Raw genomic sequence first — 71918 nt, forward strand, 5'->3', positions numbered from 1 at the left:
ACTTTCTGCTCCTGCTGCAGGTGTGCCCACCAGGCACAACCCAACCCCACAGCCACTGCTGACCCTTAGTCCTGCCTCTCCTACCCAGGGACTATTAAATTCTGACATCATGACCTAAAGAATCATCCTCATTTCCCATGGGGAGGAACACAGGTAAAACGACCCCAGGACCCAACCCCAGGGACAGGTGGCCCCAGCATCATTTGCCCCCTGCATTTGCTGAAATGTGATTCTGAAATGAGTCCTGCAGGCTGTACACACGCACGGGACCAAGAAGCAGGATCACTTCTGGAGAAAGGTAAAGGCTTTCTCAGAGATAGCATCCCACATCACACATGGGGACAGAGGGGAGGGAAAACAGCTTTCCACTGATGGCAATGCCCTGGACTTTTCTGCATCTCCCAGCAGAGACACAGTTGCCATTCCTAAGCATCTTGCAGGTGCTGCCGGCTTCACAGAGGGAAAACACAGCATGAATTTAAAACAAATACAAATTTAAGGGTTTCAAGTTAGACTAGAAACCACTTTCTTTGTTGGTTTGATTGCTCAGCATTATCAACCTGGATCTGTTCAGGGGCCAAGCTTCCCAGACAGCTTATTGCCAAATATGACATGTGCTTGAGATGCCAGTTTGCTCAGGGTGTGGAGGGAGTTCCCACTCACTCCGCAGGGAACGGCCCAGGCTGTGCTGGAGGGCTGGGGCAACCCCAAGGCTGTGGACCTCAGTCACAGTAATGCAAATTTCCCCTCCTTTCCTGTTTCTGTTTTTAACTTTTGGACATGACACCTAGTGCTTTCCTCAGGGAGCAAGGGCTCTGTCCCAAGCCCCTCCAAGCAAAGGACACTCGAGCAGTGTCTCTAGTGCACAGGGATTAGCAAAAAAAAGCCCCACTCTAAGGAGAGAGCAGCCAGGTGAGGAAACTGCATCTCTGCAGGCAGCACGAGGGCAGGGGGCTGTGACAGCCCACCTGCACTGCAAAGTAAGAGCAGCTGTGGGAAGTGCCTTCACACCTCTAATTCATCCTCCACCTAAATCTGAACTGGTCCTACTTAACCACTACATTTACTCAAACCCAAGAGACGCTCCACTCCTCCTCACACTCCTGCCAACGTTGTCCTTGGAAAGAGAAACCCCCAAAATAAATCAGGAAAATCCCCTCCCATCTCACACTGATGTGAGTCTCCGTTGGAATCAAGACTCAGGGACTGGCAATAGGTCCAGATCACCACCTCTTCTGCTCAGGACCAACCTCACAACCACCTTATGCTGCTCCTCACCCACCCAGGCACTGAACTGGGATGGGGAGAGTCACAAAATGATGCTCAGGCCCAGAGAAAGGGCTGTGCTGATCTTTTCCAAGCCCCTTGTTTAAACCAGGGCACCCTGAAAAGATGCAGAGCAGAGGGATGGATCTGCCAAAGGCAGCTCGACCTCAAGGTGTCACCCTGTGAGCTGCTCTGTGGTCTGCCCACACACTTCCCTGGCAGCAGCAGGTGAGCCTGGCATGGTCCAGAACCCAGCAACACTGACCCCAGGGCCATGCCTGAGCTATCCCATTTAGGGAGCTTCCCATGAACGCAGGCAAAACAACAGTATCGTGGTGCTTTTAAGCCCAACCTTGGCAGCTCTGGGTGGGAGAGCAGCAACAACACAGGAGGTTGTGCACCCCTGTCCCACTGCTGCCACCAGGGATGTAGCTCTGGCAGCCTGCACCATCTTCCAAGGAGAGCAAATCCCAGCCTATTTGGCAGCCAGCCCTTTCCTTCAGAAACAAGCTGTCCCGGCTGGAGAGCTGGGAGCAACCAGCTGGATTTCTTCCAAAAGCCTGGTCACAAAGCAACTGGCAGAAGCATGAAGGGAATAAATTTTCTTGGCAGCTACCGGCCAAGTGGCAACAACTCAATCCTTATCAGTGCATTTCCGTGTGCTGGGGAGGAATGCAGACAGCACCCCCAAAGCCAACCCCTTCCCAAAGCACCTCTTCCCCAGGAAACTCAACAGCTATTACGATCAGATACTGTAATATCATCAGGTGAAGTTTACACGTTTTAGAAGAAAATCCTGGTAAACCTGATGGTACTTCTGTGTCTGTGGGATCTGGTGGGATTTATTCCAGGTTTGGATTTTCTGACAGGATGTGGAATTTTATTTCAAAGGCACAGGTATCAAATAAAACCAGCAACATTAGTTTAATTAAATAGCCTAATAAAAAAAATTAATGCTCAATTTAGACTTTACATATCCCTCCCTTATTAAGAGACTAGTTTTTGCTTTTTTTTTTTTTTTTTTTTTTTTTTTTTTACCCCTCTGGAAAGGTTTTAGTGCAGTGATTATATAGCAACAGAAAAATAAACTAAAAAAGGCACAAACTTTTGTGTTTTTTCTTTCAACTTCTGCTAACACTTTATATTTGTCTGTTTTACTTCGGTTAATAAATCACTGAATGCAGCAAGAAAATATTCTGCCGATTTCTGTACACTATACAAGAACCCCTACCAACAGTACATTATTTCAGCTTCAGGAGAAATGTACAGCATAGAAAGACTTTTAAAAATATAGTGCCCCATACAGAAATTTTTGTTAATTAAACTCATGGTCTCTTGCTACAGTGTCCTTCACCATCCTCATTACCCCCTTATTGCTGGGACATATGCTGGGACTCTGCCCCTCCGACTCCTCACAGGCTGGACCACGCCCAAGGCAAGCACTGAAAGGGCAACTGGGGTTGTGCCAAACGGCTCCTCCATCCCCAGCACCAGTGCCTGGCCCGTGGCCCAGCAGGGACGCGCTGAGCCCCCTCCCCTCTGCTCTCCAACAGCGTCGCCGGCCACATCTCAGTGCTGGGAAAGCTTCTGGCTGGAGAGAAAAGGGCAGCTCCTGGTAGGAGTGGGACAGACAGCACCCCATGTCCAAGGTCTGTGCTGGCTGTCCCCCGATCTGCCCCAGGGCTCCTGTCCCCTCTCCACACCCCAAGGCTCCTTCCTTCTGCAGCTCTCCTGCTGACTCTTCCATTGCATTTGCAAGCGTGGTTAACACATGCTCTACCCCTTCACCAACTTCATCGCCATGAGGTTGGGGGGGTTCCCCCCTCACCACATGTGTAATACTTCATAAAATAATAGTTTTTTCCAGTAACTAAAGGGGTTTTCCCTCTAAATGTATTAGCAGAGTCAAACCCCTCTACCCACCCGAAATTAAGTGCAGCCAGAAATGGTTTTCTCTAATACATCTGATACCACGCTTTAAAAATTAAAACCTACCAGTCTTCTTTTTCCCCAAGATGTAATTCATGCAAAGTTGCTATTTGTTTAAATAAGTTATAAAAGTTGATATCTCAGGCTAGAAGAAGCTGTAGTCTTGGTTATTCTTTAGTTGGCAGGCACTGTACATACATACCGGGTACAGACACATGCCGAATCTGCTTTGCATTGCTTTTTGCATTGTACAATTCACAAATCTGACATCATTAAAGCAGTTAATTACCTTTGATGGAAGGCTGCAGTGAGGCCATCTACATTTATCAAACAAGCAGCTGGTTAAGATAATAAGTACGCTCCCCCCCACCCCGGTGCTCCCCAAAATGCTATTATCTGTCACACGTTGCTTCTCTGAAGTGGTGAGATTTGGTGCGCACATTAATGTGCAAATGTGTTGCCATAGGAACTGCAGCCTCCATTACGCCTCAACGACACCATTCAGCAAAAGCCAAAACTAAAAATAACAACAACAACAACAACAAAAATAACCCTTAAAAATAAGATGAAAACAAACAAAAACCCCCAAAAGGCAGCAAAGAGAAAGTCCAACGCACATGCGGAGTCTGGCCCAGGACTGCAGGTTACGTGTGGCTACAGAACAGCGCAGGAGATACTTAGATTTGATCTTAACTTCACACTATGGTACAATGGGGCTCAGTTCAGCCGGTCCGAGTCTGTGCTGGCTTAGGAAGGAGGGGGAGGTGGAGCGGAGTCGTGGTTACCGGATGCACCCGGGGTCTCTCAGACATTTGGCAGAATGAGGCACATCCAAAAAAAGTGCAACACCAGTGCCGTGGTGGCAGTGCGATGTGTTTGAGTGCGTGCACACGCTTTCCTCTTCATGCATTGTAGCAAGCGGGTTGGGGCAGGGGGGCAGGGTGTACCCCCCACCTTTTCTCTGAAAACTATTAACCGGTAGATTACGGTAAGAGGAATGCATATTCTACTTACTGATGCGTGAAATACCGAAAACTGCATTCAAGTAATATCTCTGCGCTATTATGAATGCATCACTATGTTATCTTACACCTGGGAAAGGAGAGGACTATGTACACCAGAGCAGTTGTACTATTTTGCAGTAAGTTTCTGTGCTTTACGGAGGTACCTGGGAAGGAGAGGCCGGTGCTCCGCTCCACCCCGCTGGGTTGCAGGACTCCCAGCACCACCACCTACAGCATGCGAGGAAGGGGCGCTGCTCGGCCGGCCCATCGAGCTGAACGGAGCAAACCAAAACGTGACGTGAGGGTACAAAAACTCTAACCCAAAATTGGCAAATAAATGGTGATGAGAAATAGAAGGGTAATTTATTATTTTTGGAAGGGGAGGAAGAGGGAAATTTTTTTTTTTTCTTTTTTGTTTTGTTTTGGTTGGTGGGTTTGTTTTTTTTTTTTTTTATTCTTCCCGCAGCTGCAGGCGGTAGCGGTGGTAGCGGACCTGGAAAAACATTCTCTCCAGCAAGGAGCGTGTCATCCCCGGCAGGGCATAATGTTCGACGACACCCACGTGCTTGAACCCCAAGGACTCATAGAGCTTGTGGGCTGCCATCTTCACGGCCGTGGTTCCCAGCACGACGGAGGAGTAGTTGTTGAGCATGGCGAACTCCAGCACTTTGCGGCCCAGGGCCTTGGCGATGCCTTTGCCGCGGTAGTTGGAGTCAACGGACATGCGGCGAAGCTCCACGGTGTTGTCTTCCTCGTTGCCCCGCGCTGCCACGATTCCCACCACGTTGCCGTCCAGGACGGCAACCCAGAAGCAGGAGCCTGTGGGAGATAAAGCAGCACATGTAGTCACCGGCCACCCCTGACGGACGAGTGCCAAACACACATCTGGGAGCAGGGCCTGGGGTTCAAAACCACGTCACACATGCGGACTAATGACCTCCATAGATTAGGACCAAACACTCTTTTTCCCTGCCAGTGTGAAGGAAATGTCGTTCCCCCAAGGAAAATGCACAGGGGCTACAACCTCCTGTCGGGGAGTTGTAGAAAGTGAGAAAGTTCTCCCATGAGCCTCCTTCTCTCCAGCCTAAACAGCCCCACCTCCCTCAGCTGCTCCTCACAGAACTTGTGCTCCAGACTCTTCACCAGCCTTGCTGCCCTTCTCTGGACACGGCTCCAAGATCTCAGCATCCTTCCTAAGTTGAAGGGCCTAGAACTGGACACAATACTCAAGGTGTGGCTTGACCCATTGCTTAATTATCACTCAATACAGCCACTACTGAATACAGCAGCCAACCATGGGCACTAAGAGGCCTCTTGCCCAGATGAAAAGCACTGACTTTCAGTGCTCTCCAGCAATATATCTTCATCCAGAGGAAGAAGATCCCATGACAGGAGAAATGCCTGGTGCAGGCAATGGCCTTCTTCCCAGCTGCTAAGCAGAAGAGAACCTGACTTGGACAGCAGCTCCATCTTCTGCACCAACCCTGCCAACTGCTCCAACCCAAACGCACCGCACATCTCTGTAAGACCAGAGATACACAGGCCGGGGGGATGCTCAGGGGGGCAAAGGGCCACCTCTCCTGAAAAACCAGGGGAAACATGAGTAAGACAACTCAGTGCATCTTGTCACTGGAGGAGAGCAAAGCATGGGGTGGTGAGAGATGCCTCTGCAGCTGCTGTAGGAAAAATGCACCTTGTGACTCCATGAAACCATCCAAAAGAGATGCCCAAGGTGTTCCCTACTTCCCTGTGGCACAGCTCAGCTTCCAAAGAAAAGCTGGCTACAAACAAGGGCTAAGGAACCAGCCTAGGCTCACCTCAGCACACTGGGCTCACGCCCATATTCAGAGGAATGCGCAGCTCCAGTGACGCTCACTCTTGCTCTCACTGTGAGCAAGTCATCGTGCTGCTGCTATCTAGGTCAACAGCTAATTTTTAAAACACCAGGGCCCATCTTGACCCATTTATCATGAGCAGTGAAGATGTCTCTGTTTCACTGCTGTGTTGACAGTGCAGCTTGTTCCCCGGTGCTCACTTGGATCTCAGAACGTGATTTATTCAGACACGACCCCAGACGAACACCTACAAGCACTGAAATCAAGCAGGCACCCTTCCCTCTGCATACAAATCGCAGGGTAGAGAGCTCACTGCTGGTTTTAAAGTGCTCATCACATGGTGGCTGAGCCCAGTTCATCACACCTCTGGCTACATGGCGAGCACACCAAACGTGAGGGCCACAGTGATCCTCACCCTACATGCATGGCTACCACTCCTGTGGTGTAGTTCCAAAAAGGAGGTTCAGGAATTTCCCCGGGCTTGGGGTGCAGGGGCGCCAGTCCTGGGGCAGCCCCCAAAAGTGCCACGAAGCAGCCATCAACTGGTGTCTGCTGGGCCACAGCCAGTGGCACAGCCATCACATCCCCCTCATCCAGCCCCATGTACAGCAACTCCCCCTGGAGCTGCTCCTTCAGCAAGTCTGCCTCATTTCCCCTCAAACCAGAGAAACAACCTAGGCTCCTCTCAACCCGAGGTTACACAATTGCTTCCACGACCGCTTCCCACTTTTATTCCTTATTTTCTCTTCTTAGCAAGCACCTCTCCTCTGTGCCCACCAAACCTGAGAGGGTGCTAAAGCTCACTCAGCAACACTTCCCACATTTGTAAAATGGCACGTTTCTGGTACTTTGAGGTATTCTGAATATTTAAACCCCAAATCTGGACATACCCGCTACCACAGAGCCACCAAACCCTTCACATTCCCAGCCCCTCTGACCACCCTCCCCACACCTGTCCATTCCAGCAGGGACTGGACCTGGTTGCAACCAGCATGACAGCAAACCTGCACTCCTTGGTAGTTTTTACTTACAATTTTAAAACTTAATTATAATGATTTTGAGTTCAACTTGAAAAGAAATAGTATCTGGCACATCTCCCAGTGTGTGTTGTGCACACAACACTTATAATTAGCCACAGACAGGACACATCTGCTCAAACAATGCGAGCTGTATTCAGCTCTCCTTTACACCAGTGCCATCAGTCCCCAAGACTTCTACCCTGCTGTCCTCCTCATGTCTGTGTCTGCTCCAAGGATCACCAGCAGCCAGTTCCTTCATTCTGCTAAAGACACCTCAAGTTCCCAAAAGTGGCTACAGACCCAGGAACAGCTTTCCCCCATGGGATTGTCAAATCTCCCCTTCAGGCAGCTGCATTCCATTCTGATGGGGATTTGCCACTGAAAGCTGTCTTGGGATCACACCACATGCAGCTGACCTTGGGCTGGGACTGCCTCTCCTCTGGGAAAACCCTCCAGTTTCACAGCAAGAATGCTGAAGGTCCTCAGATTGCTTTTTACCCAGACTCAACTAGATGACCTCTAAAGGTCCTTTCCAACCCGAACTATCCTATCCTATGATTCCATGTTTTCCACAATGCCAGCCAGCTGCAGCTCCTCACCATATCCACTCTTCCAGCAGACTTAACTCCAGAGCAGTTTGGAAGCACCCTGGAAAAACCACCTTGCACTGCCACGCCCCAGGGCTGGGAGTGGGTCTCCTCCTCACCTTTTCTGGACTGAGGATATCGACTCAAGAGCACGGCTTGTTTTTGCACTTTTTCATACCTAGGATGAAACAAACCTAACTTCATCTCAGCTGTCAGTAATGAGCAACAGCCTTGTTTGCAGCACTATTATTAGCAAGAGCTGACGTTTTACTCTCTCACATGCTATCTGAAAATAATCACTGCTGCAAAGATAAACACAGACCCTGACAGCTACAACTCTCTCTGCCCTTCCAGATACTCATCTCATGGCAGTATCTCTGTCTTTGCCTTCACTCTCACCTGTCTCCACCTTCTGCCAACCCATCACTATGGTCATCCAAAGCCCTTCCAGCTCACTCCAGGATCTGTTCTTCATGGACGTCTTGCATTTAACCACGGCTGCCCTGGGGAAACCACTCTGAAGCACTGGAGGCCCTAGTTGTTCCCAGCCAAACACCAAGCACTCTCTCCTGCCTCCTTCCAGGCTGCCAAAAGCAAAAGTGAGGAGAGGCAGCCATGGAAAACTCACTACCAGCTTCCTTAGCTCTCTCCACTTCCTCAGCTTGCTGCCTCACCACACAATTGTCACATCAGGAGCTCACAGACAAAAGATATAATAAAGGAATTTTTTTTTTACCATGAGGGTGGTGAGGCACTGGCACAGGCTGCCCAGAGAAGCTGTGGCTGCCCCACCCCTGGAAGTGTTCAAGGCCAGTTTAGATGGGGCTTCAAGCAACCTGGTCTGGTGGAAGGTATCCCTGACCATGGCAGAGGGGTCTTTAAAGGTCTCTTCCAACCCAAACCGTTCCATTAAAAAAACCCACCTTGTGATGCACACACCTATGAAAAAGGCACAAAATGGCTGTGATGTGCATGCCAAGGGACATGATTTTGTCTTGCTCATGCTTCACAGCAAGGTCAGACGTGGTTCCTCAGCTGATGGCAGCCAGGGCCTGAAAGCACACAAGATGGCACTGTCTTTCTGCTCTAAATTTAAGGACGATTCCCAGCTTTTGAAGACCAAAGAGGGTGTTCTTCTAACCCATCCACCCATCTCCCACAGCACAAGCCTGCCCTCAGAGTCCACACACCGCTGCTGACACCACATCCCAAGGACTTCCCCACGGTGGTGGCACCATGCTGGCCACATTTCCTCCGCTCCTGCCAAGGAGGACATGCCATGCAATCCTCTGGCTGTGCCTGCAAGCCTCCTCTCCCACCCTCCTCCACTGTCATGAGCTGCACAGCTCTCCCCCACGCAGCCAACGAGGATGGATGGTGGGTGAAAATAAATTCATTTATTTTTGCTGCAAATTCTTCTGCACCTTTTGATGAATAAAAGGCCGGTGGGTGGATGGGTGGAAAGACTGGAGCCAAAGGCAACAGCAGAGTACTGCTAGAAGGGAGGGGGGACAGAGACATCAGCCTTCCTCATCAGCATGAGTCCCACATGACTGACTATTGCAGGTTCCAACAGCTTTCTTAAGCCCTCAGCATGCAGGGGCCACTACCCCAAGCCTCAGAATCGTGTTGCTCCGGAAAGGCAAAGCTCTGTCTTCCACATACTTTTCAAATACATTGTTTTCTAAAAAATTCTAGTATTCCCACAAGAGCGAGCAAAGCGTTGCTGCCCCAAAACTTCCTGAATTCACGCTTGGGTCCTCCGTAGTGCCAGCACCTGCACACTGAGGGGTGAGGGCTGAGGCAGGTAAAACCTATCCCTGTTTTCCTTAGGGCTGGGGAGAGGACAGAGCAGCTCCTGCGGCCACCACCAGCTGTTGGTGCTAATTTTGCATTGATGCATCCCTGTGGGAAGGAGTTTTCCTTGGAAGTTCAGCACAGGGCAAGTATGGAAATCTTGCCCAGAGACATGTCAGTCATCTCTCTTTTTCTTCAGGAGTGGCACTGCTATCTATGCAGCCGAGCTCTCATTAATACTTAGAGGCTTATGCGTGGAACATAATTTCTAGACAGACATGCAACTTCTTAAGAAAATATCCCTTCAAGCAGAGACTGCAACTTTCAGTTCTGCTTTGGCATGTCACAGCAACACAAATGTGAGCAATTCCCCTGCTGGCTCAAAGCTGTCACAGGTGATGTCCCTGGAGAATCATCCAGATGAGGGGCTGGCAGTTTCCATCACCACTGCTGGGAGCCCACCAGGACAGCACCAGCTCCTCTGCACCCCTACAGCAGAGCCAGGAAAGCATCCTGCACAGGGCAAACATCCCTCTCCTACATTTTTCCCCAGGCTGCTATGAAGAGGCAAAAGGGGAAAAAAAACCCAAAAAAACCCCCAAACACCAAAAGCTCAAAATCATCTCTGTGCTTCCCACAGGACAGGGTCTGCAGCTGCCTGTATTCCGTGCTCTTAATATACCGACATAAAGGCTTGCCAAAAGTGACAGGCTTGCTCATCCCAGAGATCCAAATGCTCCCTGACTCCTCCCTGTGACCCTCTGACTGCAGCACAGCCTGGTGTGACACCACCACGCAGAACCACCAGAACAGAGGAGGTACAGCATGCTGTCACATCACAGAGGTTCGAGTATTTGCCCTTGCAGTCACTTGTCCAGCCTCCTGTGCCATCTTTTGGCGTGATTTCGGCCAGAGCAGCAACTCTTTGTGCTAAGCATGGGTGGTCCAAGCAGGGCAGTACAGAGGGAATCAGGACCCACTGCAGAGCCGTTTTTACCTATTCACCTGTTAAAAAGCCCCAAAGTTCAGTGTCTGGGCTCTCCTCCTGCCAGCACTATTTACATGCATCACTTTGAGAGACATAGGCTGTACATGGCAGCAAGTGGACAGAGCCCCTAGCCCCAAGCTGGCTGTGCTGTAGCTGTGTATTGCTAATTCCTACTCTTTTATCCTGTCTGGGTCTTGAAGAAGGAGAAGAGGAACTACCCAGGACTTGAGGCAACACTCCCTCCTGCTTCCCCTCCATCCTTGGTGAAACACAGGGCAGAGCAGCCAAGTTACATCAGCATCAAGGGAGAAAGAAGGCTCTTCTGGGGACAGCTTGGCTGCTGGGATGTGAATGCTGCCAGCGGGAGGAGTTTGGGGCACAGACGTGGCACATCGGCCGCCACCCAGCCAGACACAGGCAGCCTGGGTGCAGGGACCAACCAAGGACAGGCAGCAGCTGTCCCTGTCACTGACGACGACTGCTCAGCTAGCCAGGATGGGGAGGGATTTATGTCAGTGTTTATGAGGCATGCCATTATCTTATTATCCCTCCTTACCTCTGTCTTTCCCATGTGTTGAGTTTCTCTCCTTTCCACCTTTCTAGTTTCCCTTGGCTTCAAGCAGGGCTGCGTGACAGCTCCCACAAGTTCTGCTAGTAACTCTACACTTGACTTCAATTAAAAGGCATTCCTGGAGGGGTCCTACAAAATAATGGCATTTCAGTGTAGATTATGGCTATGGAAACTGGGTGAGATCCTGACTCCAACACTCCTGATATCCATGAGCATCCCTCTGCACCAGACAAGTCCCAGGTCTGGGGGAACAAAATATGTCAGGGACACAGGAATTATTCATGCATCAAATGAGAAATGCTGTGGGACACCTTCCTCCCCATAAATAACCTCACATAATCTACCACTGCAGGACACATTGCCCTGCTATAAATAATTCCCAGCTGGAAGAGCACAGGGCAGTGCATCTATATGCCGAGGGTGGGTGACATCCCTTGATTCATGGAGCATCTGGGCAGCAGGCAATGAGATCACCTACAAAGCACGAAAAGAGATGTATGGTTTGGTTCTGAGCAACCAGTTCATCTACTTCTCCATCTACCTTCTTTTCCATCCTTGCTACCTTTCACCTATGTTGTTACTAAGGGCTGAAGGTACTCGCAACAACCCCAAGGCTCAGCCAAGGCCTCTGGAGTTGCAAGCAGCAGGGAATCAGTGGGATGACAGTGACATCCAGCATTCAGTCTGCAACACAGCCACAGGGCAGATCCATGGACATTTGTACCAGAAACACTGTGACCTCAATCCTCCACAGCAGCGGGTCTCAAACCGCCCCAGGAGACAGGAGTTCAGAGGTGGCCTCTGAGCTGATAAACCTGGGCATGAAATGAGAGACAGGGTGATGGGGTCTATGGATTGCAGGCAACTGCTGCCCTAAGCATCAGTGCAAACCCCAAACCATACTTGCATTCGGAGTGGTATACGCTGTACCATGCCAGCGCTGCTGGAGCGGCAGCACATGCTGCACAGGTGATGGCCCCACTGCAGCTTTACCTGCACGTGGGGGTGGAAAGGGTGGGGGTTGCAATTCAGAGTAACAGTACAAAAACTTTCATCAGCGCCTACTCCATGCTTTCTGATGGAGATGGTCCAGCCTCAAAAGCACCTGGCTCCTTCAATGCCGGTATTTTGGGGTGTCAAAGCCCCCAGAAAACCCCTAAGATACTGATGGCTAGCTATGCTGTAATATTTTGACAGGAAAAAAGAAAAACACATTCCACAGCAAAGGGACTTCAGGAAGCGGACAGGTTTGGTCCTAAACAGCATCTCCTGCTGTCACTGCTGGGGACATAACCCAGCAGGCATTTCTGATCTTCTTAAAGCCTTTGCTTTAAACCTCACTCTGTTCCTCTGAAACACCTCTATGACAGCTCCTGCCCACGCACCTTACTCCGGGCAAAGCTTTGTGAGGACCCAGCCTGGACACCTGGATCAGTGCAAGCTGTTAGTGGCCGTGCCCCATTGTCAGCACTTCACTGCTTGATTTTACAGACAGGCTTAAGTCCCCTGGGGCCCAGACTGTCACCACGTGTGACAGCACCCGAGGGGGTGCTCAGCAAAGCCCCAGGAAGTGCTCAGCACAATGCAGGAGCAGGCTTTTGATGAGGCAGCTAGAAATCCAGGCGATGCCGCAGATGGGATAAAGACAGCCCTTCCAGCACATTTCAGAGGGTGCTATATTAAGAAGTGTAACAGCAGGACTTTAAAATCTTCTATCAGGCTGTTTTTGCTGGCCATGCTGCACCTTGAAAAGCAAAGACCGTAATAAAGCCAACGTATAACAACTGTTCAAGAAAAAGCTGCAGAAGCAGTTGTGGGGGATTAGAAGTAGCCTGGTTATCTGGACAGATTTAGCCTGGCCCATCGCTCTGCTCTCTGCTGCTGAAAAGAAGGACACAACACAGAGAAAGGAGAAAAAAATACGGATGTAGCAACCAGGGTCTACCTGCTGCTGGGTCATCAGGGGGAAAGCACAGACTGAAGAACGAGGCAGCGTCTGTGGTTTTGGCATGTGAGCAATTGTTATCGATAAGCAAAGAATTAAACAGCTTAAAGGAGCGGATAAAGACTAGGATATGTGATTTTGGCCAGGCATTGTCCTCAGGGCTGACTGGATGATGAGTCCTGGCGCAATGGAGCTGGCTCAGCAGAACGGTCTGGTCTGCACAAATGGACAAAACCAGGAAAAAAGTACTTAAACTTTTCAGGGCAGATGCTCCTTATGTATGCAAAATACACACTAAGCTGATTAACTGCAGAGTCAGGCCTTAAGTACACCTATGTTCTAGAATTTAGACTGGTTTTCAGCTAGAAGTTTTAAGCAAAAAAGAAATCAAGCTCTTCTGCCTGCTTTGCTAGCCTGGGTCGTGCCAGCTCCAAAAGACTGATGTGACAATCAGCTCCTTGTTAGCGAAATTAGTTTACAAGATCAAATGTGCTACTGGTTGTGTTTTGAGCCAGCTCCTTAAAAGGACATCGTTAAGGCTTGGTCTCCATCTTCTACATCAATCTTTCACTACATGGCTTTATTGCTTTCAAAAGGTACTGAATTTGCCTTGCAGCAATTTTCACTTCCAAACATTGAACAAACTGGAAGATCTACAATTATTGGATGTTCTAGAATTCATTACTTGGTGGCTGACTTTTACTTTATACACTTTACTGTAAGAAGGGACTGAGCAATAACCATTGAATGGCTTTCTTTAGCTTAGCAGTTGGCCAAGCCATAAATCAAACAGGGAAAATGGTCAGAATCAATCTGATTTTTGCCATCCATCACTACTTGTCTGGTCTAAATTTAACCAAGACTCCCTTTATTCAACAGAAGTGCCTGTATCTACATAGGTATTGCACCAAATGCTTCGCAACACACGGAGAAACTAAGGTTCATTTACTTAAGGTTAAATAACAAACATAATTCTGAGACCTACAAAGACTTCCAGGGGGTTTTATGATGCTGTGAGGTCAACAACCTTTGAGATGAGTCACTCTTCAGGAGAGCCCCTCTTCTGCAAAAGATCACAGCTAAAGCCTACAGAGCTCGCTGTGAGCAACTGCTTTCAGTCAGGAGCAACGTAGGTAGGATGAACTGCAGCCAAGATGTAAGTTCAAACTTAGGATATGGCATAATGATGCATCAGGACAGAGTAACTCATCTATGCATGCAAACTCTTCAAATCAGTGTCAAACACAAGGCTGGGCAGTGCCTCCCCTAAAAGGTAAAAATGAGAACAACTAAGAATATTGACATATTTTAAAAGTGACAGACAAAAACCAAACAAAAAACCCACCCACCAAAAGAAACCACAGTAGACCAAATCAAGGAACAGGTGCATACATTCAACCAAAACATGCTGCACAGCATGTTTCAGTGCTTCTGAGCATGGTGCTAGCTCCCTTTTGTGTTCTTGCTGCCCTCATGAGTCTCTAAATGAGGACTTTCCTACCACAGCAGTCGAGGAACAACAATGACAAGGCAGTATCTGTGGTGCAGAAACACTGACCAGAAAAGTCTCAGATCCCAGGGCAGCTCCTCTGCTTTCCTTCCTGGGACAAACTGGGAACTGACAGACAGGGACTCCCACTTCACCAAAACCTGCACAGCAAAGAGGAGCTACCAGGATACTTTCCTAACACCAACAATAAATATGGCTCTGCCGCACTCAAAGCCTTTCCTTCTGCACATGCCTGGTTTCACAAGAACCCTATCTTGTTGCTAACACAATTGATCAAACCTCCCTGATCTCTAGCTTTTCATAATCTATAGGAGCGAATCAGCAATCACAAGGAGTAATATTCTCTCTGAAACCACACTGAAGAATTCTTTACTCAAAACTGAGGAAGACATCAGGAACAAAGAAAAGGTTCAGGGCACAGATTTGGTAAAAAGAACGGGCTGAAGTAAGGAGATCAAGCCTTCTACCACCTGAATTTTACTGCAAGCAATAAATATTCCCGATTTCTAGCACAACACCTTGAAATGGTGCTGCGCACACAACCTTCCCAGAGCACAGGCATCCAGTAAGGACATCAGTTATCACTAGCCTGAACAAACCCACCCTGTAACCAGCTGCTACACCAAGATGAGCCCCAAAAATCCATCACAATGGACTGGGAAGAGATCAAGAGGTGAGGAGTGAGGCTGGCTCACTACCTCTGTCCTTCCCTGCTGCTCACCAAGGGCACTCATTTGAGCATTTCTCACTGGACCAACCCTGTCTGACCTGCATGAGTCCCCCAAACACCGGGGCAAACCTATTCCCAGAACCTCTGGGGAAGGAGTACTAGACTAACAGGGAAACCAAAAAGATAATCAAACTAGTAAGGAGAACCAGGCTTGGGACAACCAACCCCAGACTTTCTGCCCTACTCCCATCAAGGCAGCATGTTGCCTCTGCAGAGGTACTCAACCTATCACGGAAAGTGATGGAATAAAACCAATTTCTATCTGCAGCATGCCAAGAAACAAGGCCTTTCCCATGGAACAGGGTCTGATGTACCTCTGACATCCAAGGCTAGAGGTAGCAACAGGATTAATATTACAGTTTGTGGCAAATCCAACTCCTGACCCATATAAATAAATGAATAAATAACTAGCAAACCTCTCTGGTAGCAAACATTCTGAGTATTCTTGACGCGCTTTTAGCACCATCACACTTCTAACACTGGAGGACTTCTTAGGGCAATGAGCCTCTCCCTACAACACACCAATCAGCCCAACCCATTCAGGAAGAGCAGGGAAGGAGGCCCTTTCCCCACCACACCCTATGGTGTCCCCCAGTCCTGCTGGAGCTGGATCTGACCTATTGGTAGCTGCAGGCACCTCCTGGTATCTGCACCGTCCCACATCTTCAACCCAACCCTCAACCAGGTGGGTGGTGACTTCCACGACCAGGCAGAATCAGCAGACAGGGGTACCACAGCTTTCTCATCCCACTGTGCTTGTAAAGCCTGGTTTTGGGACATGCTGAGCCCTCCTGAGATGGTGTCTGAGGGTACTCAGCCCTTCGGAGGCAACTGGGACAGCCAGGACTTCCGAGGACACGACTGCAATGAGTGCTCTCCTTGAAAATAAACACAGGCCTTTTTCCAGCAAGCCTGTGGAGGCAACCTACCATCCTCCAGGTACCTCCTCCCCATGGCCACCCCACCACAGCTCCCACTGTAACTGAACACCTTTCTGGCATGCAGCCCTCTTACTTCTCCAGCTTTACTGTGAATATGTAACCTCTGGGGGGCTGCTATATTTATCCCTAACTCAGCCAAACAAAGCCCTGGGGTGAGGTTTTCCAGTGTGTCCCACCTGTGTATGCCAAGGTAAAGGGCTCCCCCACTCCCACTCTGCTGGAGCCTTACACAGCAAGGAGAGCAAACACTGCCTCAGGACTTCACCTCCTTCTGCCACGAGTCATTGAATCCTACAATGATTTGTGTTGGAAGGGACCTTAAAAATCATCTGGCTCCAATCCCCTGCCATAGGAAGGAATGTCTTTCAATAGAGCAGGGTGCAGAGCCCAGAAAGAACCCCCCAAGCAGCTGGAGCCTTCATCACCACACACTGCTTCAACCTTGAACTCTCAGCAAACCAGTGGCAATGCCCCATGTGAGGCCAGAGCCCTGCCACAGCGCAGAAAAAGCACACATCAGGATATCCACTCTTGTGAAAGCCAACATTTTTCTACATCACTCTCCCAGCACATCAAAGCCAATGTGACTTGGGTATAATTCCACTGAGCTTCACTAGTCCAGACTCAAACTAGCACATTTATTTAAGGTGGCAGTGAGAGAAAATTCCACATCCATAAATACACAAACATCTGTCAGGCTGGGTACAGACAATGGACATGTTGTGGATAAATAAAAATTACATGTGTAAATATCTACATCTCTAAAATTAAAAAAAAAGAAGAAGAAAGCCCCACCTTTGCCACGCATTCAGACTACCATGGCAGAACAACCAGGCCAAAAAAGTCCCTACAAAAGCCTAATCCAGATCTCCTGTGATAACCATCTATCACCTCCCTACACCCCACATTCATGTGAGCCCCAGCCTCAATACCAGTCACAAAAGCTGGGGATTTGAAAGACATCTGTGAAATAAATTACTGGGGTGAGCAGGTAACAGGCCATGTCTCGTTCCATCAGGAAGACACATGGCAAATGAAGGGCAGGCTGCTCGGGGCGAGTGAAAGCAGACACCTTCACGCCTGCACCCTCAGCCTGAGGCACGCTCATTCACAAAGGACCTGTGGAAAGGGGATCAACTTACAAGTAGGAACAGCACTACAGCAACCACAGCCAGAAGAGATGCAAATCCACACAAGACCAGGTAGAACTGCAGTATTTTGAGGATCTGTTGGATTGTCCCATCTACAAAAACAACACTAAACCCCCATACACAATGTCAGGACAGGGCAGAATGAATATATCCAAGAGTACGTTCACAACTACAAGTCCTTTTTCCAATGCATCAGTATTCCCTAAAACATCATAAATTCATCTTGCAGGCAGCTGATAGCACATACAGCAAAGCCAAAGTTTACCACCATTTATGTCGCAGGTCTCCTGTAACTATCCAAAGAGCACTTGGACCTATACTGCCCCTAAGTATATGCTAAACTCCCAGTAAAAGACAAGGGATTTGAGCCCTTGATTAAGTTGAAGCAAATGCTCCACTGAATCTTTAAGCCAAACTGTCCCAAGAGTTCAGTCTCAGTGAATGTGGGGGGTTATGTTAAGATTTTTTTTTTTAATTTCACTGAAATCCTCTTTAGCTATTTGAGTTATCCATGAAAAATGTTCCCACTTCTCAAGAATCCTTGCAGCGCTTTGATGTTTTTCAGACTACTGATGGCTCAAAAAAAGCCCCGTAAAACCCGATGATGGCTTATTCCCAAATAAAAATCACTGTCCGAGAGGCACAGCTTGATGTTATCCTCTGAACACCGACAGCTTCTGAAACCCCACCAGATGTAGATTTTCAGGCCATTAAGTGAATCTAATTGACTTTACAAGCAGCAAAAGCTTGAAAATGTGTTTTACAAATACCCCTTTTAAGCAGTTTGGATTAAAAAAAAAATCTCTCATTAGCATCCCTATTGTACAATAACTTCTTCCCTTCTTGGTTTCTCTCTTTTTCAACCAATTCCACTGCTAACGATGTAACTCCACCAAGGTGGACTTTACCAGGATGCTCACTGCTGTTCAGCAGGCAGCAGCCAGGTGCTTTTGTTGCTCTGCCTCTCATTAACCATCATCTGAATTAGCACTTGGAAATGGCAGGTGCTCCAAACCAGGCTGTTTTCAAAAGCTTCTCTTCACAGTTCTACTATTTAACATTATTTTAAATTGGAAGACTACAGATTTAGGTCTTCCCTGGATTCCCACTAGAAGTGTTATACAGTGTTTCTGATGCTGTTATCTAGATCCAGGGAGCATGAACAGATTTGGCACCTCCAAAAAAAGAACAAAAAACCCTGAAAACCCAACCTCAGAAAATGAAGTGGTTGGGTTTAGGGTTTTTTTCCTCGTGCACTCTGACTGCAATAACGATTTTACATATCTTGTTAAAATGGGAAGGATTAGGTTTGTAAGAAAAGTCATAGGGGAACAGATCATCTGGGAGTGATGTGGGTCAGACGCTCTAAAGAAGAGGTAAGAAATCTTGCTGGCAGTTCATTTGCCTTTAGGTGAAATGTTCTCCCCCCACCAGTGACATGTGGGTTTGTGCACTGATGCACTGTTTTCAGCTTAGCAGACACAATATCCTCGTACTGCTGACTTCTATTTATCTTCTCATCTTTGTTATTCCCAGTCTCCTACCAAAAAAAACCAAAAACAAACACACCCAAAAAAACCCAAAACAAAAACAAAAAAAAACCAAACCACCAAAAGAACCCCCTTGCACTCACGATGCTAAATATCCAGACAAACAAAGAAGAGAAGAAAGTACATATACAAGAAAATTAGGTAAAGTCACATAAGTTGATGGAAAGTTTGAAAAGCTTGATGGAAGGAAGGGGAAAACCAGAGATGCAGAGGGATCCTCACCTATGGGAAATGCCAGAAGTGATGAGTGAAGTAAGAAGTAGACCAGACCAAGAATCACTGGAGAATTCAACACAAGGATGGACAAGAGAGCTGAGCAGTCCTCAAAGGAATGCAAGTATCGCAGTTTGACCCAAGACTGGAAATGTGTAATACAGAACTGCTATGCTAGGGGATGGAAGAAGGGAAAAAAAATGGAAAAAAAATAACTCAAGGAATGACTACTGATTATCTGATAGCTGTTGAAGTGAGTGTTGAATACAAGGTGTACTGAGGAGCTACTCGTGACCAGACAGCTGGTCCAGCACCTCCCATTTCAATAAGCAGCACTAGCACAGAGCCCAAGAGTTACAACTGTAAAAAGCAAAGCAACTTGCTCTGGTGATGCCGGTTTCCAAGTCAGGATTTGAGTACACTGGCAAGGGAGAGTGGGAGCAGCTTGTTTAGCAATTACTGGTGATTGAGGGTAAATCTAGGCAAGCAGCTTAGTTAAAACTGCAGGTTTTTGTCAATGCGAAACAATTCAGACGTTTGTCCTGAATTCACCAAAGGTGGGATATGAAAGGCAGAGGAAAGGCAGGCTGGCACAAACCCTGCACAGAGCTCAGCCCCCAGCACTGCTGGCCAGGACACGGGCACACAGCTCAGTCCTCCAAGGATCACAGGGGATGGATGCCCCAGCAGCCAGGACTTCAGAGATGGACCCCTCAACACCACTTCTTTGACGACTACACCAGTATAAAATACCTAAATATGTGATTCAAACAGGGATGGGATGCCTGAAATCCCAGCACTGACTCAGTATAGATTTAATAGTGCCATGCAAAGTGGGAACTGCCTGAGGGGTAACAAACACTTAACCATCATGGCTCTATCATGGTCAATATTTTCTAAGTACTTGGGTCTGACCTGTGCTTCTTAAGGAAAGCTGTAACAGCCAACCATTCCATTTTGGGTTGAGAAAAGCATTACACCCCCCACTAAACACAGATCCTCCCTTCATCATAGTGAAAAAAACAGAGAGGGGGTAGTAAAAATCGGCTTAGTTTGGACCAAAATAATCCTTCCTTTTACTTTCCAGTTCCCGTACTGAAAAACCATTTTCTCACAAAACCTCTGGTTTTCAGTTTTGCCACTTGGATAATTCCTAGAAACAACACATGAATTTCAAGTGACAAATATTACTTGCGAGTTACAATTTCAAGCAGGACAAGCTGTGGTGGGTCTAATACCTTGTATTATTCCATTAGCATTTACACTGTTGCAAATCTCATTTTAAATAGCAATATCTCATGTAGCCACTTAAAAATACAACTGTAATACATGCTTCCCATTACCAATTTTGAAATGTCTCCTTTCACTCCCAGAATCCCATTTTAAAGCAGAAGCCCAGCTTGGCACTAAGCCCTGGGAATCACAGGTCTACATTTTAGAATTATCCTGTAGAAATATAGTTTTTTCTTTTTGAAAGAAACACTCTTCAAACAGTTATAGAAGATAATGAATGATGCTGTACATGCTGTCATAAATTGTTAATTGATTGCTGGGGTCTGACAGGTCAATAGATGACTTAAAAGAATGGCTCAAAGCCATCTGTAACAGATACCACAGCTTGTACTGGCGCTGACCAGACCACTATGAACTAATTTTTGATGCATCCTTAATAAAGGACATGAGGCTTCTTGGTGATTCCATGAGCCTCCCTTACCAAAACACAAAAAAACAATTAAACCCCCTCCCCCCCCCCCCCCCGATTATTTGGTTACAAGGAATAAATTTGTCAATAGAAACTAGGCAAGACGTGCTGCTATCTTTGGATTTTCTTTAAGACTCCTTTCATTAGCCACCTGTCAGCATAACAAAACGATGCCTCAGCTTTCTACAGAATGGAAAAAAAAATAAAAGGGAAAAAGAAAATCTAAAAATACACTTTGAAGCTCCCTGTTTTGCTGATACAGAAAGTAACAACAAAGGCTCATACATCCCTCAGCTCATCACAGAACCAGATACCAGCAAAACACTCTAGGTCTTTCTTTTTGCTGTAGCCTGGAAGGGAGTAGCATCAAGTATGTGATTATTTGTAACAGATCCCCAGCACTGCATTACCAAAATAAAACCACGCGCCCTGCAGTACACCAGCAAACAATGCCGTGAGCTCCCAGAGACCTCGAGGAGCTCATGGCCACCCCAAAAGTCATTCCTGTCCTGAGGAATGAAATATAACCCGCCTGAATCAAGATCTAAGCCCACAGAATTTCAGAAATCCACTCTGAAATTCTGGGAGATTTTGAATGGTTTGCCTTCTTGAAAAATCAGGCCATGTATTTAGACTTTCATGTAAAACCAGGTTATTTTCAATATATTTAGAGGTTGTCAAGTAGAGAGCAATCCCAATGGCAATTTCTAAAGTATTAAAACTACTGGTGGTGCACATTGAGAGGCAACAACATGACCACACTACTCTTGGGTAATCCTAAGAGGCTGAATATAATAAATATAACAATGTGAGAATAAGACTTTTCAGTTAATGTTCCTACATCCAAAATTCAGTGTCAAGAGGGGCTCAAAGCTTTGTAAACTCCTTTAAAACTCCTGCCACTAGTCAGATACCCAACACAGAGCCTAAATTTAGGCTGTTATGAAATCTTAACCTGAAACAAACTTTTGGGCAATTGTTTTAAACCTTGGCCATTCCTAAGAAAGCAAGAGAGAGAAAAAACCCTTTATAAGAGTAATAAATTTGCATTTAAACTTGTGAACAAAATTCTGGAGTCAGAATCCGTTTTGGTTTATTCACTAACAGTCCTGATAAATTGCATACAACCATGCCAGAAAACATTTTAAAAATTACTCAAAGCTAGAAAAAAGTCCCAGAACACCTGATGTCCCTGCCTCCTCCATGTTCCTTAGTCCCAGCATGGCTTGTTTGCTGATCTAAAGAAGTCAACTGTACCTAAAAAAATTACTGATGTTCAATTTACACAACTGGTTACCTCTTGTACTGAAGATTAATGACCAGCACCGGCATGTACTGAGGACTTTAAACATCTGCAGGTCAAACTTCTGTTCAGTAGCATCACATCCACCCAGTCATGGCTATAACTCAAACGCCACTGCATTAAGTGATGGTCATGCCCATGAGGGACTGGCTACTTTTACAGAGAATTCTTGAATGGGGGGGGAAGGTCATATTACTCTGCAAAATTTACTATAAAATCTATTTTCATCTAATTTTGACTTGGGACTGTGCCAAACTTGTGGATCTAAAGGGAGAGCTATTTTTATGTTACGGATATGCACATCTGAGTAATGGGTTTGTTGCATATGTTCCTGCTCCTGTGATAAATAAATAGGAAGGGGGGAGGCTGCAGCAGCTTGCCCATAAACATGTTTATTCCACTGGCTGTGGATGATACAACCCTGAATCCACAGACTGCTCCCCTCATCAGACAACTCCACTTTTCCTATGTCGGCCCTTTGCCAAGAGCATCGTGCTTCTACTCCGGACTACCTGAGCCCCCCTAAAGTGGGAAAAATACATAATTTTTTTTTTTTTTTTCTTGTGAGGTAGAAAGACCCTGCAGGCCCTCCAGTGGGTTGAGCAGAGCAGGCCCAAGTGGTTCAGCACTACAAGGGACCCAAGCTGTGTCATCTCCCAATCGACCGCAGCTCTTATCAGCAGGGCTGCAGCACTGGGCTGGGGTTCTGCACTGTGCTTGCTGCCGGGAGCAGCACAGCCCTTGGTCAGCTCTGGGGATTCAGGTGGGGGGGAGGAGCTGGTGCCAGCATCACTTTGCCTTCCTCACTCTGCCCGTGCCCCACATCTGCAGGGGGCTGCCTCCAGATGGAAAAGCCAAGGCTCCAGAACGGAAAAATGAGGCAGCCACGAGTGATGGAGTGCCAGTGTTAGAGGATGTGGGTTTTGGGAGGCAACCCAGCTCTAAAGACATTTTACATGATTCAAATAAAATCAAAATATTTCAGTCCATTACAAATGCTGGACAAAACACATCCTTAACATTTGGAAACGTGAGTTGTTTTTCATCTTGCTTCCCAAAAAACTCTGCACTGGAGATGAGAGATGCCAAACCAGGCAATTCCATGCTGCTAAGCTGTAGAAACCCAAAAGGAACAGTAGAAATTGCTGAGCTGAAGAACCCCTGACTGTCCCACTTGCAGGTCAGCTTTGGAAATACTTCTCACTATAAAGTATATGAGAAGTATGTAATCCTAATCTTATAGGATCTCTCTGCTATGGAGGTCGCATCCCTGGAAGCACTCTCACGGAATTGCAGAGAGACGCCAGCAGTGACATGCTAACAGGACAGACCCTCCTCTACCTAAGGAGACCTAACTTCAGTTCCCAGCAGTGATAGGAAGCAGAGCTGGGAAACACCCAGGAGGAGATAAGGACACAGCCTCTCCCATGGGTTTCTCAGCCCCACACAGAACTCCTCACCGCTCTACAATGCAGTGTGGGAAAGGCAAGCACGAACATCCCGATACAGGACAGGCAGCTCAGGGGTTTGGCAGATACATGAGGTCAGGGCACTGCATAAGCCAGCAAGAAATGCTGCAGATAGGGATGCTTCAGATTCCAGCTGCCTCTTGGGCACCAGGAGTGGGGCAGGGCTCTCCAAAAAACACATTCCTCCACTGGGAAGCAGCAGCCCTGAGCCCTCTCCGGCGTCAGGTAACTGAGCCTTTCTTTGCAAAGCAAGAGCTGCTCTATTCTTTCCAAACAATGTTATCATTCGGCAGCTTCACTCCTGCTTATCTAGCAGCTTGAGCATTATCCAGAATGTAGAAGAACTGGGCTCTGTGGCTGCCTCTCTGCCCGGGGGCTGAGTGGGAAGAAATACCCCCCCCACTCCCTCTCCCTGCATCTTTGGAAGGGTTTAGGCACGGCAGAGCTACCACAGCTCCAGGGCCGAGTATCTTCTCCCAAGGCAGACCCTGTATTTTCCCTGCACCCCAAAAGTCACTGGTGCTCACCTCTGAGCCTCCCCAAGGCTCAGCACTTACGGAGCAAAGGCAACAGGAGCCACACGACCCACAACCAGCTGTTCACCTCGCAAACATCATGCCAGAGGGAAAAAACCCACTGCCAAACGACCTGATGCAAGACACAAATACTTGCTTGTTACCCAGACAAACACCTCACTGCAGGTGCAGGACACCTCAAAAGGCAGAGGCAGCAAACGGGATCTTACCTCCTCACAACCCAGCACTGGACCGGCCTCAACTGGTGTCCTTCTGGCAGAGGGACACGATCCCACAACCTCTGCCAAGAAGGGCAGGACATCCCCTCTCTGAGCTCAGCTGGGCACTGTGCCACCCAGGAGCAAGAGAAATCGAACCCTAAAGAGCCATCCCCCTCCAGCCCTTCTTCCTCAGGGCTCTGTCCCCCAGGAAGGTCGGGATATCTGTGCAGGCTCTTCACGTGCACCGTACAGGGGACAAAGGGCAGCAGCACAGGAAGGCCCTGCTCACCCTGGATGGAGGCAGGAGAGCAAAGCACCCCGCATGAAGCAACCAGAGGCGCCTGCCCGGCCGCAGAGCGAGAGCCGGAGCTGTGCAGCCGCTGCCGAAAGCCACAGCCCTCGGCTGGCATGGCTGATGTGACCCACACCTCCTGCAGCAGCACCCCAGCTTCAGCTGCTGCATCCCACCAGGCAGATGCCCTCAACATCCCCCCAAGGTGCTGCGGCCTCAGCTCTCCAGGTTACCCATCTGTGCCGTTTGTCCATCCAGCACCGGGCACTGCAATGCAGCCACCAAGCTTGCCACCAGTCCCCAAAACCCTGACAAAGGCCAGCTGCCGCCACCAGGTCTTTGCACCACCAGGTCAGGTATGCACACCCCTCAGCAAGCCCTGCCAGGACAGCCAGCAGCAACTCTTCGAACAACCACAGAGAGACCCGGGAATTCATCAGCCAAAGCCCCAGCTGCAGTCACTTTGGGGCGCCGCGGCTTTACATCGGACACAAGGAGTCTTGGTTTCCATAAGCTCTCCAGCTGAGACCTCAGCCTCACAAGAATCTCTCTAACACACCGACCAGTGCAAAAAAACATACAACACAACCAACTGGGACAGAAGGTTGAAGAGACACTGTAAAATTGATTAGTCATCAAAATCATCAGACCATAAAAGATGCTCCAGCTGTGCTCATCTTTTTTGTCTGGATAAATGCAAGAGGCAGAGCTCTATTTAAAATTAATTCCTTTTCTTTTGGTTGGTTTTAGTTGTTTTTTTTGTTTGTTTGTTTTTTTTTTGTTTTGTTTTGTGGTTTGTTTTGGGTTTTTTTTTTGTTTCCTAGAGCTTGTTACTCTGGTTGACAATTAAGCCCATTATCCAATTCCTTTATTTTTCACCATTCCAGTAGTCTTTTTTATAGCCTTTTGAAGAAGAAAAAAGAAAGAAAGGTAAATTCCAATAAGTGGTATTTTATAATGAAAAATGTGAGTTTAAAAAGAGCTCAGGAAGGTGTTTGAACCATTCAACCTTCTGTTTTAAGACCCCAGCACACATTCAACACAAACAATTCCTTTCACATTGAAAGCAATTTTAAGTCACACCACTGTGTACGAGATCCAAGCTAAGCACTGGCCCAAACGTTCTGCCAGACCCTTGGCATAAGTGTAGGAGGGCAAGAGAAAACAAAAATTTAAATTTTGGCTAGCGTACTTCTGCAAAATCACTGTCAGCAGATATTTTTCAGTTCATACAAAATCCAGCAGAGGAAAATTCAAACAATAACTAACTCGGAGGCGAGAGGTTCAAAAAAACTGCAGAAGAAAAACCCTAATACAGTGTAACTCATGGAATTGTTCAACACTAATCATTAACCTGGGTGCTCCTGGTATCCCACTGCAACCCAGGTCCTCTTGGCTTGGTTATAAAACTGACCCACATGTTTTGTGGATGCTTCCAGAATACCACCAAGAATGATCCATTTTAATAGTTAAAATATCCCCTCACTGTAGATGCCTGCCTTACCAGAGGTTATTTGCTGTAGATACTGTAATACAGTATCCCAGCCCTGGGCACCATACAGAGCTGGCCGCAAACAACAGGATTTTGTGCCTGGGTATCTTGGATTCCAAGGGCAAAACCTCAGGAAAGCTGCAACCAACATCTTTATCCAAGACCTTAAGACCATGTCCCAGTTCCACCTTTGCATTCACCATCCTGAGAAAGAGGAATTCATAACCCTACCACAAAAATGCTCACTTTCCTCTTTTTTCCATGTTGAGAAAAAAAATTCAAGGAGGAAAGCATAGATTCTCTAAAGAAAGAGCAGGAAGTTGCCTGGTCACACTCCCAGGCCAAGCTACAGTTATATCAGGTTGGGTTCAACTTGTCCAGTCAAGCTCTGGCCATCTTCAGCCTCTCTGGGACCCTGTCCCCACACCCCATTACTCTTGCTGTGACCAGCTCTTCTCTTAACACCTGAGAAAGCTCTCAGAAATATCTCAGCTGCGGCAATACAACGAGCCCTTCTCATTCCCACTGCAATAATTTCTGCCTGGGTGCTAATTTGTAAACTAAGCAAATAAAAGACAAACTTGGGGCTTGAATTTGTTTTATTGCCATTGTTCTGTCCTTTGGGTGGGACAGGCAATGCCAGTGCGGCACATTGCTGCCTTCCTCGGGTTTTCAGCCAGCCAGCCTTCAAAGTGCACAAAACTCTGGGATTTTCTAGGATGACTGTATTTATACTGCTGTCCTATAGGAAAAAAAATCCACCAACTGCATTTTTGGAGGAAACAGGAGCAAACCACTGTATTCACACCTTGTGCATAGCTACACCAAATAGCAGCACATGGATTCCTGACACACGGATGGTGCTGGTTACAACGCATAGACAACCCTTCTTCCCCAGACCCCAAAGCTTCCCTGGTCCCTTTATCCAACACCACTATCATCAAGAACCTTTAACAAGCACCAACAATCCCATAAATCTGCTTTTTATGGCATGGTAGAAGCCTAATTACATGATTAAATTCTGTCAAAAATTAAAGCCCACACACTTGCTCTAAAATTGCAATTAGCTCTTTCAGGTACCAAATAAAAGCAATGCTAACATTTCAAAGACATGTTGGCAACACAGCTGAAGCAAATCACATTACAGACCCTAAACAAATCGAGGGCATTACTTTGAGTCCCTTTCCTTTATTTTTTCGTGTCTGCTAGTGTTATAAATACAGGCACAATGATCCCTCTAAATTGTGACTACGCAAGTCCTGAGCATTAACAAGCTAAGCAGCTCAAACACCTATTAATTCCATATTACATGTTCTTATTCTACTGGAATCTTCTGATGTTTTCTCCAGCATAATATTTTGCTGGACCTCACTACAGAGGTGCAGACATGTTTTGTTATGAACCCTTTCATTTCTGTGACACCGCCTTTCATGAAGATTGAGCTTTTTAAATACAAGTCACACATCACTTAATTTTTACAAAAACAAGCCCTGTAAATTAAACACACCCTGTGTGTAAGATGGGACAAGATCTGTATAAGATATGCACTATGATGAGAAGAGAAAGCTAAATAAAGCTAGTTAATGATTTTCGTAAGAGGAGCAACATTTTAGCAAGATGCAATGTTGTACATTAGAAGTGAGGGAAGGTTTGTGGCTATTGTACTTCTAGCAGTTTTCTAGAAGTGCCCAGGGAGAGGTTTGTCACACCTGGAGAACAGGAATGATACAGCAAATGATACAGCAAAAACATGGTCACATGGGAAAACAACACAGTAGGTACCCAAGCAGACAGCAGGTAGCCCAAGAAGATGGAACTAAGGTGGGACACCGTCCTCACTTTGCTTTTCCAGCTCAGCACTAGCACTCTGCGACCACCAGAAGCAAACCTCAAACCCCAACTGACTGCCCAGGGATCCCCCTGCTCTTGTCCTCAGTATGGATGCGTGCCTACAAAAAGGGAAATAGCACCCGACAGGTTCTAAAGAGCCTTTTTTTTATTATTATTACATTAAGTTATCTTTTACAGCTTAACAAGGTATTATTATCATTAGATGTTGTATTTTTAATCATATGCATATATGTAACAAAGGGATGAACCCGTATTAGGGCAAGCTTATGTGGCAGCAGCCCTTTACATACCTGATCCATGCCTCCTCCAAAACACCTGCATTAAGGAATGTTCCTGAATGACATGGGAAAGTGGTCTCAATACCTAAAATGGGCGCCTCTGAGCATTTGGGCTAAAAGGCCTACCATCTCCCTCTCCTCCTGCTGTCAGAGCCAATACCAAATGTATGGAGCAAAGAAACACCAAGCTCAAGATGTAAGGGCTGGGGTGGACTCAGGCTGCAGTGAAGAACCCGCATCCTCCAGCCTCAGTGTCCCCAGGCACCCTCACCCTGGTCCCCAGGGTGGCTGTGGGACCCAGCAGCGCTGCGCTCGAGGAGTGGGCAGGCTGCCTGGGATGACTAGGCACTTGGGGGAGGGGGAGCAATGAAAAAAAATTTAAAAAACTAAAATCGGCAAAAAAAAAATAACCAACCCAAAAAAACTAAACAATACCAAACCAAAACCAGAGATGGCTTTGTGCCTGGTGTGGCTAAAGAGCTGCATTCTGGTGACTTTTGAGCTTGCTCAGTGCTGCTGACAGGAGGAAAAGGCGCCAGCAGCAGGGAGCAGCCATGTTCCCCAGCAGGCTGGGGGAAGGAAGGCTCCCTCAGGGAATTCGTACTCACCTGGCGGTTTCATGTAATATTGCTCAATATCGGACATGTCCGTGTGCAGCGCACAATCGAGATAGTGCAGGATAACTTTTCTACTGAAGTAGTACCTCATGCCCATTAGAAAGATGGGCAAACAGCAGGTCAGCAGGAAGGACTTGGTCACAACAAAGCACATTACTATGGAGATAAGGAAGAGAAATAAACGACACCTGTCAGAAAAGAGAATTTAGTGTTGATTTCGGAATACAAACTCATTATAAAAATAAATCAATAAAACAAGCACAGTCAAAATACACATTTGCAGTACGCACACAGTTCACGCTCTCGAGATTATCGTGTTAAGGGACGGCGTATCGCGACGAGATAACCCGGAGAAGTTTATGAGGTCGTGAAGGAGCCGGTGGGGAGGATGCCGCCAGGCCAGGGCAGGGCCCACCGAGCCGCTCCGGAGCGGGGCCCTGGGGACCCCGAGGGCCCCGCACACCCCAGGGCCCTTCGCTGTCCCCGGAACGCGGCCGGGCGGAGGAGCCGCGCTGCGGGCACCGCTCCGCAGCCATGTGTTCGCCACTGCGGCAGTGCTATTTCCATCAGCACCGACTCCCAGGGCAGCCACCCTGCCCCTTCCCATCCTGGGGGGCTTCTGCGGGTATCTGTGAGCCGGCGGCTCTCTCCGGCACGGCCCAGAGCCACCGGCTGGGTCCCTCTGCTCCCCAACGCCAGCCGGGGATCCCCCTCGAGCGTGGAGTCCCGTCCTCCCCGCTGTCTGGGACATGGGGTGCGATCAGCCTGCGGCCACCGGGGGCAGGAGACCACCCCAAAGCCCTCTCGGGGCGGGGGGACACGCATTATTAATTATTGGCACCGGGAGGGGACACCTTGCAAGCGTTATTTCTGGGCATTTAACTCGGAGAGGTGAGGAGACCCGCGGCTCGGTTCTGCTGCAGGAGGTACCCCCTCCCCACGCCGGGGGGGAAATGGGGGCCGCTCCACTGGCGGGCCCGGCCGTCTCCAGGCAACGCCGGCACGCCGTGCCCCCCTCGCCGGGCTGCGCGGGGGCGGCCAGTGCGCGGTGCGCTCCGCTCCCCTCCGCGCACCCCCAAGCCCTGCAATAACCAGAATGACCGATCTACCCTCACCCCCGCCGCGACCTCCCCTTCACGGCTCCCCGCCCTTAACACCCGCGCAGGGTCGCGCATCCCAGGCGGCGCAAGGCTCCCCCTCCCAGCCCGCCCGTCCCCGCCGCAGCGCTGCGGCTCCGCGGGTCCCCGCACGATGCTGCGGCGCTTCCCCGGCCGCGCCGCGCCCGCGGGTCCCCGGCGCCTCCCGCCTCTCCGACCATTTTGTGAAGACCCACAGCGGTGAATAAACCCGGCGCCCCCCTCCCCAAAAGGGAGCGGATACTCACCCGCCAGCAGCCCGTAGAGCAGCTGAGTGAGGGGCTGCTGCTTCAACCCCCTGAACGCCGTGTTGGGGATTCGCTCCATGATCCCCTCGTAAAAGATGCGGCGCACCACCTCCTGTTCAGAGGGGTGGAATTCGCGGATATAGACATTGTCGCGCCTGGGGTCTTCTTTTGGTGGGGTGAGGGGAGGTGGGGGTGAGGGAGGGGAGCCCGCCAAAGAGGGCCACATCTGGGAGGAGGAAACAATGATCGTGTCTTTTTTGGATCCTGGGATTGATTCATGATCTTCCGCCACAATCTTGGTCTCACAAACCATCTTGGGAGACAGACAATGCATGCAAACCGGCCGCGGGGAGGGGGCGAGGAGAAAAACGGGAGGGGAGGTGTCAGAAAATTAACAACAACAAAAATAAAGATTAAAAAAAAAAAAAAAAAAGGAAAAAGGGGAGGGGGAAGGAGCGGGGCTCGGAGCCGGCACGAAGACCCGCGGGCAGCGGGGCGCACAGCAGCGCGGCCGGGCGGGACGGGAGGAAGGAGCCCCGCTGCATTTTGGAGAGGCATTTATAGGGCGGGGGGGCCGCGGGTCCCCGGGGTCCTAGAGCCCCCCGCATTGGCTGCGCGGGGTCGCCATGTGATCGGGGGGGCGGGACACCTCCCCCTTGCCCCCCCATCCCTGCACCGCCCCTTGCAAATTACTACGGCGCGGGGTTGCGCGGAGAGTTGGGGGCCGCGCATCCCTGCCGGCATACACCGGTGCACGCGGAAGGGGATTATTAAATAATTTTTTATGTATCCGTGTATCTACTGCGAACGCACTGTGCACTCAGCAGCTTTCTGGAGTAATCGCTGCGGGAGCGCGCGGGGCGCTGCGGGAGCGCGGAGCCGCGGGGAGGGAGGGCCGGCCGGCGAGCTCCGCACCGCGTCCCGGCGGGCTCCGCACCGCGTCCCGGCGAGCTCCGCACCGCGTCCCGGCGGGCTGCGACGCGGCCGCTCCGCCGTGAGTCCCTCCCCGCGGCGGCGCGGCCGGGGCGCGGAGCTCCGCGGAGCGCGCCCCAGCTCCGCCATCCCGCGCGGAAAGCCCTGCGGGCGCGGAGCGGGCTGGGAGGTGCAGCCGCGCGGCCCCCGGCTCGTCCCAGACCCGAGTAAATCCCCTTCTCCATCCCTCAGCGCCCCCCGGTCAGTAACTTTTCCTGCCATGCCCACGCCACTGCGCGGTGCGGAGAGCGCGGCCAGCCCAGCCGCCTCCGCGCCCCTCCGCGGGGCGGTGAGGAGAGGGGGAGGGGGGATGCGCAGGGAGGAGGACGGGCTCCTCCTCTTCGCAGGACCCGAAAAGCTTCGGCCTCTCCCGGTTGGAACCGGCCGGCATCTGCCCGAGGCATGCGCCGTGCGCGGCCGGTGCAGGGACGGGGCTGGGCGGGGGATGCTGGGCGGGGACACGGGAGGCCCTGGAGCCCCCCCAGGCCCGTGAGGTGCATCCCTTGAGAGCTTGGTCTGCGCCTCCCCCTGCCCGGTAACAGCCCCCCGCCGTAGCAGCTGTGCCACTCCTCAAACTTCACCTGTGCATCCCCCTGGGACTTGCTATCCCTGCGAGTCTCGGCCGTGCCTTCACCTGCAAGGTGCACCCGTACACCCCATGAAAGTTTCATCTGTGCCACTTGCTCCGGTAAGGGGCTCCTGTGCACCCCTGGTGCAGTCATCTCTCGTTAACATCCCTGTGTCTCCCTGGCAGGTGCACATGTCCCTGTGAGATGCACCCGTACACCCTTCCCTACAAGTTTCATCCCTGCATGTCCTGGGAGATGAGCTCTGCCGTCAGGGAGTGCGGCTGTGTCACTGGAACTCTGCGGGATTTGCCTTCCCGGAGCTCACAGGCTATGCTTTAGTCCTAAGGAAGATGCAGTGACTGGATCTTTGCTTCAAGCTAAAGCTTGATTTCACTGTGATGATTTCATAGTGGTTTCATTGCTTCAGTTTTCTATTAAAAATAGTTCAGGAGTATGAGAGAAAGGAGGGAGGAGGGTTTAGATAAGGACTTGAAAGCCTTCCCACCCAGAGGAGCAGTGCCAGCACCCCACAGGCTTGTGCTGCATTGGGCATCCCCAATGAGAAGCTGCTCCTCAGCTGGCTGTGGGACCTGCTGGTGGCCAGGCGCTGCAGCGCTGCCAGGCTGCTCGAGCACCCGCATAGTTCCCCTTGCTAACGAGCATCGCCTGCAACTGCAGCCGGAGCAACCCCCAGCTCCCAAAGCCTCTGTCTGCACTGGAGATCAAAATGCGGGATTATAAAAGGCATCGTGGCACAGGTACAATAGTGGATGAGTTGGCCAAAAGAGCATCTCCTGCTCAAAAGTGGAGACTCCCGTGGGAGGGAGATCACCCCAAAGAGGAGAGGCAAGGCATGTGGCACCCTTGCATCCCCCCTAACATCTCATCTCATGAAGGAAGGAGTAGTTGGGTGCCTCCAGCGTTTGGGAGGTACCTGGCAGCCCCAAATTCACCAGCACAAAGAGTCAGAGGATGGGGAGAAACAGCCGAAAAAATCAGGGCAATGTTTGCCTTTGGATTCTGAAAGCTTCAGGCCAAAGATAGGAGGTTGCTGTTTCAGAAATAGAATTAAGATAATGCTTAGTTCCCACATGCCTGGGTTAAGCAGGCATTTATTTTTGTTTCATCCTTTCTAGTCAGATGCACTCCTTATTTATGAAATTACTACAGTAATAAAAACAACTTATTCCTTAAAAAAATTATATATATATATATATAAACAACCTACTGCAGTTATGTAACAGCTGAGGGAGCTCCCAATTCTGGGCTATGGACCTGAGTGTTTACAGATGAGTTATCTTTAGAAAAGCACTAAATACTTGTTTACTATTTGTGCTGCCTCATTTGAGCATCCTATGAGCAGTAATTAATATCTTCTGTTCCCCCAAGATAAGGGGGTATCATCCTTGGCCACAGCAAGGGAACTGAGGCACGGAGGGGCACAGTGATTTGTGCACCATCATGCAATGCCTCAAAGAAGACACAAAGCACTGGGCCAAGTTTCCTGAGTCTTTCCTCACTGTATGAATGCCAAACTTTGCCTTTATTATTGCAAAGCCAGGGTTCAGCTTCCTCTGTAAATGGAGGTGAAGGGGAGTTTCTAGGGATGTTGCACAGTGGGGAGGAGGGAAGGAGGAGCTGAAAACTGTGACTGACCGAAGCAAATGTCAGTGAAAATTAAGGGCCTCTCTGAAATCAATTGCCAAGGCCAGTCAGGTTCACAGACGGCAGATTTGGGTCCCTGGAATGAAAAGGATATTGTTAACAGCAGCTTGCTGGCAGGGCAACTGCTCTGCCAGGAGCTTTTGCTCTTTAAGAACACAGTTGTCATCCCAAGTCACTGAGGATTTTACTCTTGAGTTTACTTCTGCTCCTTCAGGACCTGAGGGTAAATCTCCCACATGCCATGACCGACTGCTGAACCTCACGGATAGAACTAATTTAATTAAGATGGACAGTTTAAAGTTTGAATGTCGTGTCAGTGCTCTCAGAAGCTCTCGCTGCTCAGTGTAAAACAGGAGATTGTACAGATGTTTGATCCATTGGTACGTTGGGGAAAAAGCCTGGGATAATGAGGGCAGGCTGTGTGACTCTGGGGGCTGAAGAGGTTTGAGTATTTCAGTAAGAAACATGCTTTGCCTTCAGCAGGTCTGTTTTAGGCTGACTTTGCTTTGGATTAGCACATCAAACCAGTAAGCTTGGAAATGCCATTATTTATCCTTCCCAAATCAGCAGCTCTCATCTTGGGTCAAGGGGAGTCACTCCTTCTCACAAGCCCTAGGAAACACCCAGCAAATGCAGAACAGAATTACCAATTCCCCTGCTGACAAAATCATGCCCTGCTCTTCATCTGAAATTTTAGGTTATCTGTCCAACCCTGGGCTTTGCATGACTTGAAACATCTTCCAACCAGATTTTACAGTAACTTTTGAAGCAGTGAGATCTGTGTGATTGCAAATCAGGGAAACATTTCAGGAAGAGCAGTTGCTCTTCTCAAGCACCTATAACCTAAGGAGTGGGGAACACCAAGGCAGGTCCCCTACAAACCTCCATGACCCACTGCTCAGTGTCTGCTGGAAAAGTCCTGCTGGCTCTGCTGCAAAAGCTGCAAGCAGCCACAATCCTTTGCTCATCGGGGGCTGTATCTATCAACCTCAGCAATTAACTGGTTGACAGCAAAAGCTGCCCCAGGTTATATTAATGCAGTGATTTCAAAACAGTTCATCCCAGCAGGATAAGGCTCTCTGTCAGGGATGGCTCCCACCCTGTCCTTTGCAATGTCTCCATCAGTGAGCAGGGGAGAAGATATTCAGGTTTAAAGATCTTCTCAACTGGCTCCAGATTCTGCTTCAACCTAACCTGGATCTTGGTAGTTTCAACTGTTTTTTTCCATGCTCAACCCAAGGCGCCTGGAGCAAGACGAGAACCCCCAGCACCTCTGGCTGTTTGGTCACAGCAACCTCCCACCCTCCTGCTTTGCTGGGCTGGGGAAAAAGTAAAAGCCTCTTTCTTGACTGCAGATATGCATATGAATGTGAGGCATTTGCCTAATAAACATCTTCCCAAAGGGGGATTAATTAGCATCCCAAGGTTTTCTCATTGCACTCCTTCTGTCTGCAGCAGCTCTGCAGCACCTTCTCTTAGGGACGCTGGTTTCCTGCTGAGACCGTGTTGCTGGCCCTTTTTCTGCTGCACAGACCCCCAGGGTTGAGGATGCACAAATCTCCTGCTCAGGAGCCAACACTGGCAGCAGCTCCCACCACACACACGTCCTGGTTCCCCCAGTCCTGCCTTTCACTGTGACCCATCACAGCAGTGATGAAGGGCTCCCTCCTTCCCCATGTGTCTGGGTGCTGTGAATAAGTCACTATAAAACCTGACATGCCGGATTATTTCCAACTGGTAAAAATCCCTGAATTGGTAACCAGGGCCAGAGGTGGGATCTGCTGACACACACAGATCTCTGCTGGTGTTGGAGCTGGCTGGCTTTTGCTTTGGGCACAGCAAAGTGGGAAAACAGGCCCCTTTGGAGTCACAGAGCCTCAACAGCCCAATGTGGATCTCAAATAGATCGAATGAATCATGTGTTAAAAGCAGTTGAGTTTATATGTAAAAGGGAGTTCAGGGTGACTAGCTCAGCTGTGTAAGTCTCCCCGGGGGATCTCTGAAGATTAATCTCTTCCTACAACTTTTTTGGGCTGAAAAAATTTTGTGGGTTGTGAATTAAATACGAATGTTTCCCAAACAGTGTGCACGCCCACGGCTGGCTTTATCCTCTGTCGAATGGGGATTTTGGAACTTGCATGTACATTAAATGTATAATAACATCTATGTTGAAGAAACCCCAGTTTGTTCTAGATCAAAGCAACATTAAAATCTGAGCTATGTAGCAATTACTTAGAGATTTATCTAGAGAATCTCAGTGCAACCATCAGAAATACATTCAAGGAAAGAAGTGTTCAAGGCCAGAGTGGATGGGGCTTTAAGCAACCTGGTCTAGTGGAAGGTGTCCTTGCCCATGGATGGGGATTGGAACTGGATGATCTTTAGGGTCCTTCCAATCCAAACCATTCTATGATTTTATAGAGATTTTAAGCATCTTCATTTAAGGAGTAGCATTTTCTGACGCTGGAGGTGAAATCCCAGGGAGACAACATATCTTTCTTCCTTATAATATTTTTGCTGCAAGCCAGATACTTTTACTTCAGTTAGCTGTAGGTGACAGAGCTGTGCAAGCAGACCAAGCTCTGTGATGTGTGGGGGAGGCTGTCCAGGGGCTGTGTGGGGAGCACGAGGCCATGAAGGAGGGGAGAGGAGACATGTGTCCTGAGAAAAGCTGAGAGCAGGAGAGCTCTTAAGCACGCGGGAATAACACAGGTGGTGTGAGCCAGGAAATGCTCATTTCTTGGGGTCTTCAGTGCACCTTCTCTGTAAACTAGCAGCACTGCTTTGGAAAATTACCTTCCTCCACAGTCAGTTCCTTCTTCTGCTGTAAATAACCTCCAGCCACCTGAATTTTGGCTACCTGCTTGGGTCAGCAGGGTAGCACTATTACAAAATCTGCTGTATCATGAAGAACTCTGTCAATGTGTATCCATCTTTGCTAAGGAAGAAGGGGAGAACATGAGGTTAATGACTGTACTTTTGACCGACAGCTGTTTTGCTGGTGTTTTAAACAATGATTGTTTTAACTTACGATCACCAAAGTACAACTGTAGCTTTATGATGGGACTTGGATGAGGAGCATCCTATTTACTTTCCACATGGCAGGCTCTGCAGCCTGACAGCAGGCAGGGGGGAAGGAGTTTGAAAAGGACCAAGGGGAGGTAAAAGGAAAACAGGAAGAAAATTGGAGCAGAGAAGGTATGAGGATATTCTGTAGCAAGGACAGGAAAATTAGATGTCAAACCAACCACAGGTAGAAAAATCTCAAAATACTACTACTAAATGCCCTGGTTCAAGATGAGCTCTGCAATGATAAAGCAGAAAAGATGTGGCAAGGTTACTTGAAGTTTTTCTGGCTACATTTGAGAGTCAGCTCTGCTGCTGAGCAAAGGAAAGTCACATTTTCGGCTTGGCCTTCAAGGCTGTCCTGTAACTGCTTGCAAGGTCCAGCAAATGCCCCAACTCCTCCAACAACAATGGGTGTGTAGCCTTGGGGGAGGCAATATAGATCATCCCCTATATGGGTTGGGCTCATTTCAGAACTGACTTTACAGTGCTGGTTTTTCCAGCACTTCATCTAGGCTGGGATTTTTCCTTTCCTTTCATAATGCCTCTCAGCAAGGAGCTGAGGCAAATTTTCAGGTATTTCCAGTTTTCCTGCTCAGTGATGCCTCCAGGCAACACTGCTTCGAGACACAGATCACAGATCCCTTTCCCCCTGTACATGGGGTGGGGGGACATCCACTCCAGATGACACAGAGACCTGGGCTCCTTCTGGAGAAGCAATGCCTATCACAGAGAGAGGCATCTGACTGATCCTCCCTTCTCTGTCTGGGGAACCTCAAGTTCTTAAAATCACACTTCCCATAGCTTCCTGATGCTTGGTCGTCTTCTCTACAGAGATCCAAGAGTCCAGCATCCTCCGCAGGGACAGTTTGAGCATGGGGACAGGTGTTGGGCATCATCAGCTAGCATCCACAAGGAGGTTTTAGGGGAGCCCTGGGCAGGCTCTGAGCTGGCCACAGACAGCAGTGCTCACATGTGCTGCCTACAAAGGGCATTTGGGACATCTGCTCAAGGAAGGTTCCACCCCAGAGTTCGCTGGTGGGGCAGGAGGACAGACATGCTGGAGCAGGACACAACCACACATCTGTTTCACAGGCTGGTTTCCAGTGTTAGATGCAGACCTGCCCGGAAAACCAGGAGTCCCCATTTTCCTTGTGTAGACAAAGCTAGAGCAGCTTTAGCCTAGGCTCTCCTGAGAAGTCCAGTTTGGTTTTCTCTGTGTGTTGCTCTGATTTTGCTGTAGCAGGGATGTTTTGATCCTTGTGTGCCCTATTTCCTTCAAAACTGAAGTCCTAAAAGCTTATGAAGTTTGAAAGATCCGGTGGCATTTTTATGGTGGTGAGGTTGCTACGTTGATTGCACTGGGCAAATTCAAAAAACACAGTGTCTTCCCATGGCATCACAGTCCAGAGCAATGAGCACAGCCTGGCACCCTGCAGAGGCCTGGGCAGGGAAGAGGCCATCCTGCCATTGTGGGTGGATAAAATTGGGCTGAAATAGCCAAAGTGAGCCAGCCTTGAGTCCCCTGTGATCCTGCATTCTCAGTGTTGACGCTGAACTGCTCCATGTCAGACAGCTGCTGTGCCTGTCTGTTTGTCCAGCTGGGAAAGTGGGTGAGCACCTTCCTAGACTGAAACCACTGTGCAAACACACACTCATGCCATTATCCTGCAGCTCACAAGTGAATTTGAACTTGATTAAAAACAAAATCAGGGCAACTGATGCAGCAGGGGCCAGGGAAGCAATGATGGATACAGGCAAGAGATGCAGGGCTGGAGCTGCAGGGGCTGGATGACAGCAGCTGTCTTCAGAAAATAGCAACCTGTGACCCTGGAAAGAAGGAGCCTTACTGTGAGAATACCAACATCACCCAGTCAATGGTGCCAGGCACCCAGAGAAAGGGAGGAGGTTTTCACCTCCCGAAGGTAGACGGCTTCATGCTGGTCTGGCCCGATGTTGAATTAACTCCAAACTTGGGAAAGGTGCAAATTGTTCCTTGGGAAACAGAGAGCCGGTGCAGCTTCAGCTGCAGAGGAACCAGACGAGTTAATCTTCCCACGTTCGGGTTTTGCTCTTGGATTTTTGCCCCACCGCGGAGCCAGAGGGAGCGGGGCAGCCCAAGGCTGCCCTGGGATGCTTGGAGGGGAGCGGAGCCGCGGGACAGCGCTGGCCTGGGGAGCTGAGCGCACTGTCCTGGCCGGGCTAAGGGATGGCGAGCGGGGCTCATCCCGCACTGTGCAGCGCCGTGCAGGGAGCAGGGGAAAGCAAATGCACGCAGACCTCCAGTGGTCCTCCCGAGTACTACACGGCACCGGCACTGTCACTGTCGCTGCCACCCCAGGGACGGGGACCGAGTCTGCGGCGCCTCTTCTCCCCCTGACACTGCGAGTGCACAAGAGCTCATTTACACAGTGAGGGGTCCTGTAGGAAAGCAAAATAACATGGAAGAGTTACTCCTCTCCTCCCTGCTCCAGTGGCCAGTGCCTCAAGCATAAATAATAATTTAAAAAACCCAAACAAACAAACACAAAAAACCCAACAAAAACCCCACCAAAACCCCAAAACAAACAAACAAACAAACAAAAAACAAAACAAAACAAAACAAAAAAACCGACCCCAAAACTTTTGAGACTGCAGGCTGTGCTTCAGGTCTCAGGGAGAAGACAGGACCGTGCCCATGCAGGGAAGCACTGTGTGACACTGCCCCGTGACAGCCCTGGGCTCTGTCTCACTTCTGCGGCCCAGAGCCTGCAGCCTCTCTGGGAAGGTGCTCTCAGGCACAGGTCCCTGGAAACGCAGATAAACCTGCACAGTCCTAACGTGGGTCTGGGACCTGGCATGGGCTCAACTGCTTTCAGCCCCTGCTCGCACAGGAAACATGGAACCTGAGAGCAGGTGAGACGGTCAGGGATTTCATTTCCCATTCTTGACAGTATGCTTTCTTACAGCGAAGGATCAGTACTCAGGAAATCTCAGTGGGAAACACCGAAGGTCCAGAGAAGGTCTGCCCTAAGGGTTTTTACAGTGGATCACTGGGGCAAACATCACACATAACCTCCCACCTACAGGAATGGTCGCAGCACAGAAACTCTGTGCCTCCCTCCCTTTCCCTTTACTCCCTCCATCTCTGAGATGCAGAGGGCCTTTCCCATGGATATCCTCCCTCCTGGTGTTCTCATCCAGACAGGCACAAGGCTTGAACTCGTTAGCTTCATGTGATTTCATCAAAACCCTTCTAACAACCACCACTTCTTCATGTGCCTCTATTGTAAACACCTCCATAAGGAATGGTTACTCATTTACAAGGTTGTTCTCTACGTGCCAGTCAGCTGCTCCTGCGAGAAAAAAAAAGTAGCAATGTAAACCCCTAGGGTTTCGTGATTTCCTGGGTTTAACAATGACCAAGGAATGAGGTTTGAGGTTTTTTTGTTTTGTGATCCCTTTGTACCACATGGCTGGTTTTACTTAGCCTAATTTCTTAGCCCCAGTCTCCTCCATGGCTTTTTCTGACTTTCTTGATGTCCATCACCTTCCCATCGTGCCCTCTGCAAGAGGCAGAGTCATCTCAAAATTCAGGACAAATGATTTAGGTACCAGTGAGGTATCTGGTGTGGCTGCAACAAACAGGTTTTATAAGGGAAAAACCAAGAGCTGTGCCGGACACAAAAGGGAAGATCAGAGGATTTGAGTTCAAGGCTTAGTGTCTGATTTCAGCATGTCCAAGTGAGGATTGAAGCCCAGTAAGAAAAAACCTCCTTCCTTGCTGTCCCCTGTCCACCTGCTGGCACTCCCTGGTGGTGTGCTGCTGATTGCTTCAAAATTCAGTTTCTGTACTGGCAGTGGCATATTGGGCCTGGCAGTAATTGCTTTGCCAGACAACTCTCTGCTCGTCACTGCCTGCATGCTCAGGGGCCAGAGTGGCTGGGATGTGATGCTGGGATAGTGCCATGAGTCACAGGGCTGCAAGAAGCCCCATGCTTTTGGGTCAGCACCCCCTGCACTCAGCTGTGCACTCATTCCATGAGTGGCACACCAAGGCTTGGGGCTCAGTGTCCTGTGTTTGCTGAGGGTTGGAGCCTTGAATCAGCAGCACTTAGCCAACAGCCTTCCCCATCCCATCCCAACCCACATCCACCTCGTCCCTGCTGTATCCTCCCACTGTACTCTGGGGTGCCCTACCTGGTGGGAAAACTTTTGAGGGTCCACAAATTCCCTTGCTGCTGCTCACCCTCTGCTGTTCCCTGACTACCCTGTGCTATTTCCAGTACATCTCCAGAAAATAGCTCACTCCCCCCGACACCACTGGCTCTCTACAGCAGGGAGCGAACTCAGCAATTTACCAGAGGGATTCTGATTCTTATTTTAGACTCCTATTTTAGCCTTCTTTTTCTTTCTAAATTTGTTAAGTTAATCTTTTTTACAGCTCTGGGAGCGAGGTGCAGCATCGCAGGGCCCCCAGAAAGACTTACTTCTCAGCCTCACTCCCTGCAACCTGCTTTCCTCACCTTGCCCCCATGAGCCTCTTTTAATTTGGACAATAAAAGGTGCTCTGAGCTAAGCAGCTGCTTTTTATTACTATTATTATTTTTAAATGTGCAAACGTCACCATCTCTTCAACTACAGCAGAGAAGGTGAAATGGAAAATGTGGGGTTTGGGTATGCCTGATCCAGGATGGCAGCAATGCTGCTTGGGACTGAAAACTTCAGAGTCCTAATGTAAATCAAAACTGCAGGTGATTTCTATTGCCTTGCAATCTGCTTCATCTCTATATCCCTCAAGGTAAATAGCCCTTCTCAAGACTGTGTTTTGCCACAGGGTCTGCCTTGTATCTGCCATGTGCAGAAACCTGGTCTCCAGAGAATCTGTGTGTAATATCTGTGGGTCATCTCAGTTTCAGTGGCTGGGAAGAGGGTGATTTGCTGTGGTCATGCGAGTCTCTTTTCAGTTGTTTTAGTACATCAACACACTGGTACAACTGGCCTAGATGACATCTGTTATTTCTACAATGCCAGCTATGTATCATCTTGACTCGTTTTCTATTAGATCCAGCTGTTCTGGATGATATGCTCTTGACCTTTTCAGCTAGTTCAGCACTTGGCTACCAGGAGGTCACTGGGTGCCACTTTGAAACAGGCTCAGTGCTCACAGCTATTCTGCTGGGGTGAAGATGGATTTCATCCACCTGTTTCGAGTGTGAGCACCTTGAAAGATCAGCTGGCCTTTGCTACCAGCACAAGGTCACTGCCATACCTGCTGGCTTCAGGAAGCATCCGTAAATCAGCCTAGCCCTGAAGTTTCAGTAAATTGTGTCATTTGGAATGTGCAGCTCGGCAGCTCATACCCACACTCTTGGGAACCACAGGTTCACATCACAGCATGACCAGGTACTGACTTCAGCTTTGTTAGGTGGGAGGAGATGCCATGGTGATGCATGTACTAAAAATACCTATTAAATACGTAGCAGCCCTGGGGGAAAGCATGGCCAGGGCTTGGGAAAGGCGGGGGGGAATAGAAAGACAGGGTGAGTGACTGACCAATATACATAAGTGCAGTACTGGAGATGGGAAGTAAGCAAAAAAAAAAGAAATTGGGATGTCGTATTTCATAGAGTGACTTGCTCTCGTGGACAGTGTTTTCTCCAAGTAGCTTTATTTTTTATTTTTGTTCATCTGTTTGCCCACGTTCAGCCTCTAAAACAGCATTTCCGGTTTATGAAGTTTATGAAGAGTTTATGAAGACTTCCTTCATCATGTCCAGAGTGTATCCATACTATTCTAGGGCAAAGTTAGTCTGATCTTTAATTAGAAACCTTTATAGATGGGGAGTCTGAAGCTTTCTTCAGTAACCTGATCTCTGTTCTTGTTGTCTGGTGTTTAAGTCTCCTTTTAGTTATTTGTCCAGCTTGAGCCACTTTTGCTGGATATTACTCCAATTATCTGTTGTTCTCCTGTCAGGAGCTGAGGGACAATGACTGACCATCTCCAGCTCTGTAGCAGCCTTTTACATGTTGGATGATTATCCTCTTTTGGCATTTTAGCTTCCTTTTGTAGACTAAACAAGCCAACAGCCATCTGAAACCCAGAGATTCATCTCTTTGTTGCAACCATTGTGATGTGCAGTGTATTTCTGCCTTAGTTCCCAGTGGCATTGCCATGGTCTGACTTCTTCAGGAGGCTTCCCAGGAGAGGACGCAACCTCTGTCTTTGGCTTTGAGCTTCCTGATGGTTTTGGCTGCTTCTGGTGCTGTGGACAGGGAAGGAAATGGAGCAGAATCTGTCCTTCATGGCTTTTGCTTTGTCTTTGCTCAGTGCAAAAGCCTGTGGAACATTCCTGGAGCAAGGCAGCCTGGGCTGGTAGTATGCCTTTCTGAGGGAGCATGCCTGGATACACTTTTCCTCCCCTTCCTGTAGGAAGAGGGTGGAAATCTGCTCCCCTTGGACTTTTCCCACAGGTTACCTTTCCTCTCTGTAGGTGGGAGCTTATGTAACTGTGCTGTCACAGAAGGCCACCTGGGCCAGATGTCCCACACTTTCTGGGAAAAGGACGACAGGAGAAGTACAAAAGGCAAGTCAGCCCCCAGACACCACATCCATACCATGGTGAGGTTTGGGTTCCTTATGGTTGGGTCTACACTGAAGCCCCACTGGGTCCCCAGTGCTGAGGACAAGTTTTGAAACGTTTCACTTCATTTCTGCTTTTGATAATTCCCTGCGTGTCTCAGAGGCCCCAAGAGGAATCTGCATCCTGCTCAGGGACTTCCCTCCATCACTTGTGGCAGGCATGAGGGTGTTTGTAGGCTGGAGGACACACTGGGAACAGCACGTTTAGCTCGTTTTGCTATCTCAGAGGGGCTGATTGTAGGGAACAGCTGGTCCGGCCAGCAGAGAAGTGAGATAGTGAGATGCCAGATGAGTAAGACTGAACAGAGCTTGTCCCAGCTTGCCTGTCCCTTCCAGCAGATCAAACCAAAACTGACCCACCCCAGCAAGTCACTCAGATCAGAGAAAATGCATATCAGTGTGTTAATTTTAAAAACAAAATTTCCTCACAGAAAAGGACCCGTTTGAAGGACCCAGCACCATGCTTCCCTCGTGCCCTGCTCTCATCCTCAGAGACTCCCCGGATATTTTACGGTACTGCTAATAATGCTCAGGTTTTTTCTACCAGAGGCCATCTCTGTTGTAAATTCTGGCTGTAAATCCTCATAAATTTCATGCTGGGTACAGCTTCCTCCAGGGACATCCACCTCCTCAGCCCAGGGGCAGGTGACCATTGCAGGGGACATGCCAAGACTGCTCGTGCTTCTCACCCCAAGGCACTTTGCAAATTTTTGCTTCTCCTCCTGAGCCAGCCTTGGCTCCTGTGAGGGAGGTCAGGTTGTCAGCCACTGAAGTCTCCTGTTAAAAGGTTGAGATGCTGGAGCTCTGCAAGAGCTTTGGTCTGAATTTAGAGGTCTTACATTAAGTGTCCAGTTTAATCATGGTGCTTAATGTCAGGAAAGGGATGGAATCCACCCACCAGACCTGCTTCAGCAGCGGGGAGAAGCTCTACAGGAAGCGATATGAACACGGCCATAATCTCACTCTCCCAGTAACATTTGGGTAGGGAATATTTTATGTTTAAGCAGATGAGGACAGTATAGTGTTCTTGCCTAAACAGAGGAAGGTGATGTCATTTCACAGCCTACCTGGTTTCCAGCTGCTCTGCATGGGCAGGAACCTGTCCCAGCCCCCCTGTCACAGCCACCAGTCCCCTACAGATGGTCCAGTGCCCGCAGAGCACCCTCAGTAGTGCTGTGTGCCTGGACAGCTGAACAGGGCCCTTGTGGGCTCTGCTTTGCAAAACCAGACTCTGGTGCAGGTAGGCAGTGCCTGTGGGGCCACTTGCACCCAAACTCCAAGATGTCATTGTTTGAGACTGGAGCAGCTCCGGTTGGTCTGATTATTCACTGTTACTGTGACTGTTTGGGTTAAACAGGCAGCTGCACAACCGGGCTTTGGGTAGCCCTTGTTTTAGCTGCACACACTACAGCCTTCCCTGAATAACAGTGCCTGGCCCCCAAGTGTGTGTAGCCAGACCTCAGCAGAGTGTGGTTTTCTCCCCCTGTGAAATTTGTTAGGGTGTCAAAGAAAAGAATAATAAATCTGTTATGAGTTGCCATGAAAAGCCACAATCATCAAAGTGTTTTCCAGCTGTAAACCTGAAGAAAGATTCCAGTGTGTGCAACTGAAATATTTCACTTCCATTTCAACAATGCTGGAATTGCCTGTCACCCCACTCCAGCTGCAAAACAGTATGTGTTCAGCAATGTCAAGTGTGGTTCTAAAAACACTTTTCCAACTTGCAAAATTACTTGAAGCCAACTTGTTTTTTCTAGCAGAACACAATGTTTTTAGCTCATCTGATCAATTTTTAATTTTCCCATGAATCTTGTTAGCCCAGCAGCAATCCAATAAATTCCAAAGGGTAGCTGGGCTCTGCCATTTCTGTGTGCACCAGAGGAATAAATGTGGTGTGTGGAGTGATTTATGCAAGTTCACTTGTGTTTGCCTGTTGTGGTTGCTGTTCCCCTGCAGCTTCAACACTCTTCAGGAATCTTCTTGCTTCTTGCCCTACTGCTGTGCTCCTGAATGGCCTGTCTGGGTCTCCCATCTGTGCTGCTCTCTCCCAGCCCACCCACACCAGACCAACCTGTCACTGTGATGAGCATGGAAAAAGGAGCCAGGAGTGAGGCTAGGAAGTGTCTGTGTCAGCCCACCTGCCTGCCCAGCAGTGTCAGGCCAACGCCTCCACCAGCCTGCTCTGACTGTGGCAGCAAAAGGAGAAGACATCAGAGGAGGACAGCAAGGCTGGGGGAACCAGAAGCACAGAGGAGTTAGGAGCTAGTGGCACTTGGAAGTTTATTTCATAAAGATGTATTAAATCCAGAGGGAGGATTTAACTTTGGTGCATGAGGAAAATGTCTGGTCGGGGAACAAGACAGAGGCAGTCATTTTGTTATTAGGCATCTGAAAGGATCATGGATTTCTGATGAGCTCTGAAACCTGCAGAACTTCTCCTGGGTCTGAGGTGTGAAGTCAAGCATGGAATGAGATCAGTTCCTGAGATGAGTTAATATTTAGCATTATTGAACAGTGAACGGGAGACAAGGCAGGGAGGGAGTCTGTGCATGGCACACAGGCCTTGTGTCCTGCCAGGCACAAGAGTCACGGAGAGACTCCCAGATGGGGTCTCTCTCCCTTGGGATGGACAGGAGCAGTGACTGAGCCAAGACAGCTGGACAGCAGAGATCCCTACCATATCTCTGCAAGGGGAGAAACAAAGGTATTCCCACTGCTCCTTCAGTCTCTAGTTGCAGCTGAGGACGTACTCAATGACTCAAGTTATGCTGCTTACAGAGAATCCTCATCCTTAAAAAAAAAATGTGGAGCTGAGATCCCGACAGTACATCCAGTTCCTCCTGGATGCTAAACTCTTTGGGATGACAAATTCCCTGGACTGCATCTCTAGAGCACATAATGCAGCACAGGCCCACTTCTCCTCTGGGGTCTCTCTGACTGCAGCTGGAATGTGTAGTTCTGGTGTGGCCTCCTGGGACCTGGCGTGTCTGTGGAATCCTCTCCACCATGTCAATAGCTGCTGGCTGGTCCACAGGGCTCATTGAGCAGGTTTGGCTTTGACTGAGGACATGGAATCATAGAATTTTAAGTGGTTTCTTCCTAATATCTAACCTAAATTGCCCCTCTTTCAATTTTTATCCATTATTCCTTGTCTTATCACTACAGTTTCTGATGAAAAGTCCCTCTCTGGCTTCTCTGTAGGCCTTGTTCAGGTACTGGAAGGTTCCTATGAGATCTCCATGCAACCTCCTTTTCTCAAGCTGAACAGCCCCAACTTTCTCAGCTTGTCTTTGCAGGGGAGATCCCAACTTGGAATTCCCATTCACTTGGTTGAACTTGAGGAGGTTTACACCGGACCAGCTTTCGAGCCAAAGCTCCCCATTGCTTTCTGTGCTGGCTGGGGGCTCAGGGGATGGCCTCAAGGGTTAATAGCCACGGCCAACTGTGGCTCTCCAGTAGGGACAGAGTGGGGCCAGGCACCCTGCCAGGAGGTAATGCTGTTTGAGCACTGGCTGGCAAAGACTTCAAACCCCTCAGCTAATTTCGGATGTTCTGCTTGTGACATGGAAAGCTGCATTCCCATCTAGGAAAGAGTTCTTCCCTGGGACTAGGAAGAGAAGGGACTATTTATTACTATAACATTGTCAAGAGTGGCACATCTATCTTTCTGAAAGCCCTGTCTGAGGTGGTTTCCTTCATGTGACGCTTTTCCTCCAAGGACCCCCAAAGACTCTGCAGAAGAGGCCATCACACAAAGCTGCAGAAACAATGCAGGACAACCACTCCCCTTCTTCCAAGAGTCTGAGAGAATAAAAACGCAGAATATTAAAATCAGTGAGAAAAAAAAAATGGGCAAAGTCGTGTTTACTTTTCCACATTGGCAAAGTTACATATAACTTTTTGTCTACAATAAAAATAGCTATATCTATATCTCTAATAAATACAACCTTTTCTCTAAGCCAGTTAAAAGAGAGTTTTAGCTGGATCAGATTTGGATCCTACATGTCAGTAGCAAAGCATCCTGCCTGTCTGCGAGGCTCAGGTAAGAAAACAGAAGCATGCTTGTCCCCAACTGGAGATGCTATTTTTTTTGGCTCTCCCTGGTTTAGGAGTTGCTGGGGAGCTTCTCAACCTGAGGAGAGCCACCCAGGCTCCCTTCGGTGCCCCCTTATGGAGACAAAGCCTCTTCTACTGCAGTAGAAGACTAAACATGGAAACCAACCTGAGGAGGCTGGACTCCCCACGTCTGGCCTGGGAAGGATGATGGGAGTGGAGATCTTTAATCAGTGAGGGACTTCTCAGAGTATGGTGTCGACAGTAATGAGATCATGGAAGAGGCATCATCATCAGATGATCAGTCTCTCTTTGTCCTGGACATGTGTCTAACCCAGAGCCTCTACTTTGTAATGCACTGGGTTTGTGATCTGTTGACAGCATGAGATACACATGGCCTGTGGCAACACTTGGCAAGGCTGAAACAGTGTCCCCTAGCCCTTGCCATGGTCTGTCTCCCACCTCCTCCAGCGGCAGCCATTGTGATGAAAGCTGCTGGATTTAGGAAGTTTGGGATGGGGATTGCTCCCTGTCTGTTGTCCGCTATATGGTGAAGTTTTACTCCTAGCTGCCTGGATCCCCAGGGAAACAGATAAATGTGGTTGTAAGGATGTCACCATTATTACCCTGACTATTCTCAGGAAGCTACAGGGTAATGCATTCATTCCCCTGCTTTACTGTGCCTATTGGGTAAATATGTCACAGTGCCATGCAGACTGGCCCTGGCTTAGATCCTGTAAATGTGGTGTCAGTGTCAGTGCTGGGATTTTCATATCCTAACACCCATATCTGAAAGTTTCAGTCAAAACTGAGAACAGGATGGGGATGAGGACTCCTTTCTGACCTTCTGGTGTTAGAGATGGGAGAGTGCTTTGTGCAGGGACTGGGAGGGCAGTGAGGATCCTGCTGCCCAGGAGCTGCTGGTGCAGGCAGAGCGAGTGCCACTGACTCTAACAGCAGTCCTGAGGCTTTGGTATCATGTTGTCTCTGTTCAGTGTCAATTACTTGGGACCTGGTGAAATTTAGGCTTAGGACATGGTTCTTCCTCCACAATGGTTAAAAAAGCCTCAGATTTATATGAATAAACCTGCTTATTTTCAGTCCAAAAAAATAAGGAATGCCATGTACTTCTGTACTGTGCTGCAGGTTTCCCTCATCACTCAGGGGATGTGCAATTGACTATTGTGTCTCTGCTGGGCCTGAGGGACATCAAAAAATTCTCAGCATCACTGCTGATCATCTGAATAGAGAAGCAGAAAGGGAACACAATCTCCATGCTGAAAGTAGCAAATCCAGGCACGAAAAATGCAGTGACATCCACAGCAGCAAGACAAGCCTCTGGCACAGACAAAATCTCCTCAGCCTCCTCTTTTGCCCTGACCCTGTCTGCTTGTTATAACTGCAAAAGGCTGTAGGAGCACTGGGATGTGCCCTCCAGACCCTCCATGTTTGGGTCACGCAGTAGCTGATGTTACTGCCACAGCCAAGGGTCCCACGTGGCTTCCCAGGATACTCCATCTGAGTGCTCTGACCCTACAGCACAGATGTTCCCATGCTCCATGGCTATGTCAGGATTTCTGGACATCTGCTTGCCTGGTAAGATCAGCCGCCCCAGTCAGGCTGCCCGACATGTGTAAATTATGGACAAATGTGCTGCAATCCACAAACACCACCATGGCAGAGACAGAGAGCATGTCCCCAGGAACACAGAGAGCTGGCTGGCCTCCCCTTGTTGTGATGCTTTGTGTACATGTAGCAAGTGCTTTCTGTCATTAGGTCTCATAGATCTTCCTTATAAATACACCCCAGCTTAGCAGGCTTGCTGCAGAGAGTGGGAGTTTTTCTTTGGTTCACAAGAGCAGTTGGGATGTGAAGCTGCACAGGTTTGCACGCTGGGCTCAAATGTTGGCACCAAGACTTAATGCACAGCTGTGGAGGAAGGGAGCAGAGAGGATGGGGAAAGGAACCAAGAATGCAGAAAAAGAGGTGTTTGTTTGTAAAAGAGGAGCATAGAGCCAGGAAAAAAAAGGAAAAAAATAAATGCAAAAATTTTAGTGAGGGAAGAGGAAAGAGCAGGCAGTGAAAGAGGGAGTTTTAGAAAATCAGGGGATGCATTTATTGTGCTGCAGGTGCTTGCCCACACCAGATTAATGTTCAGCTGGTTCTCTTAGTCCTCTCAGAGAGAGAGCTGGCATCCCTCTAACTACAAACCATGTATGTGCAAATAAAACCCACAGCAGCTGGAACACCCTGAGATGAAACACAGGAGATTAAATTATAAGCTAATTGGGCTGAGATGCTTTCAGAGGAATGAAAGTTTTGGCAGGAGGCAATTTCTCCAGAGGAGATGGCCCTGTCAAACCCTCCTCTTCCCCTTCTCCATTAAGCAACTTCATCCCTCCTCTGCAGAAAAGGCTCTGCAATATTTTTGGTCTGTTGGAAGTTTCCATCCTGGGCAGGTCTCCAAAGGACTATGGGACCTTCTTCTGCCCATGCATTAAACCAGTATTGTCTGCTGCATTCCAAATGGGAACTTCTTTAGTTCCCCAATATCAAAACACATTTCTAGTTACATGGTCAGGGACCTTTTGCCCTTTTGGGCTCATAGTGTGGAAAAAGAAAGGAGAAATTCAGCAGCTGTCCGCAACTCCTTGATAGACAGTGATAAAAATGATGGAAACAAACCCTTCTCAGGAGCACAGGGCAGTAAGAGAGGGGAATGGGCGGTCTGCAGCTTGGGAAGGACAGCGTAAAAAACATAATTTCATAAGGAATATAGTGCAGCACTGAAACAGGTTGTAGAACGGGAGCTCAGCCTCTGTCTTTGTAGGTTTTCAAAATCTGGGTAGCAAAGCTACATCTGATGTAATCTAGAGCTGTAGTCATCTGTTTTTGAGCAGGAGGCTGGGCAAGAGGGCTCCAGAACTCCCTTCCAACCATTGTGTCCACAGTTCTAGAGTTATTTCCACTCAGTTTCAGCATTTTATTATTTTAGCTTCTGAAACTCTTTTGCTATGATTATTTTCCGTTTAAAAAAGCATCCTTAGATTGTAGCAGGTGATTGAATCTGATCCATCTTTGGTATGTTGCTAGAAAACCTTTTTAGTTGTTAAAACTACCCAGTTTGTGTATTCTGAAGCCAGCTAGGAGAACAAATTGGATTTGAGGTTGAGCATTATGCAGTTGGGCTCTTGGGTAGAGTATTTTATTTTAAGGGTGGTTTTCCTTTTGTTAATAAAATGTGCAGCCTTTAATGCCACATAGTCAAACAACAGTTGGAGAACCGATGGATTGGTGGTTCCAATTCTGCAAGTTCATTAGGAAACCCATAACATTTATCAGGTGCTGAAAGCTAACACATGATGTGTTAAATCTGTGATTTAAAATGAGCTTGATATATAATCCCTGAGACACCAGAGCATCAAGGTTGAATAAGGTTTCTCTGTACTACACTTAAGAAAGCCAAATGAAAACAGTTGAGGTGAGTGAGAGTAACAAAAATTATTTCCTATTATAGCAATTTACTTCTGACTCATACAATCTTCCCCTTTTGTTAGTCCCAGAATTAAATAGAAGAAAAGCTGTATTTTCATGGAAAAGAAAGCAGCACATTTTTCCTTTGGATGCTCTGAAGCTGAGCTGAGTAAAATCTGATTTACTCAGATTTAACCCTAAGTCATATGGTTACTGCAGGAATCCCACAGCAGTATTCTATTTTTTCATGTGCAGAAGAGTTTGGGGTTTTTTTAGTTTTATTTTATGTGATTGTTCACTCTGCTGACATTTAAGGAAATGATGGTTGGTTTCCCCATTGTGTATAAAACCTTTCCCCTTCCAGAAAACGTTAACTACTTTTTTTTTAATCCTTCACTGGCCAGAGTAAGTACAGCATTATAGGTTTCATACCTTGTTGTTTAAATCTTTCCTGGCTTCAAGAAGCTGAGGTATGCAAGTGAATTCCCAGTCTTTCAAATCTTCTCCTTCGTATTAACCCTTTTGATTCTGTTAGAAAAATTAAAACAGAACATAATTAGAACAATTTGTTTTTACAACTGTCAGAAAACTTCCTGTAAAGAAATCCTACCAAAAATACAGGTATTTTGCAAAATCGATGACCTCCTGTACCCCTAGTCAGCAGCAGTGTTTCAGAAAGGCAAGGCAGCTGTAACATGAATATAGCTAAGTGCCAAAACTTAGTAAAAAGCTGTCAAACTCTGACCAAAGGTGAAGGAACAAGGAGGTCACGTTGTAGAGGGTACTTCCCTGTGCTCTGATGATAATAGATTTGCTCTTCTTCAGGGAATCAACCTGGCATGAGCAGTGACATCACTAATTTGAACATCTTACCTCCTTTCAAACAGTTATATTACATTACATTGCATTTATATTATATTAATTATATTATATTGTATTATATTATACTATATTATCTGTTGTTGTCAGGGTTCTTGTTGTGGCAACTTTAAACGGTGTTTACACAACATCAATGTTTCTTTGAGTCCTGAACAAGAGCTTTGGGATAAAACCATTGTCCTCAGCAAGCCCTTGGCTCTCTCCCAAGAAACACGTTTGTGGTGTTCACTTCCTAAGGAGGCAAAATGATCAACAAAAACATGTCCAAAGACTGGCTGGGTTTTCTGATCACTGCCTGAAGGGTTAAAGCTTTCTTAATGCAGCTGCCTCAGAAGAGGTAGGTGTCTTTGTAGGACTGTCATATATCTCTGTTGAGGGTGTTCTTTTGTAAACTTTTATCTGCTTGTTTACAAGCTGGGAATTGATTTCTTGATGACAGTATTTCTTCAGACTCTTCAGTATATATAGCAGATGCCTCCAGAGTCTTTTGATGTCCCTAAAGATTACAGGTAGTGACTGAAAAATGCTATTGTATTTCTCCTTTTTTTTTTTTTTTTAAGCTTTTTTACTTCTGGGAATTGTGGGATGCCTTGTGAAAGCCAGAGATTTCAGTACATGCTCTGCAACTCCTGCTATATTCATTGTAAGGTGACAGTACTACAGAAAGCAAAACTGCATATTTATTTATAGTCAAAGTACTTTTTGTATTATTATTATTATCCTATGTACATATTACAGGCAGGAGTAGATATAAAAAATTAATAAGGTAAAAAACCAAGGAAGCAAATGGTGAAATTCTCATTGTCTGCCCCAAGGATCCAGTGAGCTCCTCTCTAGATGCACTTACAATTTCGGTATTTTTTTTTTACAGAAGGAATAATTCTGGAGCATGTATGACTGAACCCCCAGGAGCATGGATTCAGGAAGCAAGTGCAGCAGAATCAAGGCTGCAGAGGTAAAAGGAAATGGTCACGGTTCTCACAAACAAAGCGAGACCTACTGAGAGTCTCTTACTGCCTATATTCTCTTCTGTCTGCCAGTTTTATGGTGATAATAATATCAAGTGAAAACAAAGTCCAGCTGTGATGATGTTAATCCATACAAAAGCCGGAGACTTCAGTCAGTTATGCCCTGAGAGATACTGAATGCACCCATCTTGCTTCGAAGTGCAGGCGCTGTAGATTTGAGAGTTTTCAGCTTTTATTAATAGACATCTTGCCAGGTGAAACTTCAGAAGGCCCAGACAGAGGGAGTAAAAACATGCAGGAAGGGAAGCCTGTTCAGGGCTGGCTGAAGACTGAGCAGTAATGTGATCAGGCTTAGTTCATGCAGGGTTGGGAACATTTCACCAGGGACCTGCTTCTGTGGTAGCAGAGACATGACAGTAAATGAGACATTAGCAGTGGAATGTCTACATTGTGACAGTAAAGGACACACACTGCAGTGGTGAAATAGGGCGCAGGAGGGGCTTGGTCAGATTATGCAAAACGGCAAGTCACTGCAAACAGAAGCTTCTGAACAGAGAAAAGGGCCTGGTTTCTGCCAGCCCAACCAGTCACCCACTGAGGCTGCACAATGGGAAGTGCCCTGCAGGCCTGGGAGCTGCTGCTGCCCTCTGCAGAAGGGTTTGGAGGGAAGGCAAGGAGCCAGGGAGTGTCAAGTGTTGCTAAGATTATATCGGAGCCTAGGCAAGAAAGTGAAGTTGTAAGGGACCTCTGGAGGCCTCTTGCCCAACCTCAAGCTGCAAGCTGTGCACTCTGGCTCTGGAGAAATGCCCACTTCCAGCTGTCTGTCCAGCACTGCCCAGATCTCCCACAGTGCCCATTTGGTACCTACCCACAGAGCTGTTCTGTGAGGAACATAACCGCTTACTCATGGTCATCTTAAATGGTGCTGGGCCACATTCAAGCAGCCAAATTGTGCCTTTAAACTGGACACACAGTTGGCACAGGATCCATACAAGTCTGTTTCCAAGGCTGGGGATCTGGAACAGTCAATTCAGAGTTTGACATGAACACCTAGAGACCAAAATAAGTCCACGATTTAAAATAAACTCTTTAAGTGGCCATCCCCTGCTCCCCCCCAAAATGTGGTGAAGGAGCAGCCAGACTGCTTCCAAGAAAAGCAGGTTCATATAAATCATATCCCTCCTGCAACTGGAACCCATTTGGCCAAGAAAACACAAAAATGATAGAGATGTGCCAACCAGCAAACTGCCTGTGAGCCATAATCTTCTTTCTCTCATGTTCTTGTTTTACAGCTTGAATCCCTTGCAAGGGTTAACAAAGCTGCAGCGCAGGGAGGACTCAGAGGGCTCTCAAAAGGCTTTTGATAAAGTCCGGCACAAGAGCCTATTGAGAAACTTGGCCAGGGGTGAAAGGTAAAGTCTTGTCATGGATTAAAAACTGGAGAAGAGATAAGGAGCAAAGAGTAGGAACAAATGGCCAATTCTTAGTGTGGAAAGAGAATAATCATGGGTAGCTGCAAGGACAGTATTGCAGACTGCTGCTGTGTTTACTTACCACTGCCCAGCCAGGAGCTAAAATGCCCTCTTGGCTCAAAATGTTCAGGATAGCCAAGACTGGGAGATTTAATGCAAACCCACAGAAAAATTAACTTGAGAGTCCAGTTCTGCCAGGACTTATTATCGCTCAGCTTGTTGTAAGATGGTATGATGAGAGTAAAAAGGCAAATTGGTATGAGAGGTAAAGAGGTGACAGACAGAAAAATACAGGCTAATGCTGAGAAGACAGAACAAACACTTATTAAGCCATTGTCATCAGCAGCAAAAACAGTGCACCAGAATTAAAATGCTAAAAAAAGTGAAAATAGGAAAAGGGAAGTTCTGAGAGCACGACATGGCATTGCACTTGGATTGACTACAATGCCAACCACATCACCTGGTGCACACCAATGAATGGGAGCAAGGAAAGACTGAGACCTTTAAGTGAATGCGAACAGCCTACACAGCTGTGCATAAAGTACAAGAACTCTCCATCCTCCTGCTCCCTGTTTAAATGAATAATGACTGTCTGGGCTCAGAAGAGGTACTTGTAGTTTTCCTCTGGAAATCTCTCTCACTGGAGAAAAGTTTTGTACAGGTTGTTGCTTTTTTCTTTTATTGGGTAAATATGGCAATAAATTCAATTAACCTTCCTGAACAGAGTTTTAAAAATATATGACATAAATTAGTAGCTAAAATTTCATGGTTGCCCTCATATCATACCTAATAAACTTCATTGTCTCCATTCCACATAGAATATCACTGCAGTACAGAGGCACTACTATAGCCAGTATTTACCTTGAAGATGAGTTACTTAACTTAAACATGTTTGTTTGGTGTGGAATGATACATCCATAAGTGTATTTATCTTCCTTCTCTCAGCAGAGGAGGTCTAGGTGAAAACTTGAGTTTAACTTTCTCTTTTAAAAGGTCAGAGTCTTTTGTTGAGTCTCTCCTCCAGTATTTAGTGCCAGAGACAGAAATAGTTCCCAAAACTCCTGACTCCCAGTGTTATACTCAAGTACAAGAGTCCATAAGTGTCCTGGAAGACATCAAGTGGAGTTTGTTTTTGAAATGTTTTGGCCAGGCAAGAAAACATCATCTCAAGAACCACCCTTGGAAGGGTGGAAAAAGGATGTGGAAATTCATATGCCCTGGTTAAATCCATCAGATGTAAAGGGACGCTAAATAATAAAAAGCTATTTGTTGCAATGAAAGGTGAAGGGAATTTAACCTACATTTCATGTACATATGGTCTCTTTAGGATTCAGTGTTACACAATGCTGTCTCAAGAGTACATGGCATTTCTTCTGCCCTTCATTCAATTTTGTTTCTCCCCACTTCTGATTCTTTTGAAAGAAAATACAGAAGGGGAATAGAGAAAAACGGACACAGCAATTAAAAAGCAGATTGTGTCTTTTCTACAGAGAGCTCATCTGCGGCTGCCACAAAACTGTTTGGAAATATCATGGATTCCCTTGATGAAAGCATTGCAAGTTAATTAGGTGCACCAAGTCAGGTAATTAGGTGAGTGCAAAGAGGCAAAAGTTGAGAGCTTCTCTGCTCTTAGAAATCTCAGACAAAGTGCTTGCCCATAGGATCAGATGGGTTTCCTCAAGTATTAAAGTCTTCCAGCAATTTGTGTTATGCAGGCTGCAGAAATTTGATATATAGCAAGGACACTTATTCAGGTAGCATCAATATGGTGTTCTGAAGATTGATCTAGTATTGTCAGAGGAGCTGGGTTTGCTTTCTGACACATATATCAGGAACCTTCCTGTCATTTCTGTGTCATAAGGGAATGGTGAAAATGTCCTCTGCAAATAGCTGAGATTTGCTCTGAAGTGGAGAGATGAACTACTTAGGTTGGGTACAACTAACCACCAGAGGTTCCACTTTGTCATAAACATCAGCAAGAGGACTTTTTCTTAAACGAGATCTCTGTCTGCTCTCTCTGAGATCAATTGGAGAGCTATTGAATTAACAGAAAATGAAGTTAAAGCAGAAACTAAGGCTGATGATCATGTCCTCTTCCTCCCTTGCCTTCACTTACCCTCCAATATGTTCATATAATAGAGCTGAATAATTACAGCCTGGGGTCCATGTGGGTACCCCAATGAGCAGGATCAGCATCCATAAAACAGAAAAGTTCAAGCATGAGCTGCATATGAATGGCCATCACCAGACACCATTGCTTTTGTTCCTATCAGAAATTATTCAAGTGACAGATTTAGTCACTCGCTAACTAATGAGCTCAGGATGACCAACTAAAATCTAAGCTCACCCCATCTAGCTCCAGGCACTGAACTATGGTCCCAAGTTTGGAGACTCTCTCCTTGTCTCTGTTTATAGCAAAATAGGAGGTAGACACTACCTCATGGTAATGGAATAACCAAAAGGAAGTGTACTGGAAGGGTCCATACCCTCATCCAAACCCAGGAGAAAAGCAACTTAATACATTCCTGACAGCTGGCTGTCAAACCTACTCCTAAAACCCTTTAGTGATGGAGATTTCATCCTCAGGTCTAAATTTTTTAGAAAATGAATTGTTTTTCAAACATCCACTCTGTCTCTTTGAGTTCAATCTAAGATTTCTTGCCCAACAGCTAGGAACAAAATCTTCAAGCCATGTCATTTGCTCAGCATGGAGCCAGTCAGGTTAGGTTCACTAGATACAAACAGGTGATTTTTAAAAACATATGATGTTTGCATATGAAAATCAGACTTTGTCATTTCAGATTGTTTTAGACAGCAGCAAGAGCGGGGCTGCCACAAGGGGCAGTGAGCAACCACTCACCAGGACAAGGCGGGTGAGAGAGAGAGACAGAGTGAGATAGAGGTTCTGTTAGGAGCTCAGTGACCATCAGACATGCCAAGGTAATGAGCTAGGTCTGAGGTCCTCCCAAGAATAATTGTTGTAGTTACTACATGTTATTCAAGCATGAAAAAAATTGTATGCTTAGGAAAAGCACTTATATATTTCAAATTCTGGAAGTCATATTTTGCTTCCAAACTACAGTCAATTAGTTCTAAAATGTCAGTTATGACTTTTGTGTATTTCTGTATTTGGCAAATACGTTCAGATTTTTGAAAATGCTGGGTTTGTTCAGTGTTTTCATCTGAGCCTGTTATGAGTCGCTAACAGAGAGCACCTTATCATTCCCTAGCGAACAAAACAATTAATAGTAGTGCAAACAGAGAAAGAAACACTGAATATCTGAATGTCTTCCTTATACATTACATTTACTTGTTCTCCTTGTGCTCTGTGTACATTTCAAAGCCAGCTTTTAGCTGAACAGCTACATCCATGCTTTTTGCCATGCATGTGAGGCGGATGAAATGCAGCAGGTGCAAGCTGATATGAGAGAGGTTCAGACCAGGAAAAAGGGGAAATTCTTTTATCATGAGGACAGCAGAGGAACAGGTTGACCTCATAGCTGGCCCTGTTCTGAGCAGAAGGTTGGACTAGATACCTCCTGGGGTCACTTTCAGACTGAATTACCTTCAATCTTGAGTGCATTCAACTAATCTCACAGAGACAACCCCTCGTCCACCAGCTCTGTGTGATGGGCTCACCCTGTGAAGACCAGCAGGGTTTTGGCATCTCCAGACTCTCCAGGACTTCCTTGGGAAATGATAGCCAGAAGATATGGCACTAGAAACTCTCAACAGCACATTGATGGGAATCTGCAGCTCCAATCCACCTTGGTATATCCACAGGGGAGCACTTTCAAAGCTACTGATTTTCGTGACACACCTAGGAAGATGTGTCTGTCTAATATATGTGGACTGAATTATGTTCTGGAGGTGCCTAATTTCCTATTGAATAAATACAAAAAGGTAAAATACTATTTTAGGGAAAATCAGCCTCTCCTCACAGGTTATTTGAAGCACCAAACTCAACAGATAGCAAAGGGAGATTCAGTATTAGGTGGATTTACACTCTGAGGCTGTGTCTACAACCTCACTGAGGCAGTGCCTACCTTAGGCTGTGATCGATAGCTGCCATTCCAGGCGGGAAGATAATGTGAAGGCAGTGAAGTACACAAACACAGAGTTGATGGCCCTAGCAGGGTGCTGCACATACTCATTTTGGTGCAGGAAACATCCAGGGAAATAGTTCCAACAAGAATTATGCAGATACCATTCTGAATCTCTCTACCAACACCACAAATAGTGTTTGTAGAAATCTGTTGCTGCAGAAACAGGAACAAAATGAGCCTCCTGTTCTTTCTCAATAAAGCCAGATCTCAGTAGGGCCATTTTGCATAGTGAACCAATTAATCAGCCCAGGCACTAGATCGGACAAATAATTTCACTCCTGTGAGGACCTGTCAGCACACTAGAATGATGAAACCAGCTAAGTATGTGTGGAACTAACTGGGAAAGAAAGTGGTACCTGACCAGAATGTATTTTCCACTCAATAATGCCTGCCTGAATTTAGCCTCTCCAGTCATGCTAAACTTCAAGTCTGGAAAATACATTGGGAGGAAGAGTAGACTGTCCAGTGCAAACTGAAATAGTCAGCACTCCTCTCTGCGTGGCACCAAAACACCAAAACATCCAGTCACCCTTCATCCCAGTCTCTCAGCTATCAGGAATGATTGCTGAAAACCTCACCAATTATTGTGCCATCTCAATTTTTCATTCTTGGGCAAAATAACAGAGAATGACACAGTCATCAGCCTTGCAGCATGAACCATCAGTAGTTCTGGTGCCGTTCTCAGAAAAGGTGTATACCATGACACAGCAGAGAGACTCCTATGCTTGTACTGTAGGACATCCTCAGTATAAATGGATGGATGATGATTATTCATAATTTAATCACTCAAATGGCTTGAAAAGTCTGTCACTGGTCTCTTGAACCCACTCTTTCCAAGGCAGAATTGCTCCACTAGAATATTTTTAGAAAAGGACATTTTGTGGTACTCGTTTTGATGCCTTGAGAGGCTACCTAGAGCAGAGGCTAGACAGTGTTCAAGGAAGAAACTAGGTATTTATTTAAAAAGCTTTCAGATGATACACCTTGGGCAATACAAGAGCCTGGCTGAGACTACACCCAAGATGGGTGATGGGTCACACATTTTCACACTTTTGTAAGTTTTGGTGCGTTTGGATATTGGGGTTAATTATCCAATTACAGCTTCAGGTTATGAAGTCCCATCCTCCCAGATTGCTCTCCTCAATTTGCTGTTGTTTATACTTTTTGGGCCTGAAGCTGCAATGATGTCCTGCAATGGTTCTCAAGTTGGAAAAGGATTGTTTGTCTAACTACACTGTGAAGAGAACTTGCTAACACTTTATATGCAATTCAGAGTTATATACTAATGCAGTACAGAATCTGGAAAATATGAAAGCTAAAACTTAAGGCATCAGTTTAACACCTCCAAAGCTTGTTGCAACATTGTGACATTTGAACAATTTGTAGGGATGAAAGCACACATAATTGTCATTTTGCAAGATGAAGTTGTTTCTTTGATTTTCTAACATCATTCAATTCGTTCTCACAGACCCTATATTATGACCCTGTGATTACATTTTTTATTCTTTGATTTAGAGACTCCAATTCTTAGGAGCTTATCAGAAGCTTCCAAAAATTCAGCATTTATCTTAAAGATCTTGCTCCAAGGACAACTGATTACATAAGAAAGTCACATTTTATTCAAAAGAATAAGTTTCTAGTCCTCTGGGTTACAAAGCGAATTTAAAACACAGATCTGAAATATCCCAATGGCTTACGAACTGTAAGATAAATTGGAAGAGTGCTTCTTTCTGTATCTCATTATTTTGAAGCCAGTCTTAAAATAAAAGACTCTTGTAAATCTTGTAAAATGGCAATTATATGTGATTTCCTCCATAGAAACTGTTCAGTGTCACACTGAGACAGGCTTTAGAGAAGTCTGATTCATGATTTTGTAATGTTTGAATTAGGTGCTGCCATAATTTGAAATCTGTAACCATGAACATTTTGGTGCTTGTGTCTCCTATATTCGATACTGAACATTTTATGTGATGGTATGAAACCTTTAGCCTGTGCTTATATTTATACTCCCTCCAGTCAGCTTCCTAAAGAGTAGACACAGATATTGCATCAACAGTGTAATTCCACAAGATTAAAAAAAAACCTCCATCATATTGATTATCTCTTTCAGTCAAAGGCATTACGTGGCATCCTGCTTTGCATTGGATTTTGGTGTTCTGCATTGGATCACAAGTATTTCTAGTATTTTATGTTTTGTAGCTTTGTTAGTCTTCTCTCTGTGGAGTTCTTCTCCACAAAATCTTGTATCTGTATCCACAATGACTATCCTGCAAATTTGTGGGTTTGGTTGAGGGTACACTTAATATTCAGAGTGCAATATATTTTTATCCAGCAGCTACAGAACAGATATTAATAGAAGACAGGGATAACTTCTGTGAAGTGCATGGACCTTAGTTCCTGCTTTCCTTTGCAGACCAAAACCACAGTCTCTCCAACAGCATTTGTCTAAATGTGCTCTTTGTTGCCTGTGTCTCCACACAGGCTCCACACTATGCTGCAAGTCCCAGAGCTTTTTCAAGGAAGTGCCACTGCTGGGAGACAGGACACTCTGGCAGAATGAAGACTTTTTTCAGGTCTGCACTGGTGTTAATTTATGCAGCAGCTCCTGGGGTGTGCTCAAAGCCAGCTGAAGATCCAATGCAAGGGAAGGCCAGGATGGAGACTGTGTTTCAGCCAGTCCTCATGCCTTACAGGAGGGGTGTGGAGACCAACACAGATGTGGCTCAGCAGCACAGGAGGTGAACAATAGGACAAAAATGTTAGGCAAGATGTGTACTTATGAAAAGGTAATACTAAAATACAAGAGCTGCATGCTCAGCACCTTCATAAGGTGGTGTTCAATTCTCTCTGCAGGGCACAGAATTGATTGATTGACAGGCAAAGGCCACTGGTCTGGCAGAGCCTCGGGTCACCCTGTCCAATGGCGCAGGGCTGGGTATTCACCTCCTAAGGAAGCAGAGCAATGCTGGTGCAGACTGCCCAGTTAATTCCCCCTCAAGTGTCCCCCAAGTATGACCCCAAAAGTTAACTTAGCTGTAGAAGGTGTAAAAGATGCTTAGTCCCACACTGGGTGTCTCTCTGACCCTAACAGAGACCTTGGGCTGCTCCTGGAATAACAGACCAGATGTGAAAGCAGAATTTCTAGCATATGGTAAATGGCCTCGATGTTCTTACTTGAAATTAGTTTGTGGTTTGAAGTTATAGTGCTGAACCTATAGCTGTCAGAAGCTTCTCACAGACTGAAAATTCTTGGAAAATGGCAGTTCAGAAACAATGTGATGGGATGCTTGAAAATGAAATGTACTCCTTGGACTGTGAGCCAGCCTAGCAGATCTGGTGGGTTTATATTTCCAAATGTTGATGAAGATTAATTTTTAACATGCACACCTAGTTGCTTTTCACAAAAACCTACATGCAATCACAATTCCCTTTTCTTCTAAAGATCATACAGAGTAGATGCAATAGAGAGCAGTATTTTTATGTACATGCTAAATTAAGTTGAGACTTAAATAATGCTATGACAAGCACCATAGAGTGAAAAAGTGGTAAGTATTTTAAAATGAAAGTCCCAATTCATCAGGAACACTCATCAGTGGGATTATTTCCATACATGAAGTTTGGCATTCATTTAAGTACCTTTTTGGACCTGGGCCAGGGAATAAAATTGATTTTTATGAGCTTTCCATTAATGACTCTAAAAGATTAAACACTTGGTTTTGGGGGTAATCACACAAGTAAACAAATTGTTTTGATTTTCTCTAAAATATCCCATTGGTCCCAAAGGCCAGCTGGTTCAAATTTACTCTTGGAGCAAATGCTTAGTTGCCATTAGATGTCTGTGAGGCAGGAGATGGCATTCTATAAATACTGCATGACCATGACCACAGCGGGGTGATGCTCGTTCCTAAATTGGATCAAGCGAATGCTGATATGTGAAATATGCTCCCTGCTCTCTTTCCTGGCCTCTTCTCCCACTACCCTGGTTCTGCTCCCTTTGATTCCATCTTACTGTGCCTTATATTCCTTAATGCCTGGCTAACTTTAGAATCAACATCATGCCAGAGGCATGGCGATAATCATATATGCATGGACAAAATATGTGAAGCCATGTAGATTGATAGTGTGCCATCTTCTATGGACATTTATAACCCCCTTGGAAAAGCTCACTAAGGAAATGACATACATTACTAATTAATCGTGTTGCTAATAATAGTAATCTCTGGTTTACAGTGTTGGTTTCTTTAATCTGGAGCAGGTGAGAATCACCCAGGGTCCATGACCTGCACAGGGTTCATGAAGCAGTTTGAAATGTGTGGTGAAAACATAAGTTGGAATGTGAGTCTCCTATACACCTAAACAAATGCACACTTTGGGTTACTTTTCTGTGAGAGCAGTATGCACACATTCAGTCATTGCTGTACCTTACTCTGACATTTGGGAGCGGTGAATGCCTGGGAAGAGTTGGGGTAGCATTATCGGGAAAGCTTCCAACACACTTCCAACACTCATGGGAATTATTCACCATGATGCTGGAGTAATTTGGGTTGAAAAACAGCAACCGTCTAACCACAACTGAAACTATGTAGTGTCAGAGGGGAAAATAATTATCCAGACAAAATTACAAGTAATGTTTTAAAATGTTCTTCCTTGAATATGACTCTGTTGATGCAAACAGATATCTTATAAATGAGACCCTAAGTGCTATTCTCCATGGTGTAACATAGACCTTCTTTGGGATAATCTTGCTAATGCACACGAACACACAAAATACCCTGGACATAGACCAGCTGCCAGTATCCCAAGCTATGATTTTAAGTCTGCCACTAACATCTCTTAGATTTCCTTCTAAAGCCTCTCTGACTGTTTTAAAAATAACTAATTTTTATGCCTTTTCTATCAGCTTCTGTGACTTACACCTCTAGTTCTCTTCCTCATTCACTCAAATATCTGAAAAATGCCAAACTCCCTGCATTTAGATTCAATCTTGAGTCAAAGGCTTGCAACCATGGAGCACAACATTATTTGATGACAGATGACTTTAGCTGTAGGGGTTGGCTGCCCAAAGGCTGTATTAATTTGCACTTTTTAAAAAGAGCTTGACCACTTCTTCCACCTGTCTTGAGCACATACTATATTCCTCATCTACAATAAAGCTTCATTCAGCCATCACCAAACTAATAGGTTATTGTAGCCTTAACCAATCCAGTCATCTCACCTTGCTAATTGTAAGGTTCTTCTACTAGTTTCTATATTAAGTGTGCAGAAGAAGAAAAAAAATAGGACAAATATAATTTTATAATGAGATAGATAAAAATCGGAATGTCCTTGGCAGTGACTCCTCTGAGTTATATCCCTATGAAATAGCAGGAAGACTGAATAAGGAAAAGTGAGGTCGTAATAGATACTAAAGACATGGCAGCAGACAAAGACAGATGGGTGAAGTAAGCATGGATCATGGCCGTGTGGAAGCAGGTTGGAAAACTCAGAGAAATCAGAATTATATCTTCAGAACCACACCTGGTGTGCCTGCTCTGGTGAAGGCATTCGAACTCTCTCATTTGGTGCCTGTAAATCATGCAAAATCTGTCTCATGGGACTTTTCATAGTTACAAAACTATAATTTTAGCTCTGTGAATGAAAAGACTGAAGAGACAAAGAACAAAGCCCTTGGTGGTTTGGGGCTAAGCTAATATCAACGAATGGGCGTGCTGCTGAGGGAATGTCATGGATGTGAGGGCACTCCTGATGACAGGAAAATGTAGAACTGAACTTTGTTTCTCTATGATGTGGTTATAGGAACAGGCCTCTTTTGGTAGATCACACTTATTTCCCACCTGTGTTTTAGACTCCCTCTAGCCTACAGAAAGGAGGCAGCAGTGGGATTTTAAAACTACCCCAAATTCCCAGATCCTCAGAACAGAGGAGGGAGAAAATTTTCTCAATACTTCAGGGAACTTGAAAGGGTCTTAACGGACAGGAACACCTGGAGATGTTATAAAGCCTTTCTGTCCTGTAAACAATGCAAGATGGAAAAGAACTGGCAGTGAGTCAGCCGCCAAGCCAGCGTTAGAAATCTGTACTGACTGTACGTGACTGTAGCAGCAAATCCCTCATCTGAAAAACAGACTGAAGGAAGAAAACAAGCAGTTTTCCAAGAACTGGTCTGACTGCACTAACTGTTAAACTCAATACGCAAAAGCAGAGGGTGAAGCGAGGAAAGAGTCAGCAATCATTTAATAGAAAATCAAAATACAGAGAATTGAATTAGTCAAATTATCAGAGATACAAAGGGAAGAATTATATTGAAAGAGGATTAAGTGGCCAGAAGAAGGAGAGGCAATGACATGATCAGGACTGCTGGGATCTTTCTGACACCTCAGAAACAAGTCCTCGACAGTCAGTGATTTGTGTCCTAAGGAGTAAAGAGAATAACAGTTGGTGTCTTCTACACAACAGCAATTCACACTCAAGTTATCCGCTTGTAGATACAGAGAATTCACAAGTATCAAATGTAGCTGGAGGGAAAGAGAGGGGATCCTTATTCTAATACATGCTGGAGGCATTTTTCTACCAAAACTAAACAGCCTTAGAATTTCTGAAAATTACAGAAGTTAATCTCCTTACTCAAACTGTTACATCTAATCCAGGAAATTCAGTATTAAACTTCATTTTGACAGTCTCAGAAGAACTGACCACAGAATTAATTTTAGTGATGGCTTTGATACAAATGGTTTTACTTAATTGGATTTCTTGTATACGGGCAAAATGAAGCCCAGAATATTATTGTAGTGAACGGATAAATATATTCAATCCCTTAGAGAAGTGTTTTACAAATAGAAACAGTGGTAATCCAAATAACTTGGAAAGAAGCATGTTAAAATATGATTGCTAGCTCAAGCTTTTAAAAGATTTGTCTTAAAATGGTCAAAAAATATTGATAACCCTGCAGTCAAGAATCAGAACTTCTGAAAACCTTACTCAGAAGCAAAATCAAGTTCTTTTTTGAATAAACACAGTTTCAATTGACAATAGAAACAAAAGATCATTATAAAAGTTTTAAGAGATTCAAAAAAATCCACTCAGCATACACTAAAAGGGAGGCAAACTAGACAATCTCAGAATTACAAGAATCATAATTAATGAAGTAAAATTTAATCAAGGCTGCACAGGGCTTGTCCCCATGCTATGATGTGTTTCTATTGCTCATTGGGTGGTGAGGCACTGGCACAAGCTGCCCAGAGAAGCACTTCCAAAGAGTGGAGGTATTGAGCAAAAGTGAAACTGGGTGGACAAGATGACTTTTACCACGACTGAATGCAAATACTGTATTTAGAGTGAGAGATTCTAAGAAATTTTCACAGCCCAAGACACAGTTCTCTGGAAAACTGACTTGGGAAAGCATTAAAAAGCAGCAGTAGCTGTTTAGCCAGCCATGGCCCATAGGTTGATGCAGTGATTAGAAAAGCAAATGGGACTGAATGTCCATGCTGGATGTCTCTTGCTTTGGTGTCCTTCTTTTTGGGGTCCAGAATCTAAGAAAGTGCCAATAAATTTGACTCAGGATGTGGCTTGGAAAAACAATCACAAGAAAAACCATCTCTGTGACTTATGAAAAAAATGGAAGCTGACTGAGTTTTTTGATCACTGTCTAGCAGAAATCTGACACCAAAGGACTTCATTTTTTATGGACAAAAGTGCAGGAGTCCAACTATGAGGAGCTGAGGCCAGGCAACTTCAGAACAGAGGTTTCTACCAGTGATGGAAACTGGCAACAGGAATGGTTTACAAAAAAATATATTCTATATTTCATAGTTTCTTGTCTTTAAAATCTTTAAAATCTTTAAAATCTTTGGCAAGACAAAGGAGTTTTTTTTTTTTCAAGAAGACAGTCTTGCTGGAATAGAACTCTTAGAACACTCACATCTCACCTTTGGGAAGGTGTTTGACTGAAGACTAGGGTCACAATGTTCCGGCCTTAAGAGACACAAATTTGGAGTCTAGATTTTAATCAAACATGTATTTGTATGCCCCTGTTTTGGAACCATCTTCATATTATTCCCTCAAATATTCCTGGAAAGAAATGTCTAAGAAGGAAAATTAATTGCAAGTAAGCAGATATTGGTTTTGCTATGCTTTGTCTAAATCCCAAATACATTCTTATTGGCATTCCTGGGATTTGAGAGATGTCAGCTGACCTTGTTCCATTGAGTCAATTGCTCAGATTTAAACCAGGATTGCAAAATTAGTGATCAGTCTAGTGATCAGTGTGCTGCGAGTGTCTGGTTGCAGTTTGTGCCATATGTGCATTCCATTTCAAGGGGGCCTGTGAGAATTTTGAGGACATCTATGAGCAGCACTGTCCCATAGGAATGCTCTCTAGTCACTTGTGAAACAGTCCATTTTAATTTTGTAAATCATCTGTTTTGTCTATGAAATAGGGGATATTCTTTACAATTTGTCAGGGTTGATTCTGCTGAATCTAACTGCACCATCTTTGGCACTCAATTCACAACCCAGCGTTTGAAGGAAAATAGTCCATCTTTACTAGTCAAGATGTCCAATTTGCATTTCACTCATTCATTTTCCATGTGTGCTGCCAGGTGTTCTAAGGCCTCGTGATAGCTCTAATCTCCCAAGCAGAATATTTTTTGAAACAGCAAGTATTTGAAATTCATCATTAAAAGAGCTTGTCCACTTTTCAAAAATCCCCTCTCATCTTGACAGACCAGATATATCATAGGCTTAGGTTTTAGAACAAGATCTTAAAAGACTTAGGGAACTTCAGCTTCCCTGTATTTTGAAGACATTTTGAAATCACACAATCTCAGATCTCAGTGGAAATATTTGATGACTTCATACTTGACAATTACCTCTCACCACAACCCTTGTCTCAAAGAGTGTCGCTATTGACAGCTCTTTAGTGCCCTCTCATGATGATTTGTGTTTGACAGCAAAAGAGAGAACGTGCTCTTTCGCTCTTTCGGCTAACTCAAGAGTGATGGTTGATGAGCAAACCTTTGCACTTCTGCACCATTAGTGACCCTTTATAATGAGATAAATACATGTAAAAACTACAGCCCTTCCACTCATTTCCACCCGTTATGGGATCAGAGCGCAAGGCTCCTGTACAATCCTGCTACTGCAAAAGAGAACTGAAAACCCAGCTGTGTAGGGTTCTGTGTCTGTAATGAGTTTTATTTCCATTGCCCAAAACTGTCTAGGTTTTTGCAGGAGGCACGGAAGTATAGGGGTGGTGCCCTAAGCCTATGAATGCTGATAATAAATACTTGAGTTCATCAAGATTAGTGTTTTATCAATGATTCAGTTTTTTTTAAAAAAGAAGGTACCTTGTAAACTGACACAGAGTGAGGAATTAATAGGGAAGGACTACAACAGAAATTGATCTGGCCTTACTCAATTTAAGTATATGAGCCTAAGACTTGTAAATGTGTGTGTGTATGTGTGTGTGTGTGTGTGTGTGTGCGTGTGTGTGTGTTTGTCTGAGCAACAGACAAAATAAAACCAAATCTCCTCTTTTATCTACTTGATTTAAATATTTCTGAGAAGTCATCTAGTGAGTGGTGCATATCAGAGCTCACTGAAGATCGCCAGGGAAAACAAAATATCTTAAAAATATTAAGGTATTTTTCTGGCTAGTCACAATGCTGGTGCTGATGAGGTGCTGAGAATGCATCCATGGGTCCATTTAAAAGCATCCATCAGACGCATTTTATATTGAAAAATCAGACTGAGCTCTCAGCAAGCTGATCTAGTGGAAGATGTCCCTGCTCATTGCAAGAGAGTTGGATTAGATGATCCTTAAAGGTCACATCCAACCCAAAATATTTTATGATTCTATTTACATACTGTTGGTCAGTAAAGTTGTATTTTAGACACAAAAGGAGTTGTTTGGCCTAAAGAACTCAGGTGGTTACAGGGCTGGGGTTTTCAGTGAGAATATAAACTGACCTGTCAAAGCTCACAAATAAAACACTTGGTGGAATCTGGCTTCTTTTTCACAAAGATACACTTTTCTCTTCTGCTTGCTTAATGGCTCAGTAAGCTTAGATTTCCCCCACAGGAGAAGTTTCCAGAGCAGTTTAGCTGCTAAAATAATGTATTTATAACCACGGTAAAAGTAGTCATCTGTTTTATTACTCACCTTCTCTGCCATTTTTAAATTTTACAGTACTTCTGGATGAGATGGAGATATCATGAAAGGAATAATAAAGTATGTCTGAAGAGTAGAAGACTGTAAGAACTGGCAAAGTTAGCTGATAACAGAATCGGTACCTGAAAAACCCTTATTGTGGCTGTTTCTGTACTATCAGAAAGATACTTTCTGGAAAAAGGTCTTTAGACACATAGCATGGTGTAGAGAAAACTGTCTGGGAACAGGAGATATGATGTCTGCAGAATCCTTATCAAAAAATTGAACCTGATACGCAACTCAAAGATGACTTAATGAGAAAATAAGCAATTTTGAATAAGGAGATACACATCTTGGAGGTTTTCCAGTCCTTTTAAATTATGGTTCCTCTTCCTAAACAACAGCTCTGTAAATTCTTGGTTCTCAAAATCTTTCAGATGGAAGAAGTACAAAAAACTTCAGATGAAGGACCGCTTTTCTGCTGCGGAGGTATCATGCAATGTCCTGCACCACACAGTGAGCCTGAGGAATTGTAATGTTAACTATGCTGCACAGCAGCTCAGAAGGGGTAAGAGCTGAATCACAGCTTGATCCTGCTATCCCACTGGGCTGCAATCCTTTATGGAATAATTGCACATATGTCAATGGGATTGCAAGAAAGGTGAATCTGCGTGGAGATAATTCTGCATGGAGATTTTAACAGAGCAGTGGTTTTGAGAAAGGAATGCAAGATGTATTTATTCCTAGAAAAGTGACAAAAACTATTTTAAACCGGCTTCAGTTACAAAGCAACTGAAAACAAGGATTCAAAACCTGTTGTGCTGGCATGTTGTCTCTGCAACACAGGTGTCACATAAACCTGCAAGTAGCTGCTTAGTGGCACTGTTCTGTCTCGAGCATTTCCAAACCCCACTAAGCAGGAGACAGAGCACACCCCAATGGTGGGACCCTCCTCACAGCCTTCAGCACATCCAACATGTCTCACAGTTCTGTCAATTCTTTAGTTCCTTATTAAAAATACTAAACATCAGTCCTATTTAGGATATTGCAGGGGAAGGTTCATGTACATTCTTTGGCCTGTTGTAACTGATGTTTTCTTTTCTCTTAGGCAATTTCTAGTCCGTGACAATATTTGGTCTCATATACCAGGGTATTTGTTTCCCAGATTGCCTCCTGTGGAGGACTTTGTCCTATGTCTCTTGGAAGTCTAAGAAAGTCACATCCACTCTTCTGGCAATGCATTAAAAAAACCTAGTAGATTAGAGACAATTTCCCTTCAGTGAATCCAGACTCAGTCGTCCCCATTCTGTCATGTTCATCCAACTAAACTTCTGGTTTTGATTAGTGTCAGCCAATGCAGCTGGCACTGGAGAAGGGCTCGCTGGTCCCCCATCCTAGGATCAGCTCTTTCTAAGACATGGATATGACATAAATGAGAGACAGCATATTTTTGTTAGCATCTAAGCTCCTCTTTCCTTAAATTCCTCCAGTTCTCCTGGGGTATATACCTTTCACTCCTAGCAGCTTGTGGCTCTTTAGCTTCTTCAACACCTCATGTTTTAACATCTCACTGTCTACGATTTGAGCCTGAAAAAATACATCTGGGGCCAATATTTCCCAGCATTCTCTGTGGTGCAGACTGATATTAATAAATCCTTTAACTCTGCTGTAAAGGTCTTTATGCTCCTAAATACTTCATTGTTACCTTGCCACTCTGGGGAGTCTCTCAGAGGCTTCCTGTTTCTGCTGTGGTGAAGCTTGACATTGTGGGCTCTCTGCTCCTCTGAAAGCACTGTTCCACAAGGTACATGCCTTTGGATATGTGCCTCCTTAGGACTGTATTTCCATTTGCAGATCTTTGGCGCTGAGGCACACTGCTGTCCTCACAGCATGCAGCTGAAATACATACTCCTAAAATGCACAGTGCACATGCAGAACTGGAGCTCCTTAGAAGCCTGAACACGGCCAGGTTCTGCTCTAAAATGAATAAAGAAATCATTCAGATCCCCAGTCATGGCTTCTTTTGAGTGTTCAGTTACCACAAAATGAAGCGTCAGTCTCACGGTGGTCATGTGCCAAGATGCCTGGTTTGAGGAAGTGCATTCTCTGGAGAAGATATTTCCTTTGAGCCAATAACACTAAGCCAACAATTCCTTTCAAAATTGATCTTGAAATAAATGGTGCATTATTTCACAGGCTTCTATCAGTTACAGCTGACAGTGAAGCATACCCAAAGGAAACAGCACCACCAGACCGAGCAAGCTTGACAGTACCACTAAGCTCTGGAGCAGAGCTGGAGGGGTATTTGCCCACCTTTGCTAAAGAAAAGTGGATGCAAACACTTCTTGCTGGCTTGCAAATGATTTCTCTTCTAGCTCCCTTCTTTATGGGTGCACATTTTCCTGTCTGAAGCAGCAAACACTCATTTCAGCAGATGTTATACAAAATGGAGAGGATGCAAAGTGTGGGTGTTTGTTCAGAAGAGACAGTGCTTATCCCCCTTGTACGCTGAAGGTTTTATGCAGAGCAGCTGGCCTGGCCTCCCTTGGTGAGTGAAACAATAGACGTCTTATTCTTGTTACTCTGTCTCTCAGATAGGAATTTATCTGCCCTATGAATATCTTCAGAGTAGCTCTCCATAGCATGGCTCTCCCTGAGCTATCACAACTTCAGGAGAGGCTCAGGCCATGAACCATGCACTCAGGGGAGATTAGATAACAATTAATGACAGTATTTACGAGGCCAAAACTGTGTAGAATTGGAAGCAGAAGACCATAACAGAAGTGGAGAAAATGTCTTTGGGTGCAGTCCAGGCCATAGGTATTTTCCTACCCAGCTTTCCCTTTCTAATTATTATAATTTTTTATGTTTATATTGTTGGACCAACATGCCAGTAAGCTAAACCCTTCATTCAGCATGTTTTTAGCCACTGGACAGGAATTGCTAACGAAGAGCTGCATCCTTGCTTGGACAGTGCAGGAAGCCCTCATGGGGGACAATAATTTCAGGCTGATGTTAGAAGCTGTTTGTGTTCATACACTGTGCTGGGCTGATGGGCCAATGCTTGGTGTTGTCTCAAGCATTCAGCTGCCCCAATACCAAGGCCATGGTTGCCATATCCTTGCTTCAAACACAGTCCTCAGAGGGATAAATTGGCAGATTCTGGCCTTTTCTAACCAAGGTTTTTCCCACAATCTAGTTATCCACGGTACTGAGATCCCTCAGCCTGGCCCTTAGTGCCCAGGGCTGTGCATTTCTCCAAAACCTCTGGATTTTTACTAAGAAAAAACCCTGCTCTTATCTTACTCTTTTCAGTGAATTTCTGCCCCATTCAATCTGCAGAAGGTGGGGCATGGGAATCTGCTGCAATTGCCATACTGGCCACAAAGAGGTCACAGACTTACTGTGTCAGCTCATGTCACGCTTCCATTGCTCGGCTTCATTTTCTGTGCCTTCAAATACCTCGTCTTCACACTTGTCACTTGAGACAGCAGGTAGGTACATGCACAAATGTTTTTATAAGCAAACACAGATCAGATTGAAATGTAATTGTGCAACCACTGTGACTTGCCTCTCTATGTTTCAGTGTCTGTACTTAGATGTGATTTGTGACACTTGGTTTAGGTATACCCTTTTACATTGATTTACTATGTCAGTCTTGTATTGATCCCACACTTAGGTCTTGTCATTTGTAGACAGTGCAGACTGTAAACTTCTCTGACTATTTGAGGGCTGACATCCAAATCCTCTGTACATGTCAACA

General features: G+C 46.2%; 1 protein-coding gene and 1 long non-coding RNA gene across 2 annotated transcripts; one reads left to right on the top strand and one right to left on the bottom strand.

The window, feature by feature from the left end:
• Window positions 1-2265: 2265 nt before the first annotated feature.
• NAT8L (N-acetyltransferase 8 like) lies at window positions 2266-30688 on the bottom strand. Its single transcript, XM_066185291.1, has 3 exons — window positions 30161-30688; window positions 28768-28932; window positions 2266-5018 (listed from the first exon to the last, which is right to left on the bottom strand). Exons 1-3 carry the CDS (start codon window positions 30492-30494, stop codon window positions 4651-4653), a joined length of 867 nt encoding a protein of 288 aa, XP_066041388.1. The 5' UTR covers window positions 30495-30688; the 3' UTR covers window positions 2266-4650.
• A 19832-nt stretch (window positions 30689-50520) lies between these two features.
• LOC136290506 (uncharacterized) lies at window positions 50521-54615 on the top strand. Its single transcript, XR_010721158.1, has 3 exons — window positions 50521-50587; window positions 52331-52414; window positions 53720-54615. It is a non-coding gene; the product is annotated as an uncharacterized lncRNA (long non-coding RNA).
• Window positions 54616-71918: the final 17303 nt, after the last annotated feature.

Source organism: Chamaea fasciata, unplaced genomic scaffold, assembly GCF_029207755.1.
Source record: "Chamaea fasciata isolate MVZ Bird 193981 ecotype frontalis unplaced genomic scaffold, bChaFas1.0.hap1 SCAF_6, whole genome shotgun sequence".
In the NCBI taxonomy this organism is placed as follows: Eukaryota; Metazoa; Chordata; class Aves; order Passeriformes; family Sylviidae; genus Chamaea; species Chamaea fasciata.

Coding starts and splice junctions, on each gene's coding strand:
- NAT8L (XM_066185291.1), bottom strand. CDS start 30,494: ATGCATTGTCTGTCTCCCAAGATGGTTTGTGAGACCAAGATTGTGGCG. Junction 28,933..30,160: donor GCTCTACGGGCTGCTGGCGG/GTGAGTATCCGC, acceptor TTATCTCCATAG/TAATGTGCTTTGTTGTGACC. Junction 5,019..28,767: donor ATATTACATGAAACCGCCAG/GTGAGTACGAAT, acceptor TATCTCCCACAG/GCTCCTGCTTCTGGGTTGCC.